Genomic DNA, 72,089 nt, shown 5'->3' with positions numbered 1-72,089 from the left:
CTTTTAATAAGCAGGGGAAATTCCAGATATGAAACAAATAACCATTTAAATGTATAGGATGTTTGCATTGTAAGAATGTGCATGGCTACTTCAAATACGCTGACTCGTTAATGTTTTCTCATTAAAATCAGATGATCTATTAATTCAGAAGAATGTGAGGGAATTCTAGGGAATATCAATATGGCAGCGCGATAGCTTCACTTTTTACGTCACAAGCAATCCAGTCATTTAAATAGATCAGTGGTTGGCATACAAGTCATTAATCAAAGCACGGAATGTAGTGGAGTAAGTTTGAAACTCATTAAACATGGTGTGAAAAAACTACATCAAAGCTTCCTCTAAAGGTGTATTTTGAATTGCTGCATTTGGTATCAAACAAATATGAAACATTTAGGATTTGCTTTGGATGCCTTGCATAAAGCACTTCTTAGCCATTCTATTTGACCCAGAAAAGTGCATGATGTGTTCAGCTTCACGGTCCCAGCTGACTTAATTAGAGGAGCATAAACTCCTGGTTGAACTCCATAACCTTCAAATCATCGTGTGCTCTCCTAAGTTCTCTTTTCTCCCTCTACCATGTCTGTTTGTACTCAGGCTGTATCCTCCGCCATGAGATTCCACATTTCTCATGGTTCTTAAGGAGCAACGTCTTAATCTAGTCAGCCTGGTCTTATGTGAGGCGCGCTTGAGTTAAACAGCACTGAAATGGAGCAACCAATTAACAGACGGTAGGCCTGCTCTGAGGGGAATAACTGCATAATGAAACGCTGGATGAGGCGTCAGCATAGTTCATTCTCATATTTTGAGGTCTTTTCCCCCCTTAACTGTTGCATGAGAAAGCAAAAATATAGGGAATACAGAACAAAATGTGTTTGCTCAGTTTTAAATGAGACGCTGCGATCTAAAGCAGAGCTCGATGTTCCATCCGTCAGTTCTGGGAGTTCACCATAGGGTGAGATACTTGAAATTAAATATGTCACAATATTTTTTTTGGCGCTTGGTTATTTTGAGATCCGCAGGCTGCAGCGAGAAATATTCATTGCTGCTTGAGGTAACGTCGTGCCAAAAACTACATACTGTCCGTGGATTTCACTCGGAACACTGGGATGTGCATTCTCTTGAAGTACCAGACAACATATGGTGGATGAGTTTAATTAACCTAGTTAACATACGGGAAATGCTGGATTGCATACGCAGTACGCCCACCAAAAGCCTTACCTAAATATTCCCCAAAGGCCTGATAATTCCCAGATGCAATTCCTCGGGGTAAAGAGAACATATTTTTCCACACTAAACTACTCAAATACCTCCAAAGCTTAAAATGTCAGACTCTCAGAACCTTATATTTTGACCTTGACAAAAAAGTACCAAGCTCTGGGAAGTGAAAGTCAGTGAGTTTTAAATATGGTGCACCAGCATATGGTATTCAGCTTATTTGAGTCATAAAGCTCCAGCGGGATGTTGGATCCCAGCTGCTCCTGAGGTGTTTCCTGCACTCGTCCATGATCTCCAACTGACCCCTGTGTCTGTCTCCAATGTGCCCTGCTGCACAAACACCAGAGTCTGATGATGTGCTTCTAAATTTGTAAGTGATATACTATTTCTTTAAAATTTGAGTAAGACGCTTTTAACTAAAAGTGGAAAGCAGAATCCATGGATTTAGATTCTGGATATAAACAGCTGGTGAAGCTGCCCGTGATGGCCATGCCATTTGTTAAGCTGAGATCAATGCTACAGCGGCATAATGGAATGAACAAATAACTTCCCAATGAAACCAAATTAAATATTTAGTAGTGGTTATGTTTATATAATTAAAGTACAGCTTTAGTAGCCACACAGGGGTACTGACGCATACTGGCCAGCAGCGTTGGGGAGTAACTACCTGTTAATTATAAAATAAATGTACCTGTAATCCATTACAGTTACTGAGAAAAAAATGTGTAATTAAATTACAGTTACTTGTGATTAATGATTACAAAGGGGGTTACATCGGAATATTTTTCTGTAAAAAACTAGGATATGTTGAATAATATTAATTTGTTGCTTTGCCTGTTTTTGATGTGCACAATCATGTCTCCTGCCATTTAAAGGCCGTTTAGTAAAGCGATGCTATTCTGATGCTTTTGATTGGTTCTCTTATTTGAATTTGCAGCACCACCTAGTGGAAAAATCGTCTCGGTTACGTATGTAACCCTCGTTCCCTGAGGAGGGAACGGAGACGTACGTTAGTGACTAACGAATGGGGGTTTCGCTTAGAAGCCAATCATCTTCGAGTATTCAACAGCGCCCAATGGCAGTGCCAATGCCATGGGCATGCGGAATTTGCATGCGTAACTCCGCCCCACCTCGTGGGTATATCAGGAAGTACGCTGGCAACATCGCATTATGTTACTGCTGTAGGAGCCAAGACTGAACTCCGCGTTCCAGGCAGCACAGCTGACGTGGCAAAGGAAACGTACGTCTCCGTTCCCTCCTCAGGGAACGAGGGTTACATACGTAACCGAGACGTTCCCTTTCGTTCAGTCACTACGACGTACGTTAGTGACTAACGAATGGGGGTTCCAATACAACAACGCCACTCAGCTGTCGTCCAGTGCCCTGCGTAAGTGTGAGTACCCTGTCGTAAGACTAGTACGGACGAAGGACTCCCACTTATCACAGGATTACCAAGGTACACTGGGAAGCATATCCCAGTGAGGGAATGCCAAGATGCCTACCGTAGGGAGGGCTTAGAGAATACACATATGACCCGCTGAGGGCTGCATATGGAAGATCACTAGGGTACCAGCCGAAGGTGGATTTTTAACCCTAGGGGTGGCAGGGACTTGCCAAGGGAAAGACACCTGCTCACTGAGGAGGCTTACGGTGGAAATACTCGTGTGGGGGTCGCCGGAGGGAACCATGCACACGGAGCACCTGGCCGGACATGAGGGTCTGGGCTCGAAAGGGCAGACTGAACTGATGTCGGCGTAAGCAGTGCTGGAGGAGCTCAGGGCTCTCGGGGAGCTCACCTGAGGAAAAATATCGCACGTATCCAGTCCTAGGAGTGGAATGGCGAGCAAGCGAAGACACCTGAGCCTGGCCCATTACCGGCCACCCGTAGGGGCGAGTACATAGTCGGACACTGGCTCCACTCGGAGATTGTAGAATCTGGCGAATGTGTTGGGTGTCGCCCAGCCTGCAGCTCTGCAGATGTCTGTTAGCGAGGCGCCATGCGCTAGAGCCCAAGAGGAGGCCACACTCCGGGTGGAGTGTGCCCTCACACCAAGGGGACATGGTCGGCCTTGCTGCTGGTACGCCAAAACAATGGTGTCCACTATCCAGTGAGACAACCTCTGCTTTGAGAGAGCACTTCCCTTCCGCTCTCCACCATAACAGACAAAGAGCTGGTCTGAGGTCCTGAAACACCGCGTCATGTCTACGTAGGCGCGGAGAGCGCGTACTGGACAGAGCAATGCCAAGGCTGGGTCTGCCTCCTCCAAAGGCAGCGCTTGCAGGTTCACCACCTGATCTCGGAACGGAGTGGTAGGAACCTTGGGCACATATCCGGGCCGGGGTCTCAGGATCACGTGAGAGTTGGCCGGCCCGAACTCAAGGCACGCTTCATCAACCGAAAATGCTTGCAGGTCCCCGACCCTCTTAAGTGAGGCCAATGCGGTCAGCAGAGCCGTCTTCATAGACAAGAACTTAATCTCAGCCGACCGCAAAGGCTCAAAGGGAGGCCTCTGCAGAGCACTTAAGACTACTGAGAGGTCCCAAGAGGGAACGAGAGGAGAGCGAGGAGGATTCAGTCTCCTGGCCCCCCTCAGGAACCTGATGATCAGGTCGTGCTGACTTACCTTTTTGTCCCCCAGGAGATCGTGGTAGGCAGATATTGCGGCCACATATACTTTAAGGGTGGAGGGAGACAGCCTTCGCTCCACCCCCTCCTGGAGAAACGATAGCACGGACCCGATCGGGCATTTCCAGGGGTCTTCTTGGCGGGAAGAGCACCATGTGACGAAGAGGTTCCACTTCAACGCATAGAGGCGTCGCGTAGACTCAGCTCTAGCGGAAGTGATGGTAGCGACCACCGCAGGTGGAAGGCTACTCAAACCTGCCGCGTCCCGTCCAGAAGTCACACGTGGAGCTTCCAGAGCGCTGGACGCGGGTGCCAAAAGGTGCCCCGTCTCTGAGTGAGGAGGTCCGGTCTCAGAGGAATAGGCCAGGGAGGGGCTGTCGAAAGGAGTAAAAGTTCTGGGAACCAGGTCTGGCCGTGCCAATACGGGGCGACCAACATGACCTGCTCCTTGTCCTCCCTGATCTTGCACAGTACCCGTGCAAGAAGGCTCACTGGGGGAAACGCATACTTGCGTAGCCCTGACGGCCAGCTGTGCGCCAGTGCATCCGTGCCAAGGGTGCCCTCGGTCAGGGAATAATACAGGGAGCAATGGGAAGAGTCCTGGGAGGCAAACAGATCTACCTGTGCGTCGCCGAACCGTTCCCATATCAGCTGGACCGTCTGGGGGTGGAGTCTCCACTCTCCGGGGAGAGGCTGAATCCGTGAGAGCTCGTCGGCTGCACGGTTCAGGTCTCCCGGGATGTGGACAGCACGAAGGGACCTCAGCCGCTTCTGACTCCACAAAACGAGATGGCGGGCGAGTTGAGACATACGGTGGGAGCGTAGACCGCCCTGGTGGTTGATGTACGCTACTACGGCCGTGTTGTCTGTCCTGACTAGTACATGTTGACCCCTCAGCAACGCTCGGAAGCGGTGCAGGGCGAACCGTACTGCCAGTAACTCGAGGCAATTGACATGCAGAAGGCACTGGGGTCCTGTCCAGGAGCCCGCGGCTGCTTGTCCATTGCACATGGCACCCCAGCCCGTGGATGATGCATCTGTTGTCACAACAACATGCCTGGAAACTCGTTCTAAGGACACTCCGGTCCGTAGAAAACTGAGGTTCGACCACGGGGTGAGTGTCTGTAAGCAGGCCCGAGTCACTTGTACCCGGAGCGTGCCAGACCGCCATGCCCATCTCGGGACTCGATCGCGTAGCCAGTGCTGAAGCGGTCTCATATGAGAGCTCGAAAGCTGCGCGCACATGGCGACCGAGTCGATATCCATACCGAGAAAAGAGATCCTCTGCGCGGGGCAAAGTTTGCTCTTCTCCCAGTTGACCCGAAGGCCCAGACGGGCTAGGTGATGGAGCACCAAATCTCTGTGTCCGCAAACCTGCTCTCGAGAGTGACCCAGTAGGAGCCATGAGCCGAGGTAATTCAGGATGCGAACCCCGTGCTGCCGAAGGGGTGCAAGGGCTGCCTCGGCAATCTTCGTAAAGACGCAAGGGGACAGAGATAGCCCGAATGGTAGAACTGCGTACTGATATGCCCGCCCCTCGAAAGCAAACCGTAGGAACGGTCTGTGTCGAGGTAGAATGGAGACATGGAAGTAGGCGTCCTTCAGGTCGATCGCTGCAAACCAATCGTGTGGACGAACGCATTCGAAAAGGCGTTTCGCTGTCAACATCTTGAACGGAAACCGGTGAAGGTAACGGTTCAAGACGCGCAGGTCCAGGATTGGCCGTAGCCCACCGGTCTTTTTGGGTACAATGAAGTACGGGCTGTAAAACCCGTAATTCATCTCGGCTGGAGGGACAGGTTCGATCGCACCCTTCGCCAGTAGGGTGGCAATCTCCGCTCGCATGACGGGGGCGTTGGCCCCGATCATGGTGGAATGGACTCCCCGGAAGCAGGGAGGAACCTGCGCGAACTGAATCGCGTAGCCGCGCCTGACGGTCCGCGCGACCCAGCGGGACAGCCCTGGAAGCTGAAGCCAGACATCCAGAAACTGCACCAGCGGGGTCATACGGAGTACAGACGTACCCGGTGTGGGCTTGCAGCGATGCAGCGTCACCGGCCCGGACATGGGAGGCCGTGGGGCGTCCCGGTGCGGGGGCACGGTTGACAGCTGCGTCCTGACAGAGGAGACCAGGGAAGGACGCACGTTCCACTGGGGTCTGCTCTGCCAGGAGGCTGGCGACAGAGTGGGATGCGAGTGGCGGGACCCGTGGGTGGCGCGCACCGTCATCACCGGACTCTGTGGGCTCAGGGATGGGAGTGTTAATTCTTTCTTTGACCAAAATAGGGTGCTGCTGACCCGGGGGGCAGCAGCAGAACAAAGGATTCTCCCCCGGCCCTCCACTGGGGGAAGGAGTGGTCCTGCTACCATCTCCTCGAAAGAATTTCCCATCCCTGAGCCGTCCGTCTCAGGAGCGCCGCTTGGCCTGGCGTTTAGCGGGGCGCGGGGCGGCCTGAGGGGACTTGGACGCCTTCCTACGGCTTCCTCCGCGACCCGGCCCGGGTGAAGGCTGCTGCTTGGACCGGGTGGGAGGGGCGGGAGCCTTAGGAGGGCGTCCTCGGCGTGGAGCAGACTGAGGCGACTGTGCCGGCGGCTGGGTGGAGGCAGCAGCTGGCCGCCGGGGCAGTACGTGTTTGATAGCCTCAGTCTGCTTCTGGGCAATTGAGAACTGTTGGGCAAAGTCCTCAACCGCCCCGCCGAAGAGGCCGGCCTGGGATTTGGGGGCATCGAGGAACCGGGTCCGCTCGGTGTCCCGCATATCAGCCAGGTTCAGCCACAGGTGACGCTCCTGGACCACATTTGTGGACATCACTTGACCCAGGGAGCGTGCGGTCACCTTCGTCGCCCGGAGAGCGAGGTCGGTGGCGGCACGCAGCTCATTTAAGAGCCCCGGATCAACTCCGGCCTCGTGCATGTCCTTGAGGATCCTGGCCTGGTAGACCTGGAGGATCGCCATGGCATGCAGCGAAGCGGCAGCCTGCCCCGCGGCTCTGTGCGATTTCGCCACCAAGGTTGATGTGAATCGACAGGCTTTGGAGGGGTGCTTAGGATCACCACGCCAGGTTGAAGCGCTCTGAGGACACAGTTGCATCGCAACAGAACGTTCAACTGGAGGGACCCCAGTGTACCCTTTAGCTGCCGCCCCATCGAGGACGGAGAAGGCGGAGGAAGTCGCCGAACGGTCACGGGAAGACAACGGGGACTTCCAGGAGTTCCTCATGCAGCTCGGGAAAGAAAGGTATTGGGGGCGGGGACTGACTGTTGTCAGCGCGGGCTCCCAAAAACCAATTGTCGAGCCTTGAGCGTTCGGGACAAGGTGGAGGGTTCCACTCTATCCCTAGGCTCGCGGCTGCCCGAGACAACATGGCTGTCAGCTCTGGGTCCGACTCGGGCAATGCTGGCGCGCCCGAAGGCGGCAGCACAGCCGAGTCATCATCCTCAGAGGACTCGAGCCCACATTGTGATGCGGTGATCGACATCGCATCTTCCTTTGGAGCGCCAAACGAGACACGCGGGGGGGGCGGAGCCGGCCCCGCGATCTGCGTCTGAACGCTCGCGGGTTGCAGTGTGCAAGACGGGGGTGTGGCCCGAGGCATGAGCGTCGGGGCTTTGTTCCACACCGTAACCGTCAGGTCACCATGACCACCAGCCGAAGTACTGGGCCTCTGGGACTCAGTAGATCGGGGTGTGGTAGAGGGGACTCTCACTTCATTACGAAGGTCATGGAGTCTTGACCGCAACACCGCGATGGTCATGTCCCCGCAGTGGGAACATGACTCATCCACAAACGCTGCCTGGGCATGTTGAAAGCCCAAACATACCAGGCAGTGTGTGTGCCCATCAGAGGGAGATAACGACCGACCACACCCAGAAGTACACGGACGAGACATCCTGAAAAGGACGCGTCACGTGTAATCTCTTTTAGGCGAGGAAGCCTCGCAGAGAACGCCGAAGCGCCCAGGGACCACACACCAGCTGTCTAGCGGACCACTGCGCAGATCAGCAGGCAGGCAGTATGATGATCACTGGAACGCGCCGTAACACCAACGCCTCTGGAAAGCTGTTCGTCTCAGATCAGGCTTGAAGGAGTGAAGAGATCCTCTTGGCTCCAAAGCAGAAACATAATGCGATGTTGCCAGCGTACTTCCTGATATACCCACGAGGTGGGGCGGAGTTACGCATGCAAATTCCGCATGCCCATGGCATTGGCACTGCCATTGGGCGCTGTTGAATACTCGAAGATGATTGGCTTCTAAGCGAAACCCCCATTCGTTAGTCACTAACGTACGTCGTAGTGACTGAACGAAAGGGAACTCTCTATTAGTTTGTCCCGTTTTGACTTGCAATATAGTGCTATTTAACTACACAACGATTGGTCATTGAGTTTAAACAATATTTTAGGTGGAATATAACATTACTTAAAAAATCAAACAATATGCATGTTATGACAGCTACACTGGGGAAGTCTGTTTGAATCTAGAATCTAATCTTGTTTTGACTTAAACTTGATTAACAATTGAAATTTAGAAAAGTAATCAAAAAGTAATAAAATGTAATCAGTTACATTACTTTAATAAAGTAATCGAAAAAGTTACACTACTTATTACATTTTAAATAAGGTAACTTGTAATCTGTAACCTATTACATCCCCAAAGTAATTTTACCAACACAGCTGGCAAGAGGAAAGAGGCTTGACGCAGATGAACGACTGAATCATATTTAACTCTTTCCCCGCCAGCGTTTTAAAGGTCCCGTTTTTCGTGTTTTTTTGAAGCTTTGATTGTGTTTACAGTGTGCAATATAACGTGTTCATGTTTCGCGTGTAAAAAAACACAGTATTTTTCACACAATTTATCTGTATACCGCTGTTTTCACTGTCCTAAAAACGGCCTGAGAATATCCTTATTCTATGAAGTCCCTCCTTCAGAAACACGTAACGAGTTCTGATTGTGCCAGCGGTTCCCGTGTTGTGATGCGACAGCAGCTTAGCGCACATTGCCCGGAAAGGTCACGCCTCTTACCATAACGGAGATGCATGCGCTCAATGATCTCTAAGTACAGCGTCCCTGGGAAAGCCAAACAAAGGTGATTTGACTCCGGGATGAAAATAACAGCGTCTCGACGACATGGCGACAAACAAACTATACAAACGCAACACTTCCTCTTCTCCACACGGGAGCAACAAGACCATGCCCCCTTTTTCGTGTATTCTTGTGGGCGGAGGTTAGTCAACAAACTGTTCTACTGACGTAATTAAAGCAGGAGGTACAGGGATGTAGTCTAAACCGGCCGTTCGCTGTAGGCTTTGAAAGGGAACTTCTGTTAAATAAAATATCTCGCTTGGCATTGAACTTTGAGCTTTATAATTTTACAGGTATTATTTATGCTCTAACAGCAACATTACACACTAACTAAAGTTTGAAAAATTGGATCACGAAGAACAGGACCTTTAAACAAAATTTCCAGCCACCGCCAGGGTTTTTGATCATTTTCACAAAAATGTAATGGCCCATAGAATATTTTGTTGTATGAATATCTGAACATGCAATAGGGCCTATATCAAAAGAAAGAATAAACCCTCTGCTTAAAAAAAAAAAAAAAACAGTTTCATGCATTCCTTTTTTATCAACACTTCAATACGGGTAAGTTTCATAAAAAAAAGCAACATTTTGAACAAAAAGCTATGAAAATTACATTTTTTGTCAAAGACTACATCCAGATCAGATTCAGAACGATGATAAAACACAGATGGAGTAGATCGAGTCCATCAACACCCCTAATGCTTGCACAGTCCTATAGCTCGCCCTGGGTCGACATTTCATAGATAGTTTTGATTTATATGATGTTTAATGTTGATGATCACGTTATTTAACATATGCATCTGCTTACATACGATCACTTGTTTTTTTTGTGTCTTCCTCGCCTGGGTTTTGATCAGGAGATTCTGTACTCATTCAGAAGATGCGTAATAGCGCCTCCTAGCGTATAACAGTGAAAACACAGAAACATGGAAATTCCGTGTTTGACAGGGAAGCGTTTTCTCACAAATAACGGATGCATCCGTGTTTAGTGAGGAAAGAGTTAATGAACACAAGGAACCATCACTAGAAACATCAGCATGAAATGTTAACAAAAGGCAAAGAACAGAAGATAACTAAGCTGAGATACTAATTAATGAAACAATGATTAACTATGGCAACCAGGAAACAGGGGCTGAATCCGAAATCGCCCCCTATATCATCAAACAGGGCATTATTTGATGGGACAGCATTTTGTAGTGGTGTATGTGTAGGCAATACAAGACAAAATAATTTCAAAATAAAAGACACTGAACAAAGAGACACAAGGATATTGTTGTCACAGTCACCAGTTCAGTCACCGCATCTGCACTACACTTCCCAGCATCCTTCCTGCTCAAAAACCTGCCCTCATCAACCCTTTATCTGCCACAAGTCTATGACAAGTACACATGACTTACCTGAATGGCTCACCTGAAAACCTACCTGAATTGCCTGATCCATCTTCTATCCGTTCATCTTCGCCTGCCAAGACCTCTGATCACCCGTTTCACCAGCATCCTGCACCAGTCCTTCACCTGCACAGAGAATCGCGGGTTACCAGCCAGCAAAATCACCTGCAAACCATCTACTGCCATTTGACTTAACTGCATTCCCGCTCTGCTCACTCTTCACTTCTGCAATAAAGACTTGTTGTTATACTTACCTTGTCTGTCCTCTTCTGTGTGTGACAATTGTGTAACACTTTGCAATAAGGGGTGCTTCTCAATTCTTATTTGTGCAGCCTCGTTTCCTTTCCTCCTTCCTTTCCTTTTGTCTTAGCTCCATCAGGATGCAAGTGAAGGATGCAAGGAAAAGACGCAAGGACGGAGGAATTGAATCAAGTGAAATTATATATCCTTGCTCCCTTTAGCGTCACTTCAAAGTGTTATCAATTAATGATGACTACACCGCTGGATTTAGCTTGCACGTCAGGATTCTTGAACATTAGAGAAAATTAGTTATATTGTAATAGTTTCAACCTCTTTCAAATAGAAAAGAAAAGGTGCAGCCGTGGCCTAATGGTTAGAGAGTCAGACTTGTAACTTGTAACTTGTAACTTGTAAGGATGCGAGTTCGAGTCTCAGGTCCAGCAGGAATTGTCGGTGGGGGGAGTGAATAACCAGCGCTCTCCTCCACCCTCAATACCACGACTGAGGTGATACCCCTGAGCAAGGCACCGAACCCCCAGCTGCTCCCCGCAGCAATATGGCTGCCCACTGCTCTGGGTGTGTGTTCACTACTGTGTGTGTGCTCTTGGATGGGTTAAATGCAGAGCAAAAATTCCAAGTATGGGTCACCATACTTGGCCACAAGTCACATGGCACAAACACAACAAGTAATATTAAATATTACCAGTTATTATTAACAATGAATTATTCCAGTTATTATCTGCTTTTTATTTGTTGTATATTTTTACAGTTTGTTTAATTTTCTTTCATTTTATTGTGCTTCGATACAATTATGCAACTGCCCCACAGTTGTTGGTAACACTTTTAAATACTGATCTATCATTAATGAATAACTACACAGGAACAAATGAGTAATGTATTATTAACACTCTAGTAACTGCTAACACGAAACTCTGATTAACAAATGAGTTAGTAATAGTGCTCAGTCAAATGTGGTAGTTCGTTATTAGCTAATCAATAACTACTATTTTTTTCATAACTCCTAGAAGACTAAAAAAAATATTATATACAGATTCATTATTAACATGAATAATGCATAATGTATAATTCATTCTAAAGTGAAGGTAATGGTAACCCACTAGTAATGACTCATGTGTTACTACATCCTTCTAAAAGAATTACACCATTTTTTGAATCAGTATTCTAAAGTGAAAAACATGATAACTCTCTAGTAATGATTGATGTCATTGTAATTTTTTGAGTTTTTTGTAAGGTTTGTCAATCTTATTTATCTAAGTTTTCTGTTTATCTACTAAACTTCTTAAACTTGAAAAAATTAAAGAACTCCATTATGTCATGAAAGAGCTACATCTGAACAATTTGAGCAAAAACATCATTATGAAGCACAACTGGGGAAAATATTTTAGTGACACTCTACAATAAGGTCTCATGAACTAACAGTAATCAATATATATTTTGTTTACAGAGTTAACCATTGTTAACATTAGTTAACATGTCCATGTTAGTACACACTGCATTAACTGATATTAACTAATAAATTATTATAAACATATACAATAGCGAAAGTGGACCAGAATAAAAATACCATTACACATACAGCATACAATCGTATGTCCAATGAAATAATAGAATACACAACATGTAAAAAGGTAAAATAATGAATCTAGAATATAATCAGACCACAATAAATATACTAATACATATATGCAGTGTAATGTACGATTAAATATATTCAGGAATTTGTACTACAATGTGCCCACATTTGTATGCAAGGAACACAGAGATAATGGACCAATCACAGTTGTGTCTAGCCTGTTTTCTCCACTAGATGGGGCACAAAAGCAGGAAGTGTAGCATGTGCTTGTGCCATGTGAGTAAGCTTGAATTGCATTGGAGAATTATTACGCAAAATATGCTGAAAAAAACATCACTCACTAATACTGCATGTGCTTATGATATAAGAAAGCACATAACTGAAAGATCTCCTAAAATCTATATGCATGTTTATGAAAATTTTCATGTGCATTGCATTGGTTGTTTCCATATTATTCCATGGTGCAAATTTGAAAAACATCTTTCCTCCCTTTTTAAACGAGCAGTCGTGTGCTCTCAGGCGGATCGGGTCACTGAAACAGCGTTTCACCCGAGGGGCCGTATAAAAACAGCCGTCCCAGGGAACTCCCATGCTGCCTTTTTGCAACTCCCACCCTAAGTTAAATGATTCTGCAGGGTGTGAATCAGCTACGCAGGATGCCAGAAGGTCTCAGTGTTTCAGTTTACGCCACTTGCCTTTGTTTCAACCCTTGCTTACAGCAGGAACAACTGAATTGGTTATTCTCTGAGGCATGTGGATATTAAAAGGTCACGTCCTTTGTAATACAAAGAAACAGTGGCTATCACGTCAACACAGTCTGGAGTCGCTGTCCATAAACAAACCTGAATTATTTACTGTCTCGACCAAGCCAAGTGTAACTACATGTTAGTTTAAATGCTCTAATGAAGCATAAAGTGTGTTGTGATTTGGAGAACTTTCTAGTGACCTTGCTAGGAAGCGATTTTTGCTGTTATTTTCAAGATTTCTTGTTAAATGACACCTTCGCTGGCCGTAAAATGACAATAAACACCCCTGTTTGTATTTAAAAAGGTTTTCAAAATGCTATGACATATAACTATTGGAAAGAAAATCACTTGTTAATGTTTTAATTTCAACCTGGTCTCATTGCGAAAATGTACCTCTGGCAACGTTTTTGCAAACCGCCAAAATACGTACCAATAAGTACATATCTCTGCAGTTTCAAAGTGAAATGAACACTAGAGGCAGTAAAACAGCAAGCACTTTGTATCGTTTTTTTTTGTACCATGTAAATGAATAAATTTTGGAGTTTGCGTCACTTAATCTGCTCCATATGCTCGGCTTTTTTTAAATAACAAGTTTGCTCAGTAGCTCAGCTGGTACAGATTTGTACTTGTAATAATGAAAGCTCAGGTACGAATCCCGTGAAAGACAAGTCATGATAAAAGAGCTCAAAGATGAGTTCACACAAGCTAAAAAGACATGGTTACTATTGTATTTTTGTCATATTTGCTTTTGTTAACACTATCGGTTAGGTTTAGGGTTTAGTGTAGGTGTACGTAAAAAAAACAATGTCACAAAACGTCAAATTGACGCTCATCTGTTCCGGGAAAAAAACGAAGCTTTTGGCGCCACCCAGTGGACATATCACTTTGAAACTGCAGTGATATGTACATATTGGTACGTATTTTGGGGTTTGCAAAAACGTTGCCAGAGGTACATTTTCGCAATGAGACCAGGCTGTTTAATTTATACTTCTTGACAGCAGTGACATTAAACTGAGTACAAATTGAGATTTCTACTGCAGTCTCCTGCTACTTTTTTTTTTAATTATATATATATATATATATATATATATATATATATATATATATATATATATATATATATATATATATATATATATATAATACTTTTGTTCAGCAAGGATGCATTAAATTAATCAAAAGTGAAATAAATAAATACATTTTTTTTCCATTGTTTCCATTATATTCAATTAAACGCTCTTCTTTTGAACTTTCTATTCAACAAAGATTACCGGAAAATGTATCATGGTTTCCACAGATATACACTATATTGCCAAAAGTATTGAGACACCCCTCCAAATCATTGAATTTCAATCACTTCCATGACCAAAGGTGTATAAAATCAAGCACCTCTAGGCATGCAGACTGCTTCTACAAACATCTGTGAAAGAATGGGTCTCTCTCAGGAGCTTAGTGAATTTAAGCGTGGTACCGTGATAGGTTGTCACCTGTGGAATAAGTGGTATTATAACAAAGTGGAAGCAATTGGAAACAACAGAAACTCAGCCATAACGTGGTAGGTCATGTAAAATCAGTCAATAGCTACAGATCTCCAAACTTTGTGTGGCCTTTAGATTAGCTCAAGAACAGTACATAGAGAGCTTCAAGGAATGGGTTTCCATGGCGAGCAGCTGCATCCAAGCCTTACATCACCAAGTGCAATGCAAAGCGTTGGATGCACTGGTGTAAAGCATGTCACCACTGGACTCTAGAGCAGTGGAGACGTGTTCTCCAGAGTGACGAATCACACTTCTCTGTTTGGCAATCCGATGGACGAGTCTGGGTTTGGTGGTTGCCAGGAGAACGGTACTTTCCTGACTGCATTGTGCCAAGTGTAAAGTTTGGTGCAGGGGGGATTATGCTGTGGGGGTTGTTTTTCAGGGGTTGGACATGGCCCCTTAGTTCCAGTGAAAGAAATTCTTAATGCTTCAGCATACCAAGACATTTTGGACATTTCCATGCCCTCAACTTTGTGGGAACAGTTTAGGGATGTCCCCTTCCTGTTACAACATGACTTGTGCACCAGTGCACAAAGCAAGGTCCATAAAGACATGGATGAGCGAGTTTGGTGTGAAGGAACTTGACTGGCCTGCACACAGTCCTGACCTCACGCTGACAGAACACCTTTGTGATTTATTAGAGTGGAGACTGCGAGTAAGGCATTATCGTCCAACATCAGTGCCTGCCCTCACCAATGCGCTTCTAGAAGAATGGTCAAATTCCCATAAACGCACTCCTAAACCTTGTGGAAAGTCTTCCCAGAAGAGCTGAAGCTGTTATAGCTGCAAAGGGTGGGACAACTTCATATTAAACCCTATTAAAGCTGCTGTCCGTAACTTTTTTGGTGTTCAAGATTTACAAACATTATAAAATGAGAATGTACAACATTAATACATTTTCCAAACCGTGTTTTTGTCTTACCCTGAATCATTATGGTATACTTATAATAAGTGTTTATATTGGGATTATTTCAGACCGGTCTGGTAGGAACCGCTGCGGAGGAGCACAGTCTCTGCGTGACTCGCCTTAGACATAAACAGAGAGAAGTAGATCCGGCTGCAATGTTCTTCCGCAAGACGCATGCAGTTCTGTTTATTAACCGCCAGAGCGCAAAAAGTCACGGACTGCAGCTTTAAGAAATTAAAGTTGATGTAAAGGCAGGTGTCCCAAAACTTTTGGCAATAAAGTATATGAAGCAGCACAATCGTTTTCAACATTGATAATAATTAGAAATGTTTCTTATGCAGCAAATCAGCATATTCGAATGGTTTCTGAAGGGTCATGTGACACTGAAGACTGGAGTAATGATGCTGAAAATTCAGCTTTGATCACAGCAATACATTACATTTTACAATATATTACAATAAAAAAACAGCATGATATTTCACATTATTTCTGTTTTACTGTATTTTTGATCAAATAAATGCAGCCTTGGTGAGTAGAAGAGACTTCTTTCAAAAACATTAAAAATTACTAACATCTCCAATAACATCTTACTGACCCCAAACTTTTAAGATTAGGGTCCAATTTTTGCTTTTAAATAATTATTAACTACAACTTTTGCCTCAATAAACTCCTAATTACTGATTAATTGTTTGTAAGGTAGTTGTTAAGTTTAGATATTGGGTAGGATTAAGGGATGTAGAATAAGGTCATGCAGAATAAGGCATTAATATGTGCTTTTTAAGTACCAATAAACAGCCAATAACTTAGTAATATGCAAGCTAATAAGCAACTAGTTAATAGCGAGAACTGGACCCTAAACTAAACTGTTACCTTATTTTCTGAAAAAATACTCATTCATGAACAAAACATAACACTCCATTAAATAACCTGAGGTATGAAAGAGGAACAAAATATGTCTGAGCTATAAAACTTTAAAAACATTATTATGAAGCACATCTGGGGGAAAGAAAATCCCACGAAGAAAGGCTAGTTTGATGAAGTTTGGTGATTTGTTGAAAAGACAGCAATACAATGCCATAATGGGTGGCGGCACAAACATCTTGTTCCAAAAAACAGACTCCCTCTGGCTAGCTCTCTTCAGGACCTCACTTAACAGCATGGATCAATTCTTGGTTGTCGAAACATAGACATTCTCAATTCTCATTTGAATTTGAGCCAATTAAGACTATCACCCCCATGGAAAAACACCAAGTGGAAACAGGATGTGCATGCAATTTGCAAATGTGGCCCAAATACACATGGTGTGTTTGTTCTGTTTGAGAAGTCAGTTTCAGAATAATATTCACTACATGGCCGCTTCCTCTAGTGAGCAGCTGATGTTTAAACTTATAATTACTCATTTGCCACTGAGATCAAATTCTTCCAAAATGACTTGCTGAACAATTCATAGGCCTACACTGCATACAAAAGCAAGTATTGTCTGAGTAGTTTTAAAATTACTTTGCAACCGTAAAAAAAGTATGTTCTATATAGTATGAATATGGGTAGTGTGAATGAAATTCGAACATACTACATCCGCCATATTGTTACTGTCAAGTGACCTACCAGCACTAGTTGGGCGACTTCACTTCCATTCATAAATTCTCTTCCGTGGCCTCATAGGAATGTAAAGTGTCCATCAAATGCACACTTCAGAATCTTGGTGGAATGCAACCCATTCTCACTCCCAAGGCGTCAAAATCCAAAGCATGGTCAAGTGCCTTCCGCGTCACAAAGAAGACGCTAAAGGCACCCCTAGGCGTCACTATATGACGCTCATTCATTTCAGTTGTTTACCCAATGCGTCAGACGCAATTGGTCACAAGACATACGAGAGCCAATGCAATTTCACAATGAAAACGGACGTAACGGGCAGCAATATTTGAAATTGAATGTGTTCATGATCTATCTGCTGATGGAGACGCTGATTGCTTTTGGGGATTTCCTTCACACAAATCAATCGCTTGGCCTCGGAATATTTGTACTTTTTGAATAAACTGTGCATGCAGTCGTATCTGCCTGTTATATCTGTGTTTTATATAGGCCTACCACACAAATCGGTAGGTTTAGGGATGGAATGGGGCTGGGTTACATGTTAAAACGTGTCTAGATAGCGTAAATAAAATTATGCTGGCTGTTTAAATTGAGAATCACAGTCCAACATGTCATAATGGCAAAATCATAACCCAATATCATGACGATAACGTTCCCATGCCCAACGCATCTGTGTATGACGCCAAAGGTTTCTCATTGAAATGAATGAAGCACTCAGCACGTCGATATAGTGACGCCTAGGGGTACCTTTAGCGTCTTTATTGTGACACGGAAAGCACTTGACCATGCTTCGGACTTTGACGCCTTGGGAGTGAGAACGGGTTGTGGAATAGTATAGGTCATCCTGGGATTTTTCACTTACCGTTTGCATTGTATACTATGTATCTGGACATACTACTCTTTTGATGTACTGTTTTTTGCATACTATATAATAGGGAAGTATTCGATTTCAGATGTAGCAATAGAGTTCACTCAAAACAAAATAAAGCAATAATCCCCAAAAAGCCGTGGTTCACAATGATTTTAGAATAGCTGGGTCGTTGTTAGACATGACGCGGAGTGCCTAAAACCCCTTTAGCTGTTTTAAATTAACTGTAAATCACGTCTTCTTGCTTTTATAAAACAGTAGTAACACTTTAGTTTAGGGTCAAATTCTTACTATTAACTAGTTGCTTATTAGCATGCATTTTACTAGCATGCATATTGTTTGTTTATTAGTTCTTATAAAGCACATATTATTGCCTTAGGCCCCGATCACACAGAACGCGTTTTTTCAGGTTCGAAAACGCGAGGCGCACTGCACTGCCTTTATTGGTTGACGATTTTTCATTGAGAAAAGATCAGTGCGCTGCTGTTTTTTTTTAAAGTTGCTAGGAAACCCCCGAATCAGCTGTGCTGTCAGTCTAATCAAGGTAACGGTCGCCACAACGGAAAGCTCGCCTATCCATTCATTTGATTGGACAATAGAAAAAAAAACGCAATGAAATCGGGTGATTTTCTGCTCAGAGTTGACTTTTTTTCAACTTCATGAGCTAAGAGCGCTCCTTCTAAAACGCGAGGCGCAGCAGGCAGTTAAAACGCGAGGTGCCCGGGGCGCATAACGCTCTCTGCCAACAAAAATCTATTCAAAAGAGCCGCAAAAACGCGTTCGGTGTGATCGGGGCCTTATTCTGCATGAGCATATTCTACATCCCTTAAGGCGGGCATACACTGTACAAGTTCGGACACTCAGGAGGTCGTGAGATATTGCACATGCTACGAATCAGTTAACTTGATAATTAACTTGATAATTCATATGTAAATTGCATGAGCTTATTTCATCCATTGATCTGAAAAAGCCTATACATTTACCAGACCATAGACCCTCCCCTCGAAGAAATCAGGATAGAAGTAGTTGAAAGTGGACAAAAGAGACGGATTAAACACAGGTGTAAATGGGAATGTGTCTCCCTCGTCTACTTGTGATCCGATTGACCGACATGCATCTTAAGCCCTATTTGGACGGGATTAGTTTAACATGGGGAGGTGGGGGTAAAGTAATTATTACCAGAGGTTCTCTGTGATTTTAGTCCCGTCCGAATGTGCCATCTCGGTAATCATTACAGACAATGTCAGTAAAGATTACGGAGACTTTTACCTTCTGTAAAAAGGTCCGGAAAAATGACCTTGGGTAAAACTAATCCCGTTCGAATAGACCCGGTGTAAAAATGTACGGTAAAATTCCATAATTTCCTGTTTAAAAGTAGTTTTGGCGCGTTTTGAAAGCATGGAAGCGCTTGAAGAAGCACTCGGTTTCGTTGTAGGTGGTGGGACCAGTCCCGCCGCTGGCCGCTTTGATGCCCTAAGCGCGATCACTTTACGGTGCCCGCAGTGGCGGCGTTCGCGAATTTTGCAGAGCCGCGGGAGGGTAGAGAGAGCATTTTCTTGTGGTGCTCCCCGGAGCACTTGGTGCCCTACGCGCAGCGCGTGATGCGCGTGGTGGTAGCGGCGTCACTGGGTGGGACAACTCTGTGGCAAACCTCCAGTATTTTCCTCATACAATTTAAAGCAACAATAAGATCGAAAGCACTTTTTAGAGGCACAACACTTCTTTTAGCTTTAGGTAAGCGTCTATTACCAATACCATCCAAACAGAATCGTTAGACTGGACCTAAATGTTATATATATATATATATATATATATATATATATATATATATATATATATATATATATATATATATATATATATATATATATATATATATATATATATATATAATATACATACATACACACACACACACACACACACACACACATATATATTGTGTGTTTGCTCACGTGAAAACAGGAAGCAACGCACATGACGACAAGGAGGTTACGTTGGTGCGTAAAGCGAGTTACCCCTCCCAATTCTGCTAGTTTTACTGAGATGTCTTATCCCGTGCGAATTGGCCATTAATATTACAGACGTCATGAGGTAAAATTACTTTACCCCCACCTCCCCATGTTAAACTAATCCCGTCCGAATAGGGCTTTAGTACCAGGTGTAAACAGTGCCCAGATAACCCTGTCAGATAACTCAGATAACCCTAACCCTACTTTTACTCCTTAACCTAATCCCATCTCAAACTCATCAATAAATGTGAGAATTTTCCAGAATACCCTATAGTTAGACAGTAAATGCATCTTTTAGGTATTTAATGTTAGAACATAGTAGTTAAGGCCACCTAACAAGAATTTGAACCAAATATATTTTTTAAACCTTTTTTGTCCATAGAATTCAAGTCAATAGGGTCCAAAACAACACTATATCGACTTTCATTGTTTTAGAGCGAATTATGCCTTTAACTAAACAGTGTATAGTAAAATAATCACAAGCTCAAAACTTAGATTCCATTTTTGTTGGCTGTGAGTCAAATCTGTAAAAGATCTACTCATCATTGTTTATATTCTACAGTTTTTCTTGCTTGTTTGTTGACCTTCATTGTCAGTGGATCCAGTAAACCATTTTGCTGTGAGAGCCAATTGTTTGAAAGTGCATTATGTCAAAATCCTCTTATTGTAGCCTAAGCGGGAAAAAAAATTAAGTAACAGGCACAACGAATTCAATATTGTGTTCCCATACACATATACAGCAGTCCATTTGTCAGAGGATGTGCAGTTGTTTCCAGAATTACATGGACAGACAATACTCCCCTATTCTATGGGCATACAACACATTCTTGAACTAAGTAACTGTTGCATGGGGAAAGTCATGGTTAGCTCTGTAGATTCTGAGATAGCAGGTGTACGGCAATGGTGAATTACTCCTCTATTTGACACCACTCACAGATTTTTTTTTTCTTTTAGTAAGTTCCTGCCAAGCTTTGTGGTCTGTCTTTGAAGCTTGAACTTTGCCAAGCCAGCTAGCCTCCCATGCTAATTTCCACCTCTATCTTATTGAGTTTGACTCTGAGGTGGGGAAATATATGTGTAGTCTGGTTTAGCCAGACTTTTGAATTACTGCATAAAGTCATATGCATACAGTCCTCATTGAGTCATACGAGAATCACATAGTCACATTTACTTTTGCTCTACCATTAGGCGAAATCTAGTCATTTCAATAGGAATCTATATAAGAGTTTATTGTGTATAACATAATCTAGTTTGATATTTCTTGGAGAAATTAGTCCAGAAGGTTTCCACTAAAGTAACTTCATGAATATCTGTCTTGACCTTTTTTTTCTTAAGGCCCTGATATACTTCAAAAATGGACTGGTGTAATGTAATTTTAAACAAAAACAGAGTTCGTTTGGACTAGTTCGTCTCTGCAGTTTAACTTCCCAAAACGAAATTTCTGTAAAAGTTTGATCCTGCGGTTAAACACCTTTGAACTGCCATTGGTTTGTGGCGATGACGTAATAAGTATGTGTGGCTCTGAGGCTCCGCCTTCTTTAACACAGAAATCTTCTGCGGTTAATTTCTTCTGTTCAGTCTGTCGAGGTCAGACTTGACTAAAAACTGCTCGGGTTATGTATATAACCCTTGTTCCCTGAGAAAGGGAACGAGCACTGCATCGGAACGATGCTTTGGGGATGCTCCCTTAGCATCAGCGAATCTGAAACCAGAATGCCAACTAGGCCAATCCGATTGGCGTGCGTGATGACGTCATCGTGACGGCATACCCGGAAGTATAAAAGGGGGGCTGGAACGTAATGGCGGTAGTAATTGCTCTGAAGCATGCGCTCCAGGCGCGCCGAGGTGTGGCGTCGGGATGCAGTGCTCGTTCCCTTTCTCAGGGAACAAGGGTTATATACATAACCCGAGCAGTTCCCTTTCGAGGGAACTCGCACTGCATCGGAACGACGCTTTGGGGAACGAGTACCCACTAGGCCACACCGAAGGGTAGCACCTGCCCTAGTGTGAAGCCGGAGACCGGGCACAGCTAGGACTGGAGCACCCTAGCACCAGGCGTCGTAGGGAGATCCAGGCTATAGAACCTGATAAAAGTGTGTGGGGTAGCCCACCCGGCCGCCTCGCAGATATCCTGCAAGGGGACCCCAGAAAGAAGGGCCACCGAAGAGGCCATGCCTCTGGTGGAATGAGCCCTCACGGCCACAGGTGAAGGCAAACTGCGCACCTGGTAGGCCATGGTAATCGCCTGGACAATCCAATTACTGATTGTCTGAGTAGACGCAGGCAACCCCTTCTTAGGTGAGCCAAAACACACCAACAGTTGTTGCGATCTCCTCCACTGTGCAGACTTCGCCAGATAAACTCTAAGGGCCCTAACCGGGCAGAGTAGGTGAAGCCTCCCCTCTTCCGCCGTCACGTGAGGCGGAGGATGGAATGCCTGCAGGACCAATGACCTGACCACCCTTGAAGGCACCTTAGGCACGTAGCCCGGCCTAGGGTGTAAGATGGCCTTTACTCCTCCCGGGGCAAACTCCAGGCAGGTCGGCGTTACCGCCAAGGCCTGGAGATCTCCCACTCTCCTAAGAGAGGTAATGGCAAGTAGAAAAGCCACCTTAAGGGTCAGGTCCTTTGGTCCAGCCGACTCCAATGGTTCGAAGGGGGCCTCAGCCAATCCTTCAAGAACCACTGCCAGGTCCCAGGTTGGAACTCTGGAATGAGCCGCAGGCCTCATCCTCCGAGCCCCACGGAGGAATTGTACAACCAGATGGTGCCTACCCAGAGGCCCATCACCCATAGGAGCGTGGAAAGCCGCAATGGCAGCCACGTACACCTTGAGTGTGGACGGGGTAAGCCCTGCAGAGAAGCGATCTTGGAGGAACTCCAGCACTGAAGCCACCGGGCAGTTAACTGGGTCCACCTCACGCTCCCTGCACCAAGTGGAAAATACATTCCACTTGAGGCTGTACAGTCTCCTCGTAGACGGAGCCCTGGAACTGAGTAAGGTCTCTATCACCTCCGCCGATAGGCCAGCCTCTAGGTACCTGGTCCCCTCAGGGGCCAGACCCACAGGTTCCAAATCTCCGGGCGGGGGTAAAATATCGTACCCGCCGCCTGAGATAGGAGATCCCTCCTCAGAGGAATCTCCCACGGCTGACCTGTTAGCAGAGCTATGATATCCGAGAACCAAACTCGAGTCGGCCAACGGGGTGCTACCAGAAGTAGACTGACCCCCTGTCGCCTGAATCTCTCCAGGACTCCCGGAAGCAGAGCAATCGGGGGAAATGCACACAGACACAGCCTCGGCTACGTCTGAACCATGGCATCCAACCCCAGCGAGGCTGGATGCGTGAGGAAAAACCACAGTGGGCAGTGGGACGTCTCTCGAGACGCAAATAATCCACTTCCACTGGGCCGAACCTCTTGCATATGGCCTCCACCACCTCTGGGTGGAGTCGCCACTCCCCGGGCCTCAGCCCCTGCCTCAGCAGGATGTCTGCTCCCTGATTTTGGACCCCCGGGACATACATTGCCATGATGGACAACAGTTTCCCTTGGGACCACAGGAGGATGTGATGCGCCAGTCTGCAAAGAGGGCGCAACCTCAAACCCCCCTGCCGTGCCCCAACCAGTGAGGGAGGCGTCTGTTGAAATGGATTTCCGGCAACAGGACGCTCCCAACACTGGCCCTTGGGACAGAAACCAAGGTTTCTTCCATATGACTAGGGAACGAAGGCCACTGCGCGTTACCCTGATCATACAGAATGGATTTCCCCTCAAGGAAAGCCACCTGGTTTACTTCCATATCAGGACATGGTGGCCGCGGAGGTCCGGGAAAAAGCTCCTCAGAGCTTTGTAGACCGCCAGCATTTCCAGGCAGTAGATGTGCCAGGAGAAATGCCTGGTCTCCCACAGACCTCTCGCAAAGCGGCCGCCATGACCACGTCCCAGCCAGTGAGGGAGGCGTCTGTTGAAACGGATTCCCGGCAACAGAACGCTCCCAACACTGGCCCTTGGGACAGAAACCAAGGTTTCTTCCATATGACTAGGGAACGAAGGCCACTGCGCGTTACCCTGATCATACAGAATGGATTTCCCCTCAAGGAAAGCCACCTGGTTTACTTCCCATAACCACGTCCCAGCCAGTGAGGGAGGCGCCTGTTGAAACGGATTACCGGCAACAGAACGCTCCCAACACTGGCCCCTGGGACAGAAACCAAGGTTTCTTCCATATGACTAGGGAACGAAGGCATCTGCGCGTTACCCTGATCATACAGAATGGTTTTCCCCCCGAGGAAAACCCCTTGATTCCCAGCTACCACTGTAAGGGTCTCATGCAGCAGGTCAAGAGATATTCTGTTGGACGCAGCCGCAATGAGCCCCAGCAGACCTTAAACTGCTTCACAGTGATGCTGTGGCCTAGCTTCATTTTAGAGACCACCGCCCGTATGGACTCGATACGTTCGGGAGACAATTGTGCCCACAATGTAGAGAATCCCATACGACTCCCAGGAACACAGTTCTCTGAGAAGGCGTCAACACGCTACTGCGTGTAGAGTCTCAAAGGGCTAGGCCGCCTGGAAGAACCCGATATTGGTACGCTTTGCCCCAAAAAGCGAACCTCAGGAACTTCCTGTGACACAGAAGGATGGATACAGGGAAGTATGCGTCCTCTTCAGACCCATCGTGACAGACCAGTCCTCCGACTGGATCTGAATCACAATGGAGGAAATGCTAAGCATCTTGAATCTGAATCTCCTCAGAGAACGATTCAAGTACCTCCGGTCTAAAGTTGGATGCAACTCGCCATTCCTCTTAGGAACTATGAAGTACTGGCTGTAGAACCCGGACTCCCTGTCTGGCGGAGGCGCACATTCTGTGGCCTCCTTACCAACAGGGAGTGAACTTCCTGTTCCATTACCCGAACCTGCCCAGGGACCACTGCCGTCCAGACCACCCCACTGAACTTCAGGGGAAGGTAACCGGACTGCAGTCTGTATGCCCCTTCCTACAGTCGCAGGCCCCAAGCTGATATATTCGGAGGCATAACCATGCGCCGAGATAATCTGCTAAGGGAACCAGCCTCTCGAGGCCGGTCTCGGGTGTCAACCGAGCCTCCTCCCCGACCCCCTGAAGCGGCTAACCGGCAGGGCGAAATCGAGGAAGATTTTCGGTGTGCGTACGCGTTTGCTGGACCACCGCAAGTCTTGCTAGAGGCGGCTGGTCCAGCACACGTGCACGGGGAAACGATGTGGCCCGAAGCGTACTAGACGGCGGGAACACAGCATCGACTCCCGAAAAACTCCACAGGGGAGACGACCTCGATCGCTCCTTCCCGGGAGAGGGGGCTGGCCAGCAGGGGCCTCATCTAAGGGAACAGCTCAACAGGGCCACAACACTAAAGCGGACACTGCGATTAGCAATTGCCTGAAACTGATGTGTCCCGCAGGCCACAAGGCGGCGAGAACGACATCAACTTCAGGAGGGCTCCATCTTAGATGAATATCCAGTTCACAAGTTAAACACGCTTTGGTGACAGAATTAAAGTATCCAACTTAACAAAGTCGGATAACATGACACTCAATTCCTCGGAATTAAATGCCATCATAATCACCAAACCCGTGCAACCTGATCTGAATAATAGGCTGAATAAAAAATATATATAACTCCTCAAAGTCAGATAATATTTTATTTAATTCCTTAGAATTAAATGTAGCCGTAATTAATCAGACAACACTGTTTTATTTGTATTATACGGACTCATAGACCCCGCGTTGCCTCAGCAACGTGGTTCAAGCCGTCATAATACAATTGGTTTTCATCCCTCGAGAAAAAAGCCAAACAGTGTCACACAATACGGTGAAACATGGTCTGAATGACAGGCTGAATATCTAACTCCTCAGAGTCAGATCATATCTCATTTAAATCCTCAGACTTAAAAGCAGCCATATCAGACAATACTGATTTAACGTACTATACGGACTTGCCGTTAAGCCAACCAGTATCTCATGCACACCGATCGCGTGTGTTCACTTTAATTGCAGACCCATAACCTGCGCCCTGCCTTTTTTTTCTGCAATCGCGAGATGGAATCTTGCATATTTAAGAAGTGCTTATAACTTTGACTGCCACGATGCTGAGCACGTCTAATTCCTCAGAATCAAACCGCTCACACATCGGGTCCTCCGCCCCGGGGGAAGAAGCGGCAGCGCGGGCTTCCACACGGGGAAGGAGAACATCTGAATTGTCAGATAAAGACTGGGAAGATGCCTCAGCAGTCCCAGTCCCGCTGACAGTCCATCCGTGAGCCCCATGACCAGCCTCGCCGCACCGCCTCGGCGGATGCGGGACCGATCCACGGGGCTCACGAGGCTGGCCGGCCTCATCGAGCACGGCCAGCCGAGAGCGGAGCACCCTGAGCGTCAGCTTCTTGTAATGCTCACAAGCGGCTCCCTCGAGAGCCGCTTGAGCATGCTGAACGCCCAGGCAATGCACACAAAGCAGGTGTGTATCCGAGCCCGACAAGTAGCGAGGGCAAGGATGCACACACTGCTTAAACTCTCTCACACTCTCACATTTTTCCATTTTTCAGTGACACACAGTTTCACTGACAATACAACAGTAAATAGACAGACAGTTTGACAGACAGCGCTTGCTGAAGAGCAATAACTGCCGCCATTACGTTCCAGCCCCCCTTTTATACTTCCGGGTATGCCGTCACGATGACGTCATCACGCACGCCAATCGGATTGGCCTAGTTGGCATTCTGGTTGCAGATTCGCTGATGCTAAGGGAGCATCCTCAAAGCGTCGTTCCGATGCAGTGCGAGTTCCCTCGAAAGGGAACTGCAACACACTCGAGAGCTGCTATATAGTAGAAATTGCTGTTGAAATTGTAATTCCAATTGAAAGCGACACTGTGTTATTTCATGTTTAATATTGTAAAGCTGCTTGATTTAAAGCAATATATTGTATAAAGTGCTATAAATAAATGTGACGTGACTTGACTGGAGCACTGAATTACAGAGCTGGTGCAAACATATCCATATCGCTATGAGCAGATGCTTTCTTAACTCACTGTTGTCATTTTTATTGTGTATTTTGTTATGGAGAGGAATGTGCAGCACATGTTGATATATTCATCTAATGCTATTCTCAGCAGGCTGAGTATGTCGGAGCCTTTAAAGAGCAAATCTGGATTAATGCTTGACAATTTTTGGTTATAGTATCAAATATTCTATGCTGATACAAACTGGTATAATTATCTGTTTGGTGTTAGTTGCCAGTTAGCAGAACCTTAGGCAAGATGTTGTATATTCATTTTAAGAACATTTCCTATGGGACATCCTGGGGTTAAGTGCCTTGCTTAAGGGAGGGATGTGCAGGACTGGGATGCTTGTTTGTACAAGTATCCTAGTCACTCCTATCAAACTGAAGCTACATTTTTGTCAGCGGCCCAGATCCTTCATGGATAGTCTACCACTGTACTCTGTGAAATAGTGTGTGAGGTAAGAGCAGTTAACTTCCCATTCTCTTCACACATGCCAAGCTTTCTTCAACTGCAGACGGGAGCTCCATGGGAAATTAGTTTGCTGTGTTAAAACAACTGAAGCAAAATGTTGGCATTTGTTTCAGGATAGAAAAGAAACACAGAAGAGAAGATCATACCCTATCAAAGCTAGCCAACTAATGTTTGGATCTGTCAGTCTGCGGTAAGTTGGACTGATGCTGTTTGTTTGAACTAGAGACGTCTTGCTAGCATCAATGCATGCTTAAGCATACAAGCTCAAATGGAGTCAAGAATGGGCAATTACTATTAATGAGATGATCTCAATTGGTGGGTTGTGAGGTAAAACTTACCACATAACTGTACATTTAGGATACCAAAATAAATAAATGAATCACTCACTTGTTCAGTATTTAAAACTTTGCTATGATCTAGGCGTAGCACAAATGTAACAAAATACTTATGCAAAGATTTAATATTGCAGAGGTTCAAATCTTGTCAATATCAATGTCAATTTAATTTATATTGCACCATTAAAAACAACGATTGTTGACCAAGGAGCTGTACGATAAAAGTTAAAACCATATACAACAAAACAGATAACAAACACAGACAAGACCAGAAACTACATAAAAAAGCTATTATTAAAAGCCAGAGAAAATAGATATGTTTTGAGATTTACTTAATTGTGTAGTATTGGGGCAATTCTAATAAAAACAGGTAGGCTGTTCCAGAGTTTTAGTGCAGCAACAGCTAAAGCATGATCACTGTGAACTGATAGAAAATCAGAAATGTATTTAGGAAATTAATATTGTGGTGGTCGTGGCCAAGAACAGGCAGGACAGGTAGTGAAAACAAAAACAGAAGTTTATTTCTTCCAACAAAATGAAGGGAAAAATTATATTCAGAGGCAGATTTCAAACAACAAAACAAAACTTGAGGTATATTAACTGAAATAAACAAAAATGAAATAAGCTTAAAAATAAACCTCCCCTGTAAACAAAGTAACAAACTCAAACCACTAAGGTCAGCAGGTCATGATGGTAATGTGGCTGTGCAAGACTGACTAACTCAGGCTCTTACCCACAAGGCTATAAATACCCATTTAGCCTCTACCAAACAAAAATAAAGGTAAATATCAAAATAATACCTTTACTAAATAAACTCAAACAAAATAACATTTACAACCCAATATCCAGTATCATGCCTAACATAATAGAATCATATAACCAAACATATGAAAAGGAAAATACTCAAATCAAACAAAGGAATAACTGAACAAAATGAATCTAAAGATCCCTCCTAAAACAACACATGATGGTACAGTCCAACTTCCTCTGGAACAGCATAAGTTTGGAGGCTGAAGCCCCGCCTCTTCCTTTGTCTGCTGCCACATGGAATGCGGCCGTCACTCCATGGACTTCAAGTAATCTAGAACTCAGGTAAAGTTAAACAGCAAAGAGAAATATAAGAAGTGTGCACCCTTCTGTATATTCAAGATCTTAATAAACTTTAACTCATTTTCTTGTCCGGTGTTGTTATTATGATACAGGGATTTAAATAAAATAACAAACATTCAATTAAACTTCAAAACTAACTAAAGGTAAAGGTCAAAATGTGAGGTGAGCTACGCACCCATCACAAATATATATGTTCAAAATAATAATAATGTAAAGAAATTAATACTGGAGTAATGTGATTTTGTTTAATCACACAATTAAGGAGTCTAGCAGCTACATTCTGTATCATTTGCAGATGGACAAGAGATGCTTGGTAATCCCCATATAAAGGGAATTACAATAATCTTGTTTTGTCAAATTAAAGCATGGATCACCCTTTCAAATCCCTTAAAAGAAAGAAATGATTTTTATCTTGAAGGCTTTGAAAACTACACAGTGTACAGAATTATTAGGCGAGTATTTTGACCATATCATAACTTGATGCATATTTTCCAACTCCAAGCTTTATAAACTTGAATGCTTATTGGATTTAAGCATGTCAGGTGATGTGTGGCCTAAGGAGATCAACACTCTATATCAAGGTGTGCATAATTATTAGGCAGCTTCTTTTCCTCAGGCAAAATAGGACAAAAAAGATTTAACTAAAAAATAAATATAATAATAATAATAATAATAATAATCTGCCAAAGATTTGAGAAGAATCAAACGTGAAGCTACCAGGGATCCCTTATCCTCCAGTGCTGTCGTATTCCAGAACCTGGAGTGCTCAGAAGTACAAGGTGTTCTGTGCTCAGAGACATAGCCAAGGTAAGGAAGGCTGTAACTCAACCACCACTGAACAAGACACATAAGTTGAAACGTCAAGAAATATCTGAAGACCGATTTTTCAAAGGTTTTATGGACTGATGAGATGAGTGACTCTTGACGGACCAGATGGATGGACCCGTGGCTGGATCAGTAACGGCACAGAGCTCCACTTCGACTCAAGGTGGAGTAAGGTGGAGATGGGGTACTGGTGCTGGTATTATTAAAGATGAGCTATTTGGACCTTTTCAGGTTGAAGATGGACTCAAAATCAACTCCCAAACATATACTGCCAGTTTTTAGAAGACCCTTTCTTTAAGCAGTGGCACAGGAAAAAGTCTTTCTTTCAAGAAGACAATGCTCCACCGCATGCATTGAAGAACTCCAATGCGGGCTAGCCAGTAAAGGCCTTAAAGATTAAAGCATAAGGACATGGCCCATTCCTCACTTGATCTAAACCCTGTTGAAAACATGTGGGCCCTTCTTAAACGGGAGATTTTCTGTGAAGGAAAACAGTACACCTCTCTGAACAGTGTCTGGGAGGCGATGGTTGCTGCTGCACAAAAAAAATGTATCATCAACAGATCAAGAAACTGACAGACTCAATGGATGGAAGGACTATGAATGTTATTGAAAAGAAGGGTGGCTATATTGGTCACTGATTTTTTTTTTATGTCAGAAATGTTTATTTGTAAATTTTGAGTTGTTTTTTTATTATTCTCACTTTAACAGATGAAAATAAACTTTATTAAAAATTATTATTTTTTCAATGTTTTTGCATAATTTTGCACACTAACAGTTGCCCAATAATTGTGCAGACATAGATATTCTCCTAAGAAAGCCAAAACCTCACTTTTACTTCCTTAAATATTCAAGTTTGTGGTTTATTAACATTTTGGATTGACTAAGAGCACTGTAGTTGTTCAATAATAAAATGATCCTCAAAAAATACAACTTGCCTAATAATTGTGCACACAGTGTAATCTGTTTGTCAAATTCAAGAGCACTATCCAGGGCTTAACAATAAGGATGGCCTGATGGCCCAGGGCCAACATGAAAAACACTTGGGCCAGTTGATGGAAGTGTCACTTGCCCGATTGGGCCAGTACTGTATCTTCACAGAAGTTGATCATTTGCGTGTTTATAAGCCTTGCCAACTTAAATATTCAAGTGCAAGTAGACGCGGTGTTCAAGTTGAAGTGGTACTCTTTCATGTCTTCCTGATCTTGAACGGACATATTCACACAAAATTATGTCAAAATGCCTGTATTGTTGAGTATTATCGTAACGTAAACATATTCGGTTATGTCATAAGTGAACGTAAACATGTGAGGAACAAAATGTAAGTGTAACAGTATATTGGATCCGTTCTGCTCTTAAAGTGTCAGCAGCCTAATATTCCTGCTGCTGTCTGTTTTTGTATGTTAATCAAACAAATGACAGAAAAAAAAATCGCTCACTGCTCTTGTCTAATAACTTTCATCTATATTTATACATTGAAGTCTATGCAGTGATATTTTAGGTGTGGTGGTATGGGTAGGTTATGGGTAGGGTTAGGTGTAAGGGGGGTGTCAACAGTGTAATTATAAATGTAACTACAGAAATTACATGATATAATGTTTTATTTTTATTACAAAACAAGTACAATGTAAAAACATGTATGTACACAATAAGTGCATTGTATTAAATTATTAATTTAAATGGTATTACATAGTAGTTAAGGCCACCTAATATAAAGCGGATCCAATATTTCATTTAAGGTAATTTTTTAGTGTACTAAATTGCCACTTTATCATTACTAATGTCTACTTACAAATATATCAAGTCAGCATGGGGAACCCTGGGGGTTAAGGTCAGGAAACTCTTAGTATTTTGGCACAAGTTCATCTGAAATTCATCCCAGATGACATTAAATACGGGTTAAATAGAAGTTAAGCGAAACCAGTTGAGAACCACTGCTATAAAACATGTTTTGTCTGATTATCAGGTATCGGTCTTAATATAGTAAAGATCAGATTAATGCAATCGCAAAAGAACACAATTGCAGGTGTAATTAGTTTCACCAGCTCACAGCACACATCATATATTTAAACCAGTTATTTATCTGATGTTTCAGAATGAAAGGCCACTGTTATACTTCATTGTGTATTACCCCTCCAGTATTATCCATAACCTTTTCCTTGAAAAGGCTTGATCAGACAGGCAGTCACACAGCTCACTTTGTGATTTTTTTAAAGTTTCCCCTTATATTCAAAGGTCTTTCTTATTTTAACAGATGTGGGCAGGCCTGTAGCCGATCATTCCCAAGTGACCCTAACATGCACTTCCTGTCCAGTAAGCTAACACCCAGGAATGGAACAATCCCACTTTGTACCTACAAGTTCAGTATTAGAATGAAGGGCTTTTAGTCCCTTTTAACATTTTTCACTCTTGCTTGATTTATTCCTTGTGTCTTGGTGTGGCAGAAAGCCCCTATTTAAACTAGTAGTTTTTTTAAGTTAGCCGTAAGCTAAACCCTGATGGAAAATCCATATTAATCTGGTAGCTGTGTTTTGGAACATGGTAGCTGGTCCATGTTAGCAGGACTGAAAGTCTATTCCAATGCCATGCAAGAATATAAATATTGCATCCATTAATTTTTTTTTAATTGGAAATAAATTCAGAAAACACAGCCTGTTTTTATGTGCAGGATTTGTGTGACGTGTCTGAGGTTGACATGTGGTAAAATGGTACATGTGGCTTTACCACAAAATGAAAACCCTTTCCACTATAACCAGTTGTTTACATTTATGTGAAACATGTCAAATGCCCATTTGCCATTATGTGGTGAACATTGTTGAATAATTCTGTCTCTGTCTGTATTTCTAATCTCTAAAAGCCTTTTAGGTCAATGTGAATGGCATGTGTAACCCATTTTATTTCCGTAATTTGAAATTTATGAGTGAAGCAGGATATTGACAATAATTAATATAGAGCTTGGTTTTATACATCAGGAACTGATCATTGAAAATAGTTGCATGGGAAGGGTTGAAAATTAAGAGATTCATGGAATATTAATACTCCAGTATATAACTTTATTGCCATCTTTGGATGAAACATAAAATGTGTTCCTTTTGGAGTTACATCAGTTGTCATTGACATTAAATTGGTTGAAAAATCCCCCCAAAATGAATACAAATTACAGTAAACTTACAACAGAAGTACTTAAGGCTTAATTAACAAATATGCCTCATTTTTTATAACATAATAGTTAACCTTATATGAATAAATGCTCATTTATTCTATACTATTTGTTTCACATTATAGAAGTGAAGATTTTTACTGTAGTGAAGTTCCAAAAATTAGCTTTCAAGTATTTTTTTCATAAGTATGTGCTTATGAAGGTGAAATAGACAAATGCGCACATTTAAAATGTCACAAAAAAGATCTAAATAAGAGCAGATCTAAATAAGATAAGAAACTATTGCTGTTCATGGTCATTAAGAGTAAATTTTTTGAAAATCTTAGAAGGGTAAAATTCAAAATATATTTCCAAGAGTTAAAAGAAAAAAGGCAAACCATTAATTGTCACTAAATTAATAAGCTAAGTGAAAATTGAGATGCCAGTTTATGGGGGAATTCAGTCTCGGTTCCTGAAGTCTTAAAATTTGAGGCATATGTGAACAATCACACACCCGATTCCACACAAAGCTCCTTTGCCAAGGTGTGTTCACAACTAAAATGTATGAAGGTATTCCTTGTCCTCCCTTTTCTATAGACAGGCCTTATACTTAGCCAGCAGTCACACCACACACGCTCAGACTGAACTGCCTCCACCCAATCAGATATACCACGTGAGAGGAAAAAAGAGCAGCGTTGATGGGTACGCCGTTCCCGCCAGAGAGAAAATTCATGGAAAACAGCAGTGCATGTGGGGGAACTCCTACTGTCAAGGGAGGATGATATGGCATTGGCACTTCTCAGCAACTCTTTATTACCATCTTTTTGATTCGGTTGACAGATTTGTCATGACGTATCGATAAGTATGTTTAACGTTTCTTTACAATGTTGTGCTAATGCTGTTTGTATATCAAGTATATTGTTGTTTAATTTAGATGTTTTTACCCTCAGACATAGGGGGAAAAACTCTAAATGTATTGGTCACAGAAAATGGAGCAATGAAGCAATTGACATCCAACCATCTGTTGAAAATTTGACCCTGGTCCAAACAGCCTGGCTGAAACTTGAGAGATTTTTCTTACACAATGAGATAAAGTGTTACGAACCCAACCCATGAAGCCATGTGTGAAGTCCAAGCCTCAAAGTGTTCTTCTGTTAGAGGTTAGGAGGTTATTAAACTATGAATGTTCCCTATTGCTCCTCAGAGGGTCTTTAAAACACTCGAACATGGAACTCATAGTGCACCTGCATTCAGGCGAAAGCTTATGGTTCCCTCCCTTCCTCTCAGTAGCCTATATCTACAAGCAATTTGGTCCTTGTCTCTAAAAAAAGAAGGAAAGCCCCACCATATCCTGAACTGATTATATTTGGGGACAGCAAGATCTTTTTCTGTGTTCACCAATGCAGGAAAGATACTCTCTAAAAGTTAAAATAATGTAAATAATTACAATACGTGTGAAAAGATCTCATAGCAACTGTTACAAAACAAGGTGAAGTGCTCACTGGAGACTTACGGCCTTGTGTTTCCATTGTTTTGAGGGACAGTCATTAAATGTGTTAGTAGATGTCGTGCTGACTCATGGCTGTTATGGTCGTCTGAGAGCAAAGCAAGTGCGATGGCCAAACTGTGACTGCGGTTTGTCTGTCTGAATGTACTCCAGTGACTGTATAACCTCAGAACAACTTGTTTTCTTTCTTGAACATATGAGGTATGCTTTTGTTTTGAGGACAATGTTTTAGTTCTTTATAAATCCAGTCTGACTCAAGTCATTTTCTCACATTCTGACTATATTTTTGGAAAATGTCAATTCAAATCTAAAGCTGGCTAAAGTTTAGGATTGCTCAGCGAAATTAAGTAAAAAATTGCCATAATTTACAAATATTGTGTAATTCCAAACATAAGTGGATTACTTTCTTCTATGAAACAAACAAACAAATAAATTATAGACTTTTTTTCCCCTTCATACAAGTTGCATGTCTGTCGACAAATAAACACCCAAAAGCAACAGAGAGGTTGTTCATGTGACTTGTGTTGTGTGCTGTATTTAGGGTCAGATTCAGATTTACTAAACAGAGCAAATTAGTGTGAGAGCGCAATTTCAAAAACGGGCAGATGGGAGTGGAAAGTTCTGCACGTGATCTACTGACGACGGGCAAATTAAAGAACACAGATGCATCCGGATCATTTCCATAATGACCAACACAATCTACCAGTTAGCATCTGCTTAAAGACGTGCTTTTTTGGGGCGGTAAATAATGGCACAAATACCAGTACACCATACACAAATGTGTTGCGTTCTGCAGATTATGTACAGCCAAAACAATCTCTCTTCCATTAATTTCCTATTATCAATGTAAACCTGCTTTGAAACAATCTATACTGTAAAAAGCGCTATATAAATGAAGGTGACTTGACTTGACTTCAGCAAATGCCAACATCTTGCCTCTAGTGCATTTTTACTTGGAAATGTCTTGGATGTGCTGTGGCAGGGGTCAGCAAAGAAAAACAGCACAAATCAGCTCCTAGCTCAAAGAAATGACACATTACAGATTCTTGTGAAAAGCAAAAAATTAACATTACCTCAGTCTTTCCACTAAATGCCTGCAGGGTAAAAAAAAAAAAAAACAGTCACTGCCTAAATATTCTCATTTTCCACTTGCATCACATCCTTCCAAGAAGTGTTATGCTCTTATCACTTTCTCTCTCTAGTCCCTTCACGTTATAGGAAATATGATACTTTTTGATTGACATGTTTAAGTTTTTTTGGTGTCTAAGGCTTATTATTACTGTTATGATTAATGCAGTTGAGGTTGATGATGTCATTACTAGAGCTTCTTCAAAAGTTGACACCCTTCTACCTAGATTCCAAGTCTGCACAGTCTGGACATTCTCTCAACAAATTTCATGAAGTGCATTACTGGGATGTTTTTATACAGCATTGGAAACTTTTTGGCTGCTTTGGTGGTTAACATCATTAGAAAAAAATTCAGCCAAGTGTGTCCAAACATTTTAACGATACTGAATGTGTATAAATACAAATATAAATGTTCAAAGTGCAGACATTACCTTTCATGCAGTGTATAGCATATTAGTTTGTGAAGGTAAAAGGTCTTCAAAGTTTCAAAGATCAGAGTGCAGATAAAAAATTGCATAATGCCAGCCAATGGTCTTCATTGGCTACCCGCGAACAACATATATTTTGACCCGCCCACAAACACTGTATACAGTATATATAGTTGTAGTTGAGGTCAGGAAGAGTTTGGTTCAAGTCGTCGACATGTCAAGAAGACGCTGTTTTCCATGTACTTTTCACCTACTGTTTTTCGAATACTATAGGGTTAGTTCACCCAAAAATTTAAATTCTGTCATTTATTACTCACCCTCATTTCGTTCCAATCCCGTAAGACGTTCGCTCATCTTCAGAACACAAATTAAAATAGTTTTGATAAAATCCGAGAGCTCTCTAACCCCTCCATAGACAGCAATATAATTAACACATTCAAGACCCAGAATTGTAGAAAAAAAACATCGTTAAAATAGTTAATGTGACTTCAGTGGGTCAACCATAATTTTATGAAATGTCGAGAATACTTTTTGTGCGCAAAAAACAAACAAAATAACGACTTTATTCAACAAGTTCTTCACGTCTGTGTCAGTCTCCTACGCACATTACATTGGCCAGCTTCTGTGTCAGCATCACACACATGCGTCGTGGTGCTCACGTGAACAGATTCGGCTGCTGTAGAACTCGAAAGCGCTGCACTGTTGCATTAACTGCATAGGAGACTGACACAGACTAGATACAATTGTCTAAAGTCTAAAGTCTTTAATTTTGTTTGTTTTCTTCGCACAAAATGAATGTGTTAATTATATTGCTGTCTATGGAGGTGTTAGAGAGCTCTCGGATTTCATCAAAAATATCTTAATTTGTGTTCCAAAGGTCTTACGGGTTTGGAACGACAAGAGGGTGAATAATTAATGACAGAATTTTCATGTTTGGGTGAACTAACCCTTTTAGACTATTAATTTGCCGTACTGTTTTTCGCATGCTACATGTTTAATTTTCGCATATTATAGGCATTGCATCACCTCTTTTCTCACAGTTTCTGAAACAATTTGATAAAGGATCCAGTCTCTCTAAACCCCTCCTTTCCGAGAGCCTACTCTGCTCAGATGGCCCAGTCTGTTGTGATTGGTCTACTCTGCTCTGATTGGTCAGATGGCCCAGTCTGTTGTGATTGGTCTAATCTGCTCTGATTGGTCAGATGACCCAGTCTGTTGTGATTGGTCTACTCTGCTCTGATTGGTCAGATGGCCAGTCTGATTTGATTGGTCTACCACTAACAGTGCGAGTCGAAAACCAAATGTCCATTACCATATCTGAATTCCAGCTCTAAATCTTCCTCGGCACTTTATACACACTGATATGAACAGTAACAATGTCGTCAGTTTTACAGAATCAATTTAAGCTCGACTCCTCATCCTTTGGAAGTGTATGCAAAGTTGATTTGCTTTCACAGCACTGAAAACCTACTATTTCCACCAAGATTCTGGACTGCGCATTCAATGGACGTTTTACTATCCCATGAGGCCACGGGAGAGGATTTGTGAATGGTAGTGAAGCGACGCAAGTGATGCTGGTAGGTCACATGACAGTGCTAAAAATAAATGCTTATATATTGTGCATAAAATAACATAGAATATAACTACAATTTCTCTAGTCGTATTGTTGTAATTATGTTTATAGTATGGCAACAAATAAAATATCATAGCTAAGATGAGCAACGAGCAACGTATTTAGCAACAGGATTGGAGAGTTATATCTGTTTTACTGCTTTTTATATTTGTATTGTTCTCTGTAATCTTTTTTATTGTGTTTTTAGGTAGACAATTTTAAGATCTGTCCAGGGACAACGGATGAAAAATAGCCTTTTGGCTAACTCTGGTGCATTTACAGCAATGTCAATTAATGTACACTGTCCCTGTCAAATAAATAAATTAATTAAATTAAACCAAAAATACAACTAAGTGGCAAAGGATTGGTTGTGGGTGTTTACATATGTTAATTTTATTACAAAACATTCATCTTAGATTACATGGGGGACAAAATGTCCACACAAAGATGTCAATATCCAAAGTCCTTGTCCTTGAGGGGACATTTTGACCGCATAACATAAGGTTTACCTGAACCATTTTTTGGTCCCCATGAGGAAAGCAGCTTATAAACCATGTGATGTTTTGTATGTAAAATATTAAAATAAATGTTTTCTGTAATGGGTAGGGTTAGGGATAGAGAATAGAATAGAATATACATGCAATGTATAAAAATCATTATGACTATGGAAAGCCCTTATAAAACATGGAAACCCAACATGTGTGTGGAAACAGAGCACATTACTGGAGGTCTGTTACAGAGTACAATTATTATGTAATCTAAGATGACTGTTATGTAATGATTTCAATCTAATTTAAACAATTTAATTTTATAGTATTATACTATGTATTCCCCATCCACACACTACTTTCTTTTCTGTGTGTTCATTTCCTGTGTACCTGGCTGCCCAACCCCCAGCCTGCTGGAGTAAAGGGAAAATAATTTTGTCTCTGCGAATAGTTGTTTCCAGATGTATCCTCCATCTTGGGCCTGCTGTGAACTGCTTCACAGACAACTTCTCAGACAGGAAAGTGCAAGGCTAAGAAAGATGATCTCATCCTTGCCAGTTACAGCAATGAGAAGTCAGACTGAATAAGCGGCTTCAAGAAATTAAGGATAATGACAATGGATATCATAAGGTTTAGAGCCATAGCACTAGTGATTCCACTGAATTTGTTTTAAATGAATAATGCATTAAGGTTGCAGTTTATTTACAGCCCTGCTTACCGCTTTTCTCTATCTTGTAACCCATGAAAATAAGAACACCCAGCCAGAAATAGAAGCAAATGCAGCAAGTCCCAAATAAAATAGTGTGTGCGATAACCACACAACAATAGGATGAAAGCATTCGTTTGAATTTCAGTTTGTGATGGATCCCACAAAAGCCACATCCTGTGCTGCACTTGATTGTTGTCCTTGGCAATGAGAAGAGTGGTTTCAAGTTCATAGATTGCTTGAAATGTCACTTTAAAAGGAAATGATGTAGAATGCTTTATTTGATTATTTATTATATCAAGGCAAAAAAAATCAATACTTTAATTTCAGACAGAATGATCTATTGTTCATTTGGCTACTATACAATATGTTGTCCTAGAGACAGAAATATAATGTGCAGACACAGCTATTAGTTAGCCGTTGGCAGGCTGATTCCCAAAAAGAGTAAACACTGTAGCTTATTTTAGTTTTATTATACTATTGAAGTGTTAATTACTATTTTGAAAACTCTTTAAGCTATTTAATTCATTTTAGTTAATTTTAAATATTTATATTTAGCTAAAATTTTTTTTTTTTCATTATACTTATTTCAGTTGGTTTTTTACACTGTTAAAAAAATATGTATAATGCCCTGGCAGAAAATTACTGGTATGTTAAATATTACATTTACAGACATTTCCTTTAACCCTTAACACAACACAATGCAATGCCTAATTCAGAAAAAAAATCCTTTATCTTGCTGGCTACAATTTGGGTGTAATTTTCTTTTAAGCTCTTTAAGTTTACATTTTTCATATACTCTTTATATTTAATTTTATGTCATTTTTGTTTAAATTAATAACAAAAAAATACACAAATTTACATTTTAGTTTTAGTTAACAGTAACAACATTTCCCTGTTATTTTGAACCAGCCTGACACATCAATATTGTGTCAACAACTAATGGTGTGAGTTTGAAATGCATTACTGGGATGTTTTTATACAGCATTGGACACTTTTTGGCCTGTTTGGTGGTTAACATCATTAGAAAAAAATTCAGCCAAGTGTGTCCAAACATTTGAACGGTACTGAATCTGTATAAATACAAATATAAATGTTTAAAGTGCAGACATTACCTTTCATGCGGTGTATAATATATTTGTTTGTGAAGGTAAAAGGTCTTCAAAGTACAGATCAATGGAGATATTGTCTCCCAACAGAAACAACCTAGGTTTGGAAAAAAAATTGCATTATGCCAGCCAATAGTCTTCATTGGCTGCCCGCGAACAACATATACTTTGACCCGCCCACAAACACTGTATACAGTATATATAGTTGTAGTTGAGGTCAGGAAGAGTTTGGTTCAAGTCGTCGACATGTCAAGAAGACGCTGTTTTCCATGTACTTTTCACCTACTGTTTTTCAAATACTATAGGGTTAGTTCACCCAAAAATTAAAATTCTGTCATTAATTACTCACCCTCAATTCGTTCCAATCCCGTAAGACGTTCGCTCATCTTCAGAACACAAATTAAGATAGTTTTGATAAAATCCGAGAGCTCTCTGACCCCTCCATAGACAGCAATATAATTAACACATTCAAGACCCAGAATTGTAGAAAAAAAAACATTGTTAAAATAGTTAATGTGACTCCAGTGGGTCAACCTTAATTTTATGAAATGTCGAGAATACTTTTTGTGCGCAAAAAACAAACAAAATAACGACTTTATTCAACAAGTTCTTCATGTCTGTGTCAGTCTCCTACGCACATTACATTGGCCAGCTTCTGCGTCAGCATCACACACATGCGTCGTGGTGCTCACGTGAACAGATTCGGCTGCTGTAGAACTCGAAAGCGCTGCACTGTTGCATTAACTGCATAGGAGACTGACACAGACTAGATACAATTGTCTAAAGTCTAAAGTCTTTCATTTTGTTTGTTTTCTTCGCACAAAACCTTGAAAGTGTTAATTATATTGCTGTCTATGGAGGGGTTAGAGAGCTCTCGGATTTCATCAAAAATATCTTAATTTGTGTTCCAAAGGTCTTACGGGTTTGGAACGACAAGAGGGTGAATAATTAATTACAGAATTTTCATGTTTGGGTGAACTAACCTTTTTAGACTATTAATTTGCCGTACTGTTTTTCGCATGCTACTTGTTTAATTTTCGCATATTATAGCCATTGCATCACCTCTTTTCTCACAGTTTCTGAAACAATTTGATAAAGGATCCGGTCTCTCTAAACCCCTCCTTTCCGAGAGCCTACTCTGCTCAGATGGCCCAGTCTGTTGTGATTGGTCTACTCTGCTCTGATTGGTCAGATGGACCAGTCTGTTGTGATTGGTCTAATCTGCTCTGATAGATGACCCAGTCTGTTGTGATTGGCCTACTCTGCTCTGATTGGTCAGATGGGCAGTCTGATATGATTGGTCTACCACTAACAGTGCGAGACGAAAACCAAATGTCCATTACCATATCTGAATTCCAGCTCTAAATCTTCCTCGGCACTTTATACACACTGATATGAACAGTAACAATGTCGTCAGTTTTACAGAATCAATTTAAGCCCGACTCCTCATCCTTTGGAAGTGTATGCAAAGTTGATTTGGTTTCACAGCACTGAAAACCTACTATTTCCACCAAGATTCTGGACTGCGCATTCAATGGACATTTTACTATCCCATGAGGCCACGGGAGAGGATTTGTGAATGGTAGTGAAGAGACGCAAGTGATACTGGTAGGTCACATGACAGTGCTAAAAATAAATGCTTATATATTGTGCATAAAATAACATAGAATATAACTACAATTTCTCTAGTCGTATTGTTGGAATTATGTTTATAGTATGGCAACAAATAAAATATAATAGCTAAGATGAACCAAAAATACAACTAAGTGGCAAATGATTGGTTGTGGGTGGGCCTGCTGTGAACTGCATCACAGACAACTTCTCAGACAGGAAAGTGCAAGGCTAAGAAAGATGATCTCATCCTTGCCAGTTACAGCAATGAGAAGTCAGACTGAATAAGCGGCTTCAAGAAATTAAGGATAATGACAATGGATATCATAAGGTTTAGAGCCATAGTACTAGTGATTCCATTGAATTTGTTTTAAATGAATAATGCATTAAGGTTGCAGTTTATTTACAGCCCTGCTTACCGCTTTTCTCTATCTTGTAACCCATGAAAATAAGAACACCCAGCCAGAAATAGAAGCAAATGCAGCAAGTCCCAAATAAACTCTCTGCCCATCTCATTTAATCTTGTTTCACAATTCACCATTGTGAGAATATTAGAGTGTGTGCGATAACCACACAACAATAGAATGAAAGCATTCGTTTGAATTTCAGTTTGTGATGGATCCCACAAAAGCCACATCCTGTGCTGCACTTGACTGTTGTCCTTGGCAATGAGAAGAGTGGTTTCAAGTTCATAGATTGCTTGAAATGTCACTTTAAAAGGAAATGATGTAGAATGCTTTATTTGATTATTTATTATATCAAGGCAAAAAAAATCAATACTTTAATTTCAGACAGAATGATCTATTGTTCATTTGGCTACTATACAATATGTTGTCCTAGAGACAGAAATATAATGTGCAGACACAGCTATTAGTTAGCCGTTGGCAGGCTGATTCCCAAAAAGAGTAAACACTGTAGCTTATTTTAGTTTTATTATACTATTGAAGTGTTAATTACTATTTTGAAAACTCTTTAAGCTATTTAATTCATTTTAGTTAATTTTAAATATTTATATTTAGCTAAAATTTTTTTTTTTTCATTATACTTATTTCAGTTGGTTTTTTACACTGTTAAAAAAATATGTATAATGCCCTGGCAGAAAATTACTGGTATGTTAAATATTACATTTACAGACATTTCCTTTAACCCTTAACACAACACAATGCAATGCCTAATTCAGAAAAAAAATCCTTTATCTTGCTGGCTACAATTTGGGTGTAATTTTCTTTTAAGCTCTTTAAGTTTACATTTTTCATATACTCTTTATATTTAATTTTATGTCATTTTTGTTTAAATTAATAACAAAAAAATACACAAATTTACATTTTAGTTTTAGTTAACAGTAACAACATTTCCCTGTTATTTTGAACCAGCCTGACACATCAATATTGTGTCAACAACTAATGGTGTGAGTTTGAAATGCATTACTGGGATGTTTTTATACAGCATTGGACACTTTTTGGCCTGTTTGGTGGTTAACATCATTAGAAAAAAATTCAGCCAAGTGTGTCCAAACATTTGAACGGTACTGAATCTGTATAAATACAAATATAAATGTTTAAAGTGCAGACATTACCTTTCATGCGGTGTATAATATATTTGTTTGTGAAGGTAAAAGGTCTTCAAAGTACAGATCAATGGAGATATTGTCTCCCAACAGAAACAACCTAGGTTTGGAAAAAAAAATGCATTATGCCAGCCAATAGTCTTCATTGGCTGCCCGCGAACAACATATACTTTGACCCGCCCACAAACACTGTATACAGTATATATAGTTGTAGTTGAGGTCAGGAAGAGTTTGGTTCAAGTCGTCGACATGTCAAGAAGACGCTGTTTTCCATGTACTTTTCACCTACTGTTTTTCAAATACTATAGGGTTAGTTCACCCAAAAATTAAAATTCTGTCATTAATTACTCACCCTCAATTCGTTCCAATCCCGTAAGACGTTCGCTCATCTTCAGAACACAAATTAAGATAGTTTTGATAAAATCCGAGAGCTCTCTGACCCCTCCATAGACAGCAATATAATTAACACATTCAAGACCCAGAATTGTAGAAAAAAAAACATTGTTAAAATAGTTAATGTGACTCCAGTGGGTCAACCTTAATTTTATGAAATGTCGAGAATACTTTTTGTGCGCAAAAAACAAACAAAATAACGACTTTATTCAACAAGTTCTTCATGTCTGTGTCAGTCTCCTACGCACATTACATTGGCCAGCTTCTGCGTCAGCATCACACACATGCGTCGTGGTGCTCACGTGAACAGATTCGGCTGCTGTAGAACTCGAAAGCGCTGCACTGTTGCATTAACTGCATAGGAGACTGACACAGACTAGATACAATTGTCTAAAGTCTAAAGTCTTTCATTTTGTTTGTTTTCTTCGCACAAAACCTTGAAAGTGTTAATTATATTGCTGTCTATGGAGGGGTTAGAGAGCTCTCGGATTTCATCAAAAATATCTTAATTTGTGTTCCAAAGGTCTTACGGGTTTGGAACGACAAGAGGGTGAATAATTAATTACAGAATTTTCATGTTTGGGTGAACTAACCTTTTTAGACTATTAATTTGCCGTACTGTTTTTCGCATGCTACTTGTTTAATTTTCGCATATTATAGCCATTGCATCACCTCTTTTCTCACAGTTTCTGAAACAATTTGATAAAGGATCCGGTCTCTCTAAACCCCTCCTTTCCGAGAGCCTACTCTGCTCAGATGGCCCAGTCTGTTGTGATTGGTCTACTCTGCTCTGATTGGTCAGATGGACCAGTCTGTTGTGATTGGTCTAATCTGCTCTGATAGATGACCCAGTCTGTTGTGATTGGCCTACTCTGCTCTGATTGGTCAGATGGGCAGTCTGATATGATTGGTCTACCACTAACAGTGCGAGACGAAAACCAAATGTCCATTACCATATCTGAATTCCAGCTCTAAATCTTCCTCGGCACTTTATACACACTGATATGAACAGTAACAATGTCGTCAGTTTTACAGAATCAATTTAAGCCCGACTCCTCATCCTTTGGAAGTGTATGCAAAGTTGATTTGGTTTCACAGCACTGAAAACCTACTATTTCCACCAAGATTCTGGACTGCGCATTCAATGGACATTTTACTATCCCATGAGGCCACGGGAGAGGATTTGTGAATGGTAGTGAAGAGACGCAAGTGATACTGGTAGGTCACATGACAGTGCTAAAAATAAATGCTTATATATTGTGCATAAAATAACATAGAATATAACTACAATTTCTCTAGTCGTATTGTTGGAATTATGTTTATAGTATGGCAACAAATAAAATATAATAGCTAAGATGAACCAAAAATACAACTAAGTGGCAAATGATTGGTTGTGGGTGGGCCTGCTGTGAACTGCATCACAGACAACTTCTCAGACAGGAAAGTGCAAGGCTAAGAAAGATGATCTCATCCTTGCCAGTTACAGCAATGAGAAGTCAGACTGAATAAGCGGCTTCAAGAAATTAAGGATAATGACAATGGATATCATAAGGTTTAGAGCCATAGTACTAGTGATTCCATTGAATTTGTTTTAAATGAATAATGCATTAAGGTTGCAGTTTATTTACAGCCCTGCTTACCGCTTTTCTCTATCTTGTAACCCATGAAAATAAGAACACCCAGCCAGAAATAGAAGCAAATGCAGCAAGTCCCAAATAAACTCTCTGCCCATCTCATTTAATCTTGTTTCACAATTCACCATTGTGAGAATATTAGAGTGTGTGCGATAACCACACAACAATAGAATGAAAGCATTCGTTTGAATTTCAGTTTGTGATGGATCCCACAAAAGCCACATCCTGTGCTGCACTTGACTGTTGTCCTTGGCAATGAGAAGAGTGGTTTCAAGTTCATAGATTGCTTGAAATGTCACTTTAAAAGGAAATGATGTAGAATGCTTTATTTGATTATTTTTTATATCAAGGGAAAAAAAATCAATACTTTATTTTCAGACAGAATGATCTATTGTTCATTTGGCTACTATACATGTTGTCCTAGAGACGGAAATATAATGTGCAGACACAGCTATTAGTTAGCCGTTGGCAGGCTGATTCCCAAAAAGAGTAAACACTGTAGCTTATTTTAGTTTTATTATACTATTGAAATGTTAATTACTATTTTGAAAACTCTTTAAGCTATTTTATTCATTTTAGTTTATTTTAAATATTTATATTTAGCTCTAGTTTTAATTTTTTTTTCATTATACTTGTTTCAGTTAGTTTTTTACACTGTGGAAAAAATATGTATAATGGCCTGGCAGAAAATTACTGGTATGTTAAATGTTAAAATGTTAAATATTATATTTGCAGACGTTTCCTTTAGCCCTTAAACACAACACAATGCAATGCCTAATTCAGAAAAAAATTCCTTTATATTGCTGTCTACAATTTGGGTGTAATTTTCTTTTAAGCTCTTTAAGTTTACATTTTTCATATACTCTTTATATTTAATTTTATGTCAGTTTTGTTTAAATTAATAACAAAAAAATACACAAATTTACATTTTAGTTTTAGTTAACAGTAACAACATTTCCCTGTTATTTTGAACCAGCCTGACACATCAATATTGTGTCAACAACTAATGGTGTGAGTTTGGGGTGGGACTATGTGTTTATCTGTCCAATGGCAAACTTTTTCAGGAAAGCTGTTTGGAAAATCTTTAAACTGTATATTCTATTATTGGTGTATGTTTTATGGGTCAAAATCCCCATAAAGTGCCTTTGAGATTTCCCATTTTCCAAAATAAAAAGCTGAGACTTTCAATTTAACTTCATTTTTGTGACCATGGACCACAAAACCAGTCATAAGTCACATGGGTATATTTGTGGCAATAGCCAACAATACATTGTATGGGTCAAAATGATCGCTTTTTCTTTTATGGCAAAAATAATTAGGATATTAAGTAAAGATCATGTTCCATGAAGATACACTCACCTAAAGGATTATTAGGAACACCATACTAATACTGTGTTTGACCCCCTTTCGCCTTTAGAACTGCCTTAATTCTACGTGGCATTGATTCAACAAGGTGCTGAAAGCATTCTTTAGAAATGTTGGCCCATATTGATAGGATAGCATCTTGCAGTTGATGGAGATTTGTGGGATGCAGATCCAGGGTACGAAGCTCCCGTTCCACCACATCCCAAAGATGCTCTATTGGGTTGAGATCTGGTGACTGCTACCCCTTTTCCACCAAGGCAGTGCTAGAGCTAGTTCGGAGCCAGAGCCTAGTTTCAAATCGGTTCTTTGTGTTTCCACACCCAAAGCCCCAGCTCCGAGCCAGGAAAAGTGGTTCTTAAGTAGCACCAAAACATTGCTGGGCTAGAACAGGGCTAGAAGTAAGAACCGATTGCGTCAGGCGCTGGGGGCGGGGTCAATAAGTCGAACACAAACTTGAGATCCGCCATTTTTGAAATAGCAGCTAATGGAGCTAACAGCTGCTGCTCGTTTGTAATCTCTGTCTATACAAATTACGGCGAACTGCATGAATGCGTTGGATTCGCTGTGTTTTCGTTGTGTTTTGATGCCGATGTAGGATCGTAAAGCCATGTGAATCAATAGTAACGCGACGTTTGCATTGTTGATGGAAGGCTTCTTCGCAGCGGTGCTGTGCAGACCAATCGCCGTATGATAACGAGTCCAGCGAGAGCATACGACTCCTTATGCTTTTGATTCACTCATACTCATATAATTTTTTTATATCATACGTGGATCGGTCTGCGCAGCGCCGATGCATCTCGAACAAGCCTGGTGTGTTTGTGTTTCCTGCTGCCTCGCTAGCGTTGCTGAGAAAGATGAGACGTATAGAGTGACGTAAGACATGGCTCTGTTGTGGCTCTCAGCATGTGGAAAAGCAAACGGTTCTTAGAAGGCTCCTCAGTCGAACCAACTATGAACTGGGACTAGCACTGGCTCTGAACTAACACCCGGTTCATTCTGGTGGAAAAGGGGTATGTGGGGGCCATTTTAGTACAGTGAACTCATTGACATGTTCAAGAAACCAATTTGAAATGATTCAAGCTTTGTGACATGGTGCATTATCCTGCTGGAAGTAGCCATCAGAGGATGGGTACATGGTGGTCATAAAGGGATGGACATGGTCAGAAACAATGCTCAGGTAGGCCGTGGCATTTAAACGATGCCTAATTGGCACTAAGGGGCCTAAAGTGTGCCAAAAAAACATCCCACACACCATTACACCACCACCACCAGCCTGCACAGTGGTAACAAAGCATGATGGATCCATGTTCTCATTCTGTTTATGCCAAATTCTGACTCTACCATCTGAATGTCTCAACAGAAATCGAGACTCATCAGTCCAGGCAACATTTTTCCAGTCTTCAACTGTCCAATTTTGGTGAGCTTGTGCAAATTGTAGCCTCTTTTTCCTATTTGTAGTGGAGATGAGTGGTACCCGGTGGGGTCTTCTGCTGTTGTAGCCCATCCGCCTCAAGGTTGTGCGTGTTGTGGCTTCACAAAGGCTTTGCTGCATACCTCGGTTGTAACGAGTGGTTATTTCAGTCAAAGTTGCTCTTCTATCAGCTTGAATCAGTCGGCCCATTCTCCTCTGACCTCTAGCATCAACAAGGCATTTTCGCCCACAGGACTGCCGCATACTGGATGTTTTTCCCTTTTCACACCATTCTTTGTAAACCCTAGAAATGGTTGTGCGTGAAAATCCCAGTAACTGAGCAGATTGTGAAATACTCAGACCGGCCCGTCTGGCACCAACAACCATGCCACGCTCAAAATTGCTTAAATCCCCTTTCTTTCCCATTCTGACATTCAGTTTGGAGTTCAGGAGATTGTCTTGACCAGGACCACACCCCTAAATGCATTGAAGCAACTTCCATGTGATTGGTTGATTAGATAATTGCATTAATGAGAAATTGAACTGGTGTTCCTAATAATCCTTTAGGTAAGTGTATTTTGTAAATGTCCTACCTTAAATATATCAAAGATTTATTATTATTAGTAATATGCATTGCTAAGGACTTCATTTGGACAACTTTAAAGGCGATTTTCTCAATAGTTAGATTTTTTTGCACCCTCAAATTTCAGATTTTCAAATAGTTGTATCTAGGCCAAATCTTGTCATATCCTAATAAATCATACATCAATGGAATGATTATCATTATTATTCATTATATATTAATCTTTTTAGGTCCAGGATCACATTTGTTGTAACAAGTATAAAATAAAATAAAACCGTAACTTAAAAATCACTTAATTAATTAAAAACTGCTGATTAATTCAGTAACAGTGTGTGGGGTGGGGTCGGGGGCTAGGGGGTGAAATAGATCAAAAACAAACAATAGTGACGATATTGTGTTTAAAATAACACAATAGTAACTTCTGGAAAACATCACCATTGCTTGTGTGATTGCTTAACTATATCATATGATTTAAACACAAGACAATATAGGGAAATGTTTTTGCCCTCATATGTTGAATTTTAGGTGCATTCTAATAGGCTACATCACGCAGTGCGTCGTTGCCTTCCATCATGTTTGTCACCAGGCAACTGCATTGATTTAAGATGCCGTATAGGTCTGGGCTGGGGCGGGTAACATTAATGCGTTAATCATTTCCACAAGTTAAATTTTTTTTACATAATTTAACAGAAAACATCAGAATGTGACAAAAACTATGCACATATCCTCCCTGTAATTTATCATGTCCACCCTGTCATGGAAGGCTTGGTGACAGGGTGGACAATGAAAGGGTGGACATTTTTGGCTAAAGTTAGCATTTAATGAACACATGGTGTACCATCAGTTAGCAAAGTGACTCATTGTATACTGTGAACTGTTTAAAATTTAAAATTTAAAATTTAAAATTTAAATTGTTTTTACATTGATTTATTTTTTACTATTGGGGTGGACAACATCCAACTACAAACATAATATGATGACAATTAGGAAATATAAGTGTAGCTCCTTTGTGTACTTGCAGCAGACGTTTTAACCTTAATTGAAGAAAGACCAAATAGGGGTGGCGATGTCAATGAGTACATCAGCTGGTTTCTTAAAGGGGCAGATACCCCATAATAACAGGGTGGACAGCAATTTCAGGGACACATGCAAAATGTTTAATATTAATATGAAAATTATATATAAATGAATAAATTGACTTGTTTTATCAAACACCTTGTTATGGACAATAAGTTATGGACAATTAATTTTGTGTCATTTAACCACTTTTTACACTCACTGAAGTTAGCTGAGCAGCGTGTTGGACATCCCAAAATTACATACATCCGATCAAAGAAAATGGTATAAAATAGGAACAATTTCATTATTTTGCATTATGTTTATGATGACATATTGGGGCACCGAAAGCACTTTAGTGATTTTGACCCTTATAAGTGTAATCGTTATATTTAATTTCATAATTATTTCAGTTAAATTTACATTTTATATTAAATTTATATGTTGCTTGATACACAGCTTCTTTTGAATGGCTGCCAAAGGAAATTGTGACAAAAATGTTGTAGTTCCGGCATCTACTTGCAGAGGCAAACTGGTCATTTTAACCAGCCAAACCTTATAAAGTCGGTCATGTATACTAATTAAAACTGTACTAAAAATTGATAATTGCTTACATACTATGAACAAACAGGAAAAACTGTCTGCATTTTTCTGAGACAAACTCTAGATGACAGAGGACCACAGAGGAGTTCAAGGGATTTTATTGGTCTTACGGGTGGATCTGTCTGCCTGATGGGAAAACACTGAAACTTGGAAATTAAATCAAATGTAGAATCTGCTCAGCAAGAGAGCTGGGGAAAAAACAGCAACACACACATACAAACACACACAAACACACACACACACACACACACACACACACACACACACACACACACACACACACACACACACACACACACACACACACACACAAAACACTCCTTTTCTGTGATGTGGTTCAGACGTCACCCGCAGGCTCGCTGTGCGGCCTTTAACCAGAAGAAGTCATAAAAACCCACATGTTGCCCTGCCTAGCACTCAACCACTCTCACATCTAATATGCCTCAGACTGAACAGACCTCTAAACTAATTAGACACATTGAATGCCTAAAAAAAACTGTTTAAAAACACTTCAGGAGCTTCAATAATCACTGCTTGCAAGTCATCACAGTATGGAATTCATCTTCTTTCTCCTCAAGCTGTCAAGTTAAATGTACAGATTATTTTAAAGTTGATATAGCCTACCAAAGGTTTCACATATACAAAAAAAGAGAACATTCTGTCCTCGTTTAGTCATCTTGAAGGCCTGTTCACACCGGGACGATTTTCGCACGCGTTTATCGCCGACGTTTAACGCCTCGGGACTAAACAATGGGCGCCAATGTGAGTGTTCACACCAACGCGCAAAACGGCAGGCGTAAAAGCGTCATTTTAAAAAAAACGCCTCGGGTTCGTTTTTTTATTTTGACGCGGCGCGTAAAAAACTGTCCGACCAATGAGATCGGCGCTTTTGTTCACGTGCCTGGAGCTGCTGAAGTGACAGTAAAACACGACTTGGTGGCGCTCAAGCACAAAACGGTCTTGCCGAGCACACATTGATACGACGAAGAAGTAGTAAGTAGACAAAGAAGAAGATGAACTGCTAATGTTGCTTACCAGTTAGCAAAAAGTGTGTGAATGGTTTTGTCCATATACATAATATGTCTATGGTTTTGGCAAGCACGTAAATACTGTCTCTCTTCTCCTTCTGTGTGACAAGCGAGTGTCAGAGGCTTAAAGTGCCGCAGCACCATCTTGTGTACCGGGAGCGCATCGACTGAATGTGCACGTTCACTCGGCGCAGCGCCAGTGAAAATCGTTTGGGTGTGAACACTCAAGACGCGCCGAAAAACGGCACGAAAAACGCTGGCGATAAGCGCGCGCGATATTCGTCCCGGTGTGTACAGGCCTTAATGTCGTTTCAAACCTGTATGACTTTCTTTCTTTCTTCTGCAGAACACAAGATATTTGAAAGAACAATGGGAATCAAACAACATTAGTTGACTTCCCACAGAAGAAAGAAAGTACAGTGAACTGTCCCTTTAAGGGGAGGGATATTCTCATTCTAGACAGTATTTGATTGGACAAACAGTACACACCCCTGAGTGCAAGTTGAGTCATCAATGTTTTCCACTAGCTTAGTGTAGTGTACTAATTTTCTAGAGTAGTCCACTAAAAAATGAATACATTTTAAAACCACATATATGCTAGATGTTATATTAGCATTATGGATCATAGTTAACTATGATATTGAGTGACACATCTAAGAAATTTTGAATTCAAGTTTAAAAAATCTGCCATTGTTGGAATGCACATATGTTAAATTAATTAATTGCATTATTTCTTGCATTTATTTGCATACTGAATTTTCATTGGTGTACTCATATAAATCATGACACATACTTCAGTGAAATGACAGCAGCAATACAGTATATTCACAAGTTTTTTAGGCTTTGTAAATGAATTTCTGGATCATATATATACATATATATATATATATATATATATATATATATATGCATATATGCATAATCAGGTATAACATTATGAACAGGTGAAGTGATTAACACCGATTATCTCTTCATCACAGCACATGTTAGTGGGTGGGATTTATGCAGCAAGTGAACACTTTTTCCTCAAAGTTGATGTGTTAGAAGCAGGAAGGACAAGAGTAAGGATTTTAGCGAGTTTGACAAGGGCCACATTGTGATGGCTAGATGACTGGGTCAGAGCATCTCCAAAACTGCAGCTCTAGTGGGGTGTTCCCGGTCTGCAGTGGTCAGTATCTATCAAAAGTGGTCCAAGGAAGGAACAGTGGTGAACCGGCGACATGGTTATGGGCGGCCAAGGCTCATTGATCCACATGGGGAGCAAAGGCTAGCCCATGTGGTCCAATCAAACAGACAAGCTACTGTAGCTCAAAGAAGTTAATGCTGGTTCTGGTATAAAGGTGTCAGAATACACAGTGCATCACAGTTTGTTGCGTATGGGGCTGCATAGCTGCAGATCAATCAGGGTGCCCATGCTGACCTTTGTCCACTGCTGAAAGCGCCAACAGTGGGCACGTGAGCATCAGAACTGGACCATGGAGTAATGGAAGAAGGTAGCCTGGTCTGATCAATCATGTTTTCTTTTATATTATGTGGATGGCCGGGTGCTTGTGCGTCGCTTACCTGGGGAACACATGGCACCAAAATGCACTATGGGGAGAAGGCAAGCCAGCTGAGGCAGTGCAATACTTTGGGCAATGTTCTGCTGTGAAGCCTTGGGTCCTGCCATCCATGTGGATGTCACTTTGACACGTACTACCTACCTAAGCATTGTTGCAGGCCATATGCATACACCCTTTCATGGAAACGGTATTCCTGGTGGCTGTGGCTCTTTCAGCAGGATAATGCGCCCTGCCACAAAGCAAAAATGGTTTAGGAATGTTTGAGGAGAACAACAACGAGTTTGAGGTGTTGACTTGGCCTACAAATTCCTGTGGGATGTGCTAAACAAACAAGTCCGATCCATGGAGACCACACCTCACAACTTACAGGACTTAAAGGATCTGATACTAACATATTGGTGCCAGATACAACAGCACACCTTCAGGGGTCTAGTGGAGACCATGCCTTGACGGGTCAGGCTTTTTTTCGCAGCAAAAAGGGGACCAACACAATATTAGGTCATAATGTTATGCCTGATTGGTGTGTGTGTGTATATATATTGTCACGGGGTGAGGAATCACACGACAAGGCAGGATGAGTGAAAAGGCCCCGGAGGGTGGATTTTATTTACAGTGCCAAGTGAAACGGTGCAAACAGTCAGTGAGCCGGTGTGTGATGGCTGGTGCTCCTCGTGCTCTGTGGTGTTCGATCCTGGTGAAAAGGTGGGTGTCCAAACGTGCTCCCGTGAAATGGGCTGTCGGTCACTCGCTGCCTTCTGAGGAGAACAAAGAGAGAGGTTAGTCCAGCAGTACATTCAGCTCGAGACCAGAGTCTGCCCGTCTGCTCAGCCGTAGCTGCTTTTGTGTCTCCGAGCTGATGCGGTGCAGCTGTGACCGATCAGCCCATGGTGATGATGTGCAGGTGTGTTGTTGCCAGGGCGACGCTGATTCCTCTGGGTGGACTCGTCACATTCCCCCCCCCTAAGCGTCGATCTGGTCCTGTGGACATATGAAGACAGTAGGGGTGAAACAAAGGGAGGGTGGGGAATGACCCCTGACAGACCTGCATAAGCTGTCCATATCCGTGAGAGTCCGTCGGCGTTCGCGTTGGCGGCCCCGGCCCGATGACGTACCTCAAAGTGGAAGTCCTGGAGCGCTAGGAACCAGCGAGTCACCCTGGCGTTGGTGTCCTTGGCGCGGGCCATCCACTGTAGGGGCGCATGGTCGGTGACCAGGGTGAACTTGCGGCCTAGCAGATAGTACCTCAGCTCCAGGACTGCCCACTTGATGGCCAGGGCCTCCCTCTCGACGGCGGCGTACCTCGTCTCCGCCGGGGACAGCTTCCTGCTGATGTAGACGATCGGATGCTCCTCGCCTTCCTGGATTTGGGACAGGACGGCTCCCAGTCCTGTGTCGGAAGCATCCGTCTGCAGCAGGAAGGGGCAACCGAAGTCTGGAGCGCGGAGTACCGGCGACGACGTCAGGGCTGTCTTGACCCGGGCGAAAGCCTCTTCGAGGGCTGGGGTCCAGCAGACTTTCTCCGGCTGCCCCTTCCTGGTCAGGTCTGTCAGGGGGGCGGCTAGAGAGGAGAAGTTGGGGATAAAGCATCGGTAATACCCTGCCAACCCCAAAAAGGCCCGTACCTGGGTCTTCGTCTGCGGTCTTGGGGCGGAGTGGATGGCATCAACTTTCTTCTCCTGGGGCTGGATGAGACCCCTTCCGACTCGGAAACCCAGGTACTTGGCCTCGGAGAGGGCGAGGTGACATTTGCGGGGGTTGGCAGTGAGTCCAGCCCGCCGGAGCTCCGAAAGCACCCTCCGCAGACGTTCCAGGTGGTCTTCCCATGCCTCGGAATGGATGACGACATCATCTATGTAGGCCGCCGCGTAGGCCTGGTGGGGCCGTAAGATGATGTCCATCATCCGCTGGAAGGTCGCTGGGGCTCCGTGCAGGCCGAAGGGAAGGGTCCGGTACTGCCAGTGGCCACTGGGGGTCGAGAAAGCAGTGTTGGGTTTAGCGGATTCTGAGAGTGGTACCTGCCAATAGCCTTTGGTGAGGTCCAGCACCTTGGACCTCACCAAAGGCTATTGGCAGGTACCACTCTCAGAATGTACCGGGCCCTTCCCAACCGGTCCAGCAACTCGTCGACCCGAGGCATGGGGTACCCGTCGAATTCGGAGACTTCGTTCAGGCGTCGGAAGTCGTTGCAAAAGCGGAGGGTGCCATCCGGCTTTGGGACCATCACGATGGGGCTGGACCACGGGCTCCGGGATGGTTCGATTACCCCCAACTTCAGCATCTGTTGGATCTCTTCCTCAATAGCCTGCCGACGAGCCTCCGGGACACGGTAGGGCCGTTGCCGGACGATGACTCCTGGCGAGGTTCGGACGTCATGTTGGACCACGTTGGTCTGCCCGGGCTGGGTCGAGAACACATCCTGGAACTGACTGACCAGGTGCTGCAGCTCCGCCTTCTGGGCAGCCGAAAGATGGGGGTTGACGTCTACAACCACGGGATCGGTGATGCTTAGGGCCGCCACCTGGTCCCGGGTCCCCACCCACTTCTTCAGGAGGTTGATGTGATAGAGTTGCTCTGTCTGGCGTCGTCCCGGCTGTCTCAGGCGGTACGTGACTGGCCCAATCTTCTCAATCACGGTATACGGACCTTTCCAGGTAGCCAGGAACTTGCAGGCAGAGCTGGGGACCAGGACCATGACGCGGTCTCCCGGCTGGAACTCCCGTGGTTGGGCTGCCCGGTCATAACGGCGTTGCTGCGCTTGTTGAGCCTTGCTGAGGTGTTCCCGGACTAATGGCATCACCTGGTCGATCCGTTCCCTCATCTGGCGGACGTGTTCGATGAGGGTGCAATGAGGGGCAGGCTGCTGCTCCCAAGCTTCTCGGGCGATGTCCAGGAGCCCTCGTGGTTGGCGGCCGAAGAGAAGCTCGAAGGGGGTGAAGCCAGTTGAGGCCTGGGGTACTTCGCGGATCCCGAAGAGCACATAAGGAATCATGAGGTCCCAATCCCGCTTATCCTCCGCCGCTACACGTCTCAGCATCTGCTTGAGGGTCTGGTTGAACCTTTCTACCAGCCCGTCCGTTTGTGGGTGGTAGACCGTGGTCCTCAACTGCTTCACCCGCAGCAGCCTGCAGAGATCTGCCATTAGCCGGGACATGAACGGAGTACCCTGGTCAGTCAGTATCTCCGTTGGTATGCCCACCCGGCTGGCCAGCAGGAACAGCTCCTGGGCGATGTTCTTCGCGGTGGCCTTGCGGAGGGGAATCGCTTCGGGGTACCGGGTGGCATAATCGACGATGACCAGGATGTGCTCATGGCCACGGGCAGACTTTGGCAACGGCCCCACTATGTCCATCCCAATCCGCTCGAAGGGCACCTCGATGATGGGCAGCGGAATGAGTGGGCTGGGGGGAGGAGTCCTGGGCGACGTGATTTGGCAGGTCGGGCAGGCCTGGCAGAACCTCTTCACCTCGGCCTCCAGTCCAGGCCAGTGGAACCGGTCGCGGATGCGCTGGGTGGTGTTAGCTGCCCCGAGGTGACCTGCCATAGGATGGGAATGAGCCAGCTCCAGGATGGTTTCGGTCTTGGTCCGAGGTACAACTAACAATTTTTTCTCCTCCCCCCTCCGCTGTGCGACACAGTATAGCAGGCCATTCTCAACGACAAAATGCGGGAGAGGATGGGGCCGTGGGAGGACGTCTTTCCCGTCGATGACCCGCACTTGGGACCAGCAGTGCTTCAGGCGATCGTCCTCCCGTTGTTCCTTGGCGAACGAGCCCCCTCCGGCAGCCTGCTGATACACATCAAGAAATGGATTAGTGGATTGGGAGGGGGACTCACCATCTCTCCCGCTGTCGGAGGTTAGAAGGGCTGGTCGGCGGCGGGGTCCACGCGGCCGTCTCCGTCTTCGACGGTTCCCCTCCCGGCTGGCAGGCTGGGTGGCGGCGGTGAGCAGGGCGTTGAAGCCCGGCCAGTCTCTACCCAGCAGTACGGCCACCGGAAGATCCTCGACCACGCCGACTTCCACCGGCCAGGTGCCTTGGGGCGATGAGATGGTGACTCGACGGGTCGGCACTTGGCGAGTGTCTCCGTGCACACAGGTGATGGGGAGGAAGCTCTTCCCGCCTCCTCGGGACCCGCACAACCTTGGCTGGATGAGGGTGACCGTACTGCCGGAGTCCAGCAGGGCTCTGAAGTGTCTCCCGTCGATCACCACGTCTGCTTCCGGGGCTCCCGATGGTATCCGCTGGTGGACGATGCAGCCTGCCAGCCACGCACGCGGAGGCTGCATGGGTTCGGCGCTGGGCATGGGCTCGTCTCGCGGCGGGGGAACCGTCGGCCTGCCTACTGGTCGCGGGGCCCCTTCGAGCGGCCGTCGCTCCTGGACCACCCTCCGGGGGAACGGCAACGCTCGCTCCCCTGCCTCACGGTGGTGAATGGCATCCGCCAGCTCGATCGCCTCCACGAGTTCCGCGGTGTTGGAGGGATTTCTCATACCGACCGCCTGCCGGATGGGACGGGGAAGAGCACGGAGGAGGCGATCGACCACCACCCGTTCCGCTACCTGAGCTGCCGTGGGACCTCCTTCCATCAGCCAATGTTGAGCGATGCGGTTGAGTTCGGCGGCTTGGGCACGGGCTGGCACCCGGGGCTTGAACTCCCATTCGTGAAACTGCTGGGCGGCGCAGATGGATGAGAGTCCCAACCTCGCTAGGATTTCACGCTTGACTTCGCCATAATCCTCAGCGATCGCACGGGGAAGTGAGAAATAAGCCCGCTGGGCTTCTCCAGTGAGTAGTGGTGCCAGCGCGCGTGCCCAATCGCCCTCTGGCCACTCCTCACTTTGCGCAGTCGTTTCAAATACCTGCAGGAAAGCCTCCACGTCATCATCCGCCGTCATCTTCGGCAGCAGGCGGGTGGCTTGGGCACGCGGATCAGGTAGCGGAACGCGCTGGGCAGCGGCAAGACGGATGGCGGTCAGTTCATCTTCCGTCCTGCCCTGGCGGGTGGCGAGATGTTCCGCGATTTGTTGCTGGCGGATGCTCACCTCCGTGAGGCGCTGCAACACTTCCTCCATCTTCGGGGAGCGAGCGCGCTACTTCCGGGTCCTGTCGTGCAGAAAAAAAAAAACAAACAAACAGAGAAGATCAGGATTTTGGGTGCGGTGAACCTGTCGGTGATTCCTCACGCTTCTGCCCGCATTCTCCACCACTGTCACGGGGTGAGGAATCACACGACAAGGCAGGATGAGTGAAAAGGCCCCGGAGGGTGGATTTTATTTACAGTGCCAAGTGAAACGGTGCAAACAGTCAGTGAGCCGGTGTGTGATGGCTGGTGCTCCTCGTGCTCTGTGGTGTTCGATCCTGGTGAAAAGGTGGGTGTCCAAACGTGCTCCCGTGAAATGGGCTGTCGGTCACTCGCTGCCTTCTGAGGAGAACAAAGAGAGAGGTTAGTCCAGCAGTACATTCAGCTCGAGACCAGAGTCTGCCCGTCTGCTCAGCCGTAGCTGCTTTTGTGTCTCCGAGCTGATGCGGTGCAGCTGTGACCGATCAGCCCATGGTGATGATGTGCAGGTGTGTTGTTGCCAGGGCGACGCTGATTCCTCTGGGTGGACTCGTCACATTATATATATATATATATATATATATATATATGTGTGTGTGTGTGTATTAATAATAATACTAATTATCTTTCGCAATCTATATCTTGCCATTCTGATTTTTCCCTCAAAATAGCAAGTTTATATCTCTCAATTCAGTTTTTCTTTCTCAGAATTTTGAGTTGATATTAATTTTGAGTTTATATCTCGCAATTAGAATTGTTTTTTAACATCTCAGAATTGTTCATACTTTTCGTAAACTAAATATTCATTTTGTTAATGAAACATGATTGTTTCATTAACAAAATGGTTTACTCGCACAGCTGGCCTCCGTTAGACTCACCTCCCTAAACCTCACACCCATCTGGGTCATGGCACCAATGTAACCCCTCCTGTTCGAACCGGCTGCTCCAAGTGAAACTCGTATCTGGGTCACGGCACCAGTTGTAGCGTTGTGTTATCTGCATTGTGTTATGGTTTGTCGAAATCACTCTCAAACTCTTTAATTCGTCCCATTGAGTCCTTGTTTATTGATCTGGGGTAACACAAACACATATGAGGACTCGTGCAGCAATTAAAGCAGTGTGCGGAAGCAATGCACAATGCAGAGAAAGATAAAGATTAAATTAAAGTTAAGAAAACCACTTCTATGGTTTATTTTTATAAGAAAATAAATCAACGAAACATATGTTTAAACATCCCAGAGGGACTTAAAGACAAAGTCACAACCATAATCAATTACACGATATGCGGCCCTTAATAAATCACCACATAAACTTATGTGAGATCTCATGCAGACTGTGGAGAAGTAAAGTGCACCCACCCCCCAAATCAGCATGGTTGCCGGAAAGATGAAGGAAAGTCCAAAAATGGTCATGGCAAGTGGAATCACAATGTTCTTAGTCCACACCTGCTACATATGCGTTTAAACAGTACCCTTGCAGACAAATCTTCCTGGAACCACCATGGCTATACTTATCTATCCATCAGAGCAGATCTAAACGGATCGTCCTCACCCCGGAGGGATTTCGGTTTAAAAATATTTGTCAGTTAACTGTGTGTTTAAACAGAACCTTTGCAGACAAATCTCCCTGGAACCACCATTGCTATACAGATCTATCCATCAGAGCAGATCTAAACGTATCGTCCTCGCGCCGTAGGGAATTCGTGTTAAAAATATTTGTCCGGTTCCTTAACCAAAAAACGTTTATAACAAGAATTAAAATAAATAAAAACATGATACAGGTATACAAGAATTAAAAAGAGCGAAATGAGTAAAAACAGTAATAAAACTGCTACAAAAATTGTAAAACGATGTGCCTGGGGTACAGTGACACCGATTCCAGGTATCCTGAGAGGATTTTCTGGTTGTCATACTCTCATCAAGTTACGATGAAAGTTAATGAGTCCCTGCTAACATACAAACCGAAATAACTAACTGTTCTCACGTCATGTAATGTTAACAGTGTTGGTCAAAAACACATACACGAAGGTCTACATTTCAGTGCATCTCTCCATATTAAGATGGTTAAATGTACATTGATTTAATCTTACCCTGCAGTACATGAACATTGTTGATCCTGGATACTGTCATCTGCGTTTGTGATGACCGTAATATGAGGCTTCTCCCGCTTACATTGTGATCTGTAAACCCTCGCTTCCAAATTAATCTTCCACCATACTTATTTTAAAATCTTTTATATATCCCTCCATGGCAAATTTAAGTCCCACTTGAATGCTCCTCGACGAGAGGTGGTCCTGTGTCACAGACTTGTGATTTATCTTCTAATTTGTTTTTGTTTACATTTTTTAAATGTCTGCGTTTAGATATGTTTAAGGTCTGCATAATCCTATTTTGATGGGTATTATAGTCTACGGGTAGTGAAAGGGAGAGCTTGCAGTTTATCGGAGTTGTTTTCAGAAACAAAGTTTAAAGTAGCACCCCCGAAAAGGCATAAGGTCTGTATATGTTTGTTTAATGTTAGTTGTATAAGTGTTTTTGTATAATTTGCTGTGTATGTTAAAGACAAATGAAAAGAAGAGAGAGAGTTTATGAATGAGACGTTAATGCAGACTTCTTATGCTTTGAGCTCTTAAGGTGTTTTTTTTAGAGTGAAAAATGACACAATCAACTTCATAAAGTTAAGTTTGGCCATCAATCGGATGGGGTCCGCTACATTCTGTGTCCAAAAACAACTTGTGATAAGGTTTTCACACTGACAGCTGTCATTGTAAGACAGTTAGCAATTCCTTTTGTTTGTCCAAGTTAGCAACAGTAACTAAGGGGGTCGGGGCTTACCGATAGGTCAATTCTAAATGTAACCGGAAGCCAGTACAAAGACCTGAGGGCTGGTGTGATATGTTCATATTTTCTGGTTCTGCTCAGAATCCTGGCTGCAGCGTTCTGTATGAGCTGCAGCTATCTAATGGTCTTTTTGGGAAGGCCGGTGAGGAGTCTATTACAAGAGTCCACCCTGCTGGTGATGAAAGCATGAACAAGTTTCTCTAAGTCTTGCCTGGAAACAAAACATCTAATTCTTGCAATATTTTTGAGAGGATAGTATGATGATTTAGTTATTGCTTTTACATGACCATTGAAACTAAGGTCCGACTCTAAAATCACACCAAGATTTCTGACTTGAATTTGAGTTTTTAGACCCTTAGCGTCAAGGTATGCATTCACCTTGAGCATTAAGCACTTAAGCACTCAAGCACTCAAGCATGCATTAAGCACTCAAGCTCAGCAGTCCCTGATTCTTACCAGTTTCACTATATGTGATTCCTCCGAATGATGCAAACTGTAATAGCCGAATCACAAGATTAAAAAATGACAATGGCACCATCTAGACTGGCCAGGAAAGATTCTGCTCAAATAATTACTGCTCATATGGACAAAACAAACACTAGAGCAGATGGAAGTAAGAAAACTGCTCGGGTTATGCATATAACCCTTGTTCCCTGAGAAGGGGAACGAGCACTGCATCGAAATGACACTTTGGGGATGCTCCCTTAGCATCAGCGAATCTGAAACCAGAATGCCAACTAGGCCAATCCGATTGGCGTGCGTGATGACGTAACCGTGGCGGCATACCCGGAAGTATAAAAGGGGAGCTGGAACGTAATGTCGGCAGTAATCGCTCGGAAGCATACGCTCCAGGCGCGCCGAGGTGTGGCGTCGGGATGCAGTGCTCGTTCCCCTTCTCAGGGAACAAGGGTTATATACATAACCCGAGCAGTTCCCTTTCGAGGGAACTCGCACTGCATCGAAACGACACTTTGGGGAACGAGTACCCACTAGGCCACACCGAAGGGTAGCACCTGCCCTAGTGTGAAGCCGGAGACCGGGCATAGCTAGAACTGGAGCACCCTAGCACCAGGCGTTGTAGGGAGATCCAGGCTATAGAACCTGATAAATGTGTGTGGGGTAGCCCACCCGGCCGCCTCGCAGATATCCTGCAAGGGGACCCCCGAAAGAAGGGCCACCGAAGAGGCCATGCCTCTGGTGGAATGAGCCCTCACGGCCACAGGTGAAGGCAAACTGCGCACCTGGTAGGCCATGTTGCAATCCCTTCTTAGGTGAACCAAAACACACCAACAGTTGTTGTGATCTCCTCCACTGTGCAGACTTCACCAAATAAACTCTGAGCGCCCTAACCGGGCAGAGTAGGTGAAGTCTCCCCTCTTCCGCCGTCACGTGAGGCGGAGGATGAAATGCCTGCAGAACCAAAGACCTGACCACCCTTGATGGCACCTTAGGCACGTAGCCCGGCCTAGGGTGTAGGATGGCTTTTACTCCTCCCGGGGCAAACTCCAGGCAGGTTGGCGTTACCGCCAAGGCCTGGAGATCTCCCACTCTCCTAAGAGAGGTAATGGCGAGGAGAAAAGCCACCATAAGGGTCAGGTTCTTAGGTTCGGCCGACTCCAATGGCTCGAAGGGGGCCTCAGCCAAACCTTCGAGAACCACTGCCAGGTCCAAGGTTGGAACTCTGGAATGAGCCGCAGGCCTCATCTTCCGAGCCCCACGGAGGATTTGTACAACCAGATGGTGCCTACCCAGAGGCCCATCACCCATAGGAGTGTGGAAAGCCGCAATGGCAGCCACGTACACCTTGAGTGTGGACGGGGTAAGCCCTGCAGAGAAGCGATCTTGGAGGAACTCCAGCACTAAAGCCACTGGGCAGTTAACTGGGTTCACCTCACGCTCCCTGCACCAAGTGGAAAATACATTCCACTTGAGGCTGTACAGTCTCCTCGTAGACGGAGCCCTAGAACTGAGCAAGGTCTCTATCACCTCTGCCGATAGGCCAGCCTCTATGTACCTGGTCCCCTCAGGGGCCAGACCCATAGGTTCCAAATCTCCAGGCGGGGGTAAAATATCGTACCCGCCGCCTGAATCTGAATCTCCTCAGAGAACGATTCAAGTACCTCAGGTCTAAAGTTGGATGCAACTCGCCATCCCTCTTAGGAACTATGAAGTACTGGCTGTAGAACCCGGACTCCCTGTCTGGCGGAGGAGCACATTCTGTGGCCTCCTTACCAACAGGGAGCGAACTTCCTGTTCCATTACCCGAACCTGCCCAGGGACCACTGCCGTCCAGACCACCCCACTGAACTTCAGGGGAAGGTAACCGGACTGCAGTCTGTATGCCCCTTTCTACAGTCGCAGGCCCCAAGCTGATATATTCGGAGGCATAACCATGCGTCGAGATAATCTGCTAAGGGAACCAGCCTCTCGAGGCCGGTCTCGGGTGTCAATCGAGCCTCCTCCCCGACCCCCTGAAGCGGCTAACCGGCAGGGCGAAATCGAGGAAGATTTTTGGTGTGTGTACGCGTTTGCTGGACCACCGCAAGTCTTGCTAGAGGCGGCTGGTGCAGCACGCGTGCACGGGGAAACGATGTGGCCCGAAGCGTACTAGACGGCGGGAACACAGCATCGATTCCCGAAAACTCCACAGGGGAGACGACCTCGATCGCTCCTACCCGGGAGAGGGGGCTGGCCAGCAGGGGCCTCATCTAAGGGAGCAGCTCAACAGGGCCACAACACTAGAGCGGACACTGCGATTAGCAATTGCCTGAAACTGATGTGTCCCGCAGGCCACAAGGCGGCGAGAACGACATCAACTTCAGGAGGGCTCCATCTTAGATGAATATCCAGTTCACAAGTTAAACACGCTTGGGTGACAGAATTAAAGTATCCAACTTATCAAAGTCGGATATCATGACACTCAATTCCTCGGAATTAAATGCCATCATAATCACCAAACCCGTGCAACCTGATCTGAATAACAGGCTGAATAAAAAATATATCTAACTCTTTTTTTCTTTCTCAAAGTCAGATAATATTTTAATTTAATTCCTCAGAATTAAATGCAGCCACAATAAGGTGAAACATAGTCTGAATGATAGACTGAATATCTAACTCCTCAAAGTCAGATTATATTTATTTAATTCCCTAGAATTAAATGTAGCCGTACTTAATCAGACGACACTGTTCTATTTGTATTTATACGGACTCATAGACCCCGCGTTGCCTCAGCAACGTGGTTCAAGCCGACATAATACAACTGGCTTTCATCCCTCGAGAAAAAAAGCCAAACAGTGTCACACAATACGGTGAAACATGGTCTGAATGACAGGCTGAATATCTAACTCCTCAGAGTCAGATCATATCTCATTTAAATCCTCAGACTTAAATGCAGCCATATCAGACAATACTGATTTATCGTACTATACGGCCAGTATCTCATGCACACTGATCGCGTGTGTTCACTTTAATTGCAGACCCATAACCATCGACTGCCTCGATGCTGAGCACGTCTAATTCCTCAGAATCAGACCGCTCACACATCGGGTCCTCCGCCCCGGGGGAAGAAGCCGCAGCGCGGGCTTCCACACGGGGAAGGAGAACATCTGAACTGTCAGACAAAGACTGGGAAGATGTCTCAGCAGTCCCAGTCCCGCTGACAGTCCATCCGTGAGCCCCATGACCAGCCTCGCCACACCGCCTCGGCGGATACGGGACCGATCCACGGGGCTCACGAGGCTGGCCGGCCTCATCGAGCACGGCCAGCCGAGAGCGGAGCACCCTGAGCGTCAGCTTTTCGCAATGCTCACAAGCGGCTCCCTCGAGAGCCGCTCGAGCATGCTGAACGCCCAGACAGTGCACACACAGCAGGTGTGTATCCGAGCCCGACATATAACGAGGGCAAGGATGCACACACTGCTTGAACTCTCTCATTTTCTCTTCCATCATTCACACACTTTCTTACTGACGTACAACAATAAATCGACAGACAGTTTTTTGACACAGAGCGCTATTGCTGAAGAGCGATAACTGCCGACATTACGTTCCAGCTCCCCTTTTATACTTCCGGGTATGCCGTCACGGTTACGTCATCACGCACGCCAATCGGATTGGCCTAGTTGGCATTCTGGTTTCAGATTCGCTGATGCTAAGGGAGCATCCCCAAAGTGTCGTTTCGATGCAGTGCGAGTTCCCTCGAAAGGGAACTGTCTCCACTAAGAGGGTTATAAACCCATCCAAAAGCGTTTTCACTGTCAGTACAAAGTTCAGGAATAGTCCACGTTAAGTAAGCACACTGTTAGTGTAATCCTCTGCTTCATTATTCTTTGTTTAGTGTTTTTTGGTCATTAATAGACTAGAATTCTCTTCCCACTCTATTACGACACATAGAACTTCAAATATTATTCTAATCAAATGTTGGTGTTGTCTGCCTGTAAAACCAACATGGTACATGCTGCAAGTCTGGATTTGGCTGATGTTTGGTAGGTGTATTTTTCTCCTTTCCTATACAATCCAATGTTGAGCTGGAGAACTCCACACAAACAAGTGGGAAATGGGAGACAGGGAGACAGAGTTGACACCACATCCCTTCATTTGTGTCCCTGTCTACAATCTAAGTCTCACTGTAATTACTCATTTCTTTTGATCTTTCTGAGGTTTCTAAATTTGAACTGTCAATATTTAGCATGGCTGCCGGCAGTACAGTGTGGCAGATTTAGTTTAGCTACTTGGGTAAATTTAACCCAAGTAACTAAACAAGGAGGTGGCAGCTTCACACCATGCAGTCTTTCATATTAAACACTGAAAGGAAAATGAATCCTAAACAGTAGCTGCATTTCCATTACCCTTCAAATTGAGCAAATTGAATTAGCGAATTGAAAATACGTCCATTAAAAACATAAATTTCTCATATATAGCAAACAGGTTTTTACACTTACATGAGGTGGTTTTTCAGGAATTTACATTTACATTTATGCAGTTAGCAGATGCTTTTATCCAAAGCAACTTACAACCGAGGAGTACAGGAAGCGATCTGTCATGAAGAGGCAAAGAGACGCAAAAAGTGCCTGAAATACTACGTTTTGGACATTACTCAGAGTAGCCTAAGCTAGAATAGGGAGGGAATAGAAAAATACGTGTTTTTTTATGATAAGATTAAGTGCTCACGGAAGAGATTAGTTTTCAGCTGTCTTTTAAATGTTGTCAGTGATTCTGCATTTCGGATGGAGGTAGGGAGATCATTCCACTAGCCAGGAACGGTGAATGAAAATATTCTGGAGAGGGATTTCATGCTTCTCTGTGATGGTACAACAAGCCATTGCTCCTTAGTTTTGCGAAGACTTCTGGTGGGGGTGTAGACTCATAGGAGCGAGTCGAAGTATGCAGGTACTGAGCTTGTGGTGGATCCATAAGCAATCGTCAAAGCCTTGAACTTAATGCGAGCAGCGAGTGGTAGCCAGTGCAGAGAGATGAAGAGAGGTGTGACATGGGCCCTTTTGGGCTCGTTGAAGACAAGACGTGACGTTGCATTCTGAATCATTTGAAGCGTTTTGATCGCACACGATTGAAGTCCAGTCAGAAGCGCATTGCAGTAGTCAAGCCTAGAAATGACCAGGGCTTGGACAAGAAGCTGTGTTGCATGCTCTGTAAGGAACATTCTGATCTTCCTGATGCTGTGCAGCACAATCCTGCATGACCGAGCTGTTTTTGAAATGTGGTCTTTGAAAGACAGCTGGTCATCAAAGATTACTCCAAGACTTCTGACCGACCCTGAAGGGATAATCAAAGATGAACCTAGCTGGATCTTGTTGTAGAGTCGGATCAGCAGGGTGGACGAGAAGCTCAGTCTTTGCCAGGTTGAGCTGAAGGTGATGTTCTTTCATCCATCCCGAGATGTCCGCCAGACAGCTTGAGCTTGAGATTCAGGCAATTCGAAAAGGAATATTTTGCAAAACTGCATTGGAAACAGTTTTTTCGCATCTGGCGTACGTAAAAGTCATTCGTTCTTTAAAGATGGCATGGTATGTCTGGACTGAAGACGAGACAGTTTTGTGTATTGAAAAGACAACAATTTATCAAGACCTTGAAGCAAATAGGAGGGAGAAACGTCTCATATACGTGGCCGCTCACAACACTCAAAAAAAACAGTTTGTTCGTCTAACTTAATATAATTATGACACCTATTTCCACACAGATGAACTGATTTATTTGAACTTAAACTGGGTTAATTGCATTGATGAGTGAAATTCATCCTAAATGAATGAGATCACACCAGTTTCATTTGACGTATTCTGTGAATGTTTCCTGAACGTCTCGGTTACGTATGGTAACCCTCGTTCCCTGAAGGAGGGAACGGAGACGTACGTCGGACGTACCGACGAATTGGGATCACTTCTGGGAGCCCCTATCAGCTTCGAGCTATCTAGAACCGGCCAATGAACAATTGGCGTGCGAGATTTGCATCTCGCGCTCCGCCCCGCGCCGCGGGTATAAACAGGAAGCGAGAGCGAATGCACGCTGTTTTTCACTGAGGAGCCACACGTAGTGGCTCGACCTGCAGTGATGGTACAGCAACTGTGGCGACGGGACGTACGTCTCCGTTCCCTCCTTCAGGGAACGAGGGTTACCATACGTAACCGAGACGTTCCCATTCAGTCGGTCACGTTCGACGTACGTCGGACGTACCGACGAATTGGGATCCCCTATGGAAAACGCCATAGTTACTACCACTTCCAGCGCCCAGCGATGAGCCCCACAGACCCCGATCTGATGCGGGCGGGTAGGTTCACGCAGGGAGAGTCAAAGCTGCTGTTCCGCAAGACCCACTCAGCTGACTGTATTGGATAACGCTGGGAAAGCGTGCCTGTGAAGGCAGCTGCGGAAGCCACATCATGCCCAGAGGGAGTAACATGTGGAGAATACACGTATGGGCTGGCCGTGGGCAGCACAACATACGGAAGTCTCAGGGGTGGCCCCGGCCAATTAGGAGGGAGACAACACGTACCTGAGACGGCAGAGGAGCTCTGCCGAGGGAAAGACACGGGCTCGCCGTAGGGAGCCGTACCGTGGAAGAATACACATATGGGACCGCCGTGGGGGTCACTACATACGGAACCCAGCCTAACACAAGTTCCACCAATGCATACGAGTGTTAGACCTGGCGTCGAACGCTCCGCCACGTCCGACTGCCGCGGGTTGCGGAGGACTCAACAGGGTTCGCCGTTCCGGGGAACTCGACTGGAGCGGAAAAGCGCACGCATCCGTCTACCATAGGGGAGGGAATGGCGCAGCAAGCCGACACTAGAACGGGTACTTCGGTGTTACTGACTATGGGAAGTGAGCACACAGGAAGACACCGGCTCTACACGGAGGCTATAGAATCTAGCGAACGTGTTAGGTGTCGCCCAGCCCGCAGCTCTACAGATATCTGTCAGCGAGGCGCCACGAGCCAGCGCCCAGGAAGAGGCAACACCCCTAGTGGAGTGGGCTCTTAACCCGAGCGGGCAGGGCACGTCTTGGGACTGATAAGCCAAGACGATGGCATCCACTATCCAGTGGGCCATCCTCTGCTTGGAGACAGCCTTTCCCTTCTGCTGTCCTCCGTAACAGACGAAGAGCTGCTCTGAGGTCCTGAAGCTTTGCGTTCTATCCACGTAAGTCCGGAGAGCACGGACGGGACAGAGAAAAGCTAGGGCTGGGTCTGCCTCCTCCGAAGGCAGCGCTTGCAGGCTCACCACTTGGTCCCGGAAGGGAGTAGTGGGAACCTTGGGCACATATCCAGGCCGGGGTCTCATGATCACATGAGAGTTACCGGGCCCGAATTCCAGGCACGATTCGTCGACCGAAAATGCCTGCAGGTCCCCTACCCTCTTGATGGAGGCCAACGCAATCAGGAGTATAGTCTTTAACGACAGTATTTTCAACTCAGCTGACTGCAGAGGCTCAAAGGGTTCTCTCTGTAGTGCAGTTAGCACCAGAGCTAAGTCCCAAGAGGGTATAGAGGGAGGACGAGGAGGATTTAATCTCCTTGCTCCCCTAAGGAACCTGACGATCAGATCGTGCTTACCTAGAGATTTTCCATCTACGAGCTCATGATTAGCGGCGATAGCGGCGACATAGACCTTGAGGGTGGAGGGAGACAGCCTTCGCTCCAACCCATCCTGTAGAAAGGTAAGCACAGAAACGATCGAACATCTTCGGGGGTCTTCTCGGCGAGAAGAGCACCAGTCGACGAACAGGTTCCACTTCAACGCATAGAGGCGCCTCGTAGAGGGGGCTCTAGCGGAAGTGATGGTGTCAACTACCGCTTGCGGTAGGTCACCTAGAACCTCCGCGTCCCGTCCAGGGACCAAACATGGAGTTTCCAGAGGTCCGGACGCGGGTGCCATAGGGTGCCCCGTCTCTGAGTCAGGAGGTCCTGTCTCAGAGGAATGGGCCAGGGAGGTGCTGTCGCGAGGAGCACTAGTTCCGGGAACCAAGTCCGGTTGGGCCAATACGGAGCGACCAACAGGACCTGCTCCTCGTCCTCCCTGACTTTGCACAGTGTCTGCGCAAGAAGGCTCACTGGGGGAAACGCATACTTGCGTTCTTCCCGGGGCCAGCTGTGGGCCAGGGCATCCGACCCGAGGGTCCCCTCGGTCAAGGAATAAAACCGCTGACAGTGGGTCGTCTCTGGGGAGGCAAACAGGTCTACCTGTGCGGCCCCGAAACGACTCCAGATTAGCTGGACCGCCTGGGGATGGAGTCGCCATTCTCCCGGAAGTACCTGCTGACGTGACAGCTCGTCGGCCGCACGATTGAGCAGGCCCGGAATGTGAACGGCACGAAGCGACCTCAGATGCTTCTGACTCCATAAGAGGAGATGGCGGGCGAGTTGCGACATGCGACGGGAGCGTAGACCACCCTGTTTGTTGATGTACGCTACGGCCGCAGTGTTGTCCGTCCGGACCAGAACGTGCTTGCCTCTGAGCGGAACTTTGAAGCAGCTGAGTGCAAGACGAACTGCTAACAACTCGAGGCAATTGATATGCCATTGCAGTTGAGGCCCCGTCCACAGACCCGAAACTGCAAGCCCGTTGTACGTGGCACCCCAACCCGTGGATGAGGCATCCGTGGAGACAACGGAGTGCCTGGACACTTGTTCTAGGGGTACTCCCGCCCGGAGAAACAGAGGGTCCGACCACGGGCCGAAGGTTTGGCGGCACCTCGGAGTCACTTGGACGCGGAGGGAACCGCTGTGCCACGCCCATCTCGGGACTCGATCGTGTAGCCAGCGTTGAAGCGGTCTCATATGAAGCAATCCGAGCGGCGTTACTGCGGCTGCGGATGCCATATGCCCCAGGAGCCTCTGAAAATGTTTCAGTGGAACCGCTGTCCTGCCTCTGAACGAATTCAGGCAGTTCAACACCGACTGGACGCGCTCCTCGGTGAGGCGCGCAGTCATGGCGACCGAGTCTATCTCCATACCGAGAAAAGAGATCCTCTGCGTGGGGCAGAGTTTGCTCTTCTCCCAGTTGACCCGAAGTCCCAACTGGCTGAGGTGACTGAGCACCTTGTCCCTGTGTTCGCACAACTGCTCTCGCGACTGTGCAAGGATCAGCCAGTCGTCGAGATAGTTGAGGATGCGAACGCCATGCTCTCTCATGGGAGCAATGGCCGCCTCCGCAACCTTCGTAAAGACGCGGGGCGACAGGGACAGGCCGAAGGGTAAGACGCGGTACTGATATGCCCGTCCCTCGAACGCGAAGCGCAGAAAGGGCCGGTGTCGAGGAAGAATCGAGACATGAAAGTACGCGTCCTTCAGGTCTATCGCTGCAAACCAATCTCGGGGACGGATGCACCTGAAGATGCGCCTCTGCGTTAACATCGTGAACGGCAGCCTGTGAAGGGACCGGTTCAGGAATCGCAGATCCAAGATCGGTCGTAACCCGCCGCCTTTCTTGGGTACAATGAAGTAGGGGCTGTAGAACCCGGACCTCATATCGGCTTGAGGGACCGGCTCTATCGCGTCCTTCGCCAGTAGGACAGCGATCTCCGCCCTGAGCACGGGGGCGTTCGCCTCCACTACAGTCGTGAAGTGAACGCCCCTGAACTTGGGGGGACGCCGGGCGAACTGAATCGCATAGCCGAGTCTGATGGTACGGATGAGCCACCGAGACGGGCTGGGAAGCGCTAGCCAGGCTCCCAGACTCCGAGCAAGGGGGACCATCGGCACCACAGACGTACCCGCAGCGGGGCAGCGAGGCGGAACGCAGGGATCCGGCACGGACGGCATGGGAGCGGCCCGAAGCGGGATCTGAGTGTGCTGTGCAACACTTACCTGCATCCGTGGAGGGGACGTGCGAGTGTGGGGAGGCCGCTTGTGTGCGTCCCGACAGCCGGCGTCCCCTGCTGGCGAAGGGAGAGGTACTTGAGGGTGGCGAGACATGGGAGCGTCGACCACCGCCAAGCGCGCTCTCTTGGCACCCAGAGATATTGGAAACTGCTCTTTTATTGATGTTTTGGGTGCCGCTGGCACTGGGGCCAGCGGCGGAACAGACAAACAAAAGATTCTCCCCCGGCCCTCCTCCGGGGGAAGGAGTGGTGCTGCAGCCATCTCCCTCCGAGCAGTTTCCTCCATCTCTGGGTGGCCCGTCTCAGGGTCGCTTGCGACGACGCTTGCCACCTGGCTTGGCAGCGGCCTGAGCGGGCTGGACATCCTTCCCACGGCCGGCCCCACGCCGTCGGCTGGTGGAAGGCTGCTGCGGTGCCTTGGCGGGGGCGGAGGCGGCGGCGGGTGGACGTCCTCGGCGACGAGTAGTCGGAGGCGCTGCCGCCGGCGGCGGGGTGGAGGCAGCAGCGGGCCGCCGGGGCAGGATGTGCTTGATCGCCTCCGTCTGCTTCTGGGCGGCCGAGAACTGCTGGGCGAAGCTCTCGACCGCGTCGCCGAACAACCCAGCTGACGAGATGGGGGAGTCCAGGAACCGATATTTATCGGTCTCCCTCATATCAGCCAGGTTGAGCCAGAGATGACGCTCCTGGACCACAAGCGTGGACATCGCCTGACCGATGGAACGGGCGGTGACTTTCGTCGCCCGGAGGGCGAGGTCTGTCGCCGTCCGGAGCTCCCGGAGGAGCTCTGGGTCAGGCCTACCCTCGTGCATGTCAAGGAGCGCTTGGGCCTGGTGGACCTGAAGCAGCGCCATGCCATGCAAGGCGGACGCAGCCTGCCCGCAGGCCTTGTAAGCCTTCCCAGTCAGACTGGAAGAGAACTTACAGGCCCGGGACGGGAGACGCGGGTCACCGCGCCAGTTAGAGGCGGTCGCCGGACACAGTTGCATCGCGACGGCGCGCTCCACTGGCGGGATCCCCACGTAACCCTTGGCTGGTCCGCCGTCGAGAGTAGTGAGGGGGGAGGAGTCACTCGGCCGGTTTCTGGCAGAAAAAGGTGCCTTCCACGACCTCGTGAGCTCCTCATGCACCTCCGGGAAGAAAGGTGTCGGGGCGGGACGCTGAGAACCAGCGCGACCCACCCCGAGGAACCAATCGTCCAACCTAGAGGGTTCGGGACACGGTGGAGGGTTCCACTCGAGCCCAACCCTTTCGGCGGCCCGGGAAAGCATAGCAGCCATCTCAGGGTCCGGTGCAGCCGTTGCCACTCTCCCAGAGGGAGGCAGTACAACTGAAC

The sequence above is a fragment of the Gobio gobio genome (genome assembly GCF_949357685.1).
Source record: "Gobio gobio genome assembly, chromosome: 22".
In the NCBI taxonomy this organism is placed as follows: domain Eukaryota; kingdom Metazoa; phylum Chordata; class Actinopteri; order Cypriniformes; family Gobionidae; genus Gobio; species Gobio gobio.
Note: the sequence above shows the minus strand (reverse complement) of the source record.